The sequence below is a fragment of the Uranotaenia lowii genome, chromosome 2, assembly GCF_029784155.1.
Source record: "Uranotaenia lowii strain MFRU-FL chromosome 2, ASM2978415v1, whole genome shotgun sequence".
NCBI lineage: Eukaryota > Metazoa > Arthropoda > Insecta > Diptera > Culicidae > Uranotaenia > Uranotaenia lowii.
This window is the reverse complement of record NC_073692.1, coordinates 5,925,272-5,987,966: the sequence shown is the minus strand read 5'-3', so window position 1 is coordinate 5,987,966 and position 62,695 is coordinate 5,925,272. Positions and strand designations below refer to the sequence as shown.

General features: G+C 34.1%; 1 protein-coding gene across 1 annotated transcript; it reads right to left on the bottom strand.

Annotated features, from left to right (window-relative positions):
- Positions 1 to 25,070: 25,070 nt before the first annotated feature.
- LOC129746959 (uncharacterized) lies at positions 25,071 to 27,934 on the bottom strand. The gene is made up of 2 exons (XM_055740931.1): positions 25,865 to 27,934; positions 25,071 to 25,806 (listed from the first exon to the last, which is right to left on the bottom strand). Exons 1-2 carry the CDS (start codon positions 26,687 to 26,689, stop codon positions 25,477 to 25,479), a joined length of 1,155 nt encoding a protein of 384 aa, XP_055596906.1. The 5' UTR covers positions 26,690 to 27,934; the 3' UTR covers positions 25,071 to 25,476.
- Between the last annotated feature and the right edge of the window lie 34,761 nt (positions 27,935 to 62,695).

The following is a 62,695-nucleotide window of genomic DNA, read 5'->3' as shown; positions in this document are numbered from 1 at the left end:
GCACATGAGCGGACATCTGTTTTCTATACGTAAGAGCAATTTTTCTGTTGAAATTTCTTACAGTTTTTGTGAAAATAATTTTATAATAAAAGAAGTCAAAATAGCCGATTTTCGAAACTGGCGGGCTAAATGCGCGTATTTATGTTTTAAGCTATATTTCATTTACACTTGCAATATTTTGAAATTATTTAATTGAAAATGGTAGAAACGGATGTTAAGCATACGTCAAGGCTGAAATTTTGGTGAAATTTTTTACATCACTAGTTTTTTATCATGAAACATAGTTAAGTATGCCATATTTCATGGTAATATTTTGTTCACATTGTATTTTTTTCGGATCAGTATGAAGTTCTTCTTTTTTCGCTGCAAGATCGTGATTTGAGCCTAGATTTAATGTTTAAATGATAGAAAGTAAAAAAATTATAAGAATAATCTATTTTTCTTGGTATAGGCATTTAACCTGCCTTGATATGGGCATTCAGAACCTGTCTCTTATTCCAATAACTTATCATCTACAACTTTGCCAAAAGCTTCAATTTGTTGAATTTCCGATTTCCAGATGAATAAGAAAGAAAAACCCGATTTAATACACTTAACAGTGGATTTGAGCCTTTCTTTCAGATTCAAAACGTATTTGTTTTGCGCGTTTTAATCCATAACGGTAGAATGTTTACAAAAATCACTTTTGTAAATGATTTTCGTTAAATGAAGCTCTTAAACGGAATAAACTATAGGGGATGAAAAAAAACTATAGGAGATAAAATTTGTCAAATTTGTCAAAAATGTCAAATTTGCAAATTTTGTCGATTTAATCAATATTGTCAATTTTATGGATTTAGCTAGTTTTGATAATTTTGTCGATTTTGTCGATTTTATAAGTTTTGTAATTTTTGTTTATTTGAATCAGTTTTGTCAATTTGTTCAATCTTGTCAATTTTGTCAATTCTGTAAATTTTGTCAAATTTGTCAATTTGATAAATTTTGTCAATTATAATAATTTTGTAAAATTTGTCAATTTGGTCTATTTTGTCAATCTTGCCAATTTTGTCAGTTTTGTCAATTTGGTCAAATTTTTCAATTTCGTCGATTCAATCAATATTGTGATTTTGCGATTCCTGTAAATTTGGACGATTTTGTCGATTTAATCAATTTGGTCATTTTTGTCAATTTTAACAATTTCTTCAAATTTGTTCAGATTTGTCAATTTTGTCAATGTTTACAATTTTCTAAATTTTGTCAATTTGGTCAATTTAGTCAATCTTCTCAATTGTGACAAACTTGTCAATTTTGTCAATATTGGCAATTTTGTCAATTTTGTCAATTTTGTCAATTCTGTCAGTTTTGTAAATTTTGTCAATTGTGTCAATATTGTCGATTTTGTCGAAATAGTCAATCTTGTCAATGTTGTCAGTCTTGTCAATCTTGTTAGTTTTGTCTTTTTTGTGAATTTTGTCAATCTTGTCAATTTTGGCAATTTGGTCATTTTGTCAGTTTTGTCAATTTGGTGAATTTTGTCAGTTTTGCCAATTTGGTCAATTTTGTAAATCTTGTCTTTTTTGTCAAATTGGTGAATGTTGTCAGTTTTCACATATTGGTCAATTTTGTCAATTTTGTTAATTTTATCACTTTTTTCAATCTTGTCAATTTTGTAAGTTTGTCAGTAAAGTCAATCTTGTGAATGTTGTCAATTTTGTCAATTTTGTCAATATTGTCGATTTTTTCGAAATTGTCGATATTGTCAATTTTGTCAATTTTGTCAGTTTTGTCAATTTGGTGAAGTTTGTCAGTTTTGTCAATTTGGGCAATTTTGTCATTTTGTCGGTTTTGTCAATTTTGTTAATCTTGTCAATTTTGTCAATCTCATCAATTTTGTCAACTTTTTCAGTTTTGGCGATTTTGTCAATCTTGTCAATTTTGTCAGTTTTGTTAATTTTGTCAATTTAGTTAAATTTGTTCTTGGCCAGCCTGGCCAAAATGGTTAATTCGTATTTATGTGCCTTTTCCAAAAAAAAATCCGAAATGCTTCAAACACTACTATGGAGAACTTGGTGGCGCCACTGTTTGGATTGACTCCCAAGCCGTTTTCGTCAGACACCAACCCCAACAACAAAACGCAACAATTGCACAGGTTTTTCTATGCGAACGAAAAGCTTTCATTGCGCAACGTTAGATCTGAAGAGAAAAGGGAACGAAAAGGGAATTTGCCCGAGAGCTTAAAGCTCGAGAGGATTGAGTAGCATTTGTCTAATTAGATTTGCTTCCACGGGCGAAATTCTCTCCTGTCGTTCGTGCCTAGGAAGAAGCTTCCTGAGCACGAACGGCACGTGAGAAGATGAGAGGATGTGCATACATCGTCCGCGTACCCGTGTTGTTTTCCCCTTCTCAGAGCAATCTGTTTCTGAATATAATGTTGGCCGAAGTTACTATCGCTTTCGTACCATGCAGTGTGGGCATGACCTACTCATCAACGACTTCATTACTTTCGGGGTCGTACCCTTTTTCTTTTTTTTTTTTTTTTTTTTTTTTTTTTTTTTTTTTTTTTTTTTTTTTTTTTTTTTTTTTTTTTTGGGATTTTAAACCAATTGGTTTATTCATCCCCATTGGTGGTATCGTTTCACGTATTTCTGTACTATTTTTTTTTTCTTTTTTTTTTGTTTTTTGTTTTTTTCTTTTCTTTTTTTTTTCTTTTTTTTTTATTTTTTTTATTTTTTTGTACGAAAGGAGGGATTTTTTATAGTTTATGAAGGAGTTTTGATTTGTGGAGGAAGGATATAATTTTCTTTTCTTCTTCAGGGCAGTTGGATAATGCTTGTCGGAGGTTTGGTGAGAGGGAACAGGATATTCTTAGGTTATGGTATTGGAGACAGGAGGTAAGGATATGTTTGATGGAGTTAGGGGTAAGACAGGAATTACAGGTAGGGGGGATATCTTTGGCCATCATGTATTCGTGGGTGAGCCGCGTCCGATGCGTAGACGAGTTAGGGCTCTTCTTTCGGAAGTGGAGGATCTGTCAGTCCATCTTTGCGTCGAGTTTTTAATCTCGCGCAACTTCGAGCGATTGTTTGTAGCCCATTCGATATCCCAGGCTTCCAGTATCTGGTTCTTAATGGTTCGAGTGGCATCGGATTGCGGGATGGGAATCGTGGGGGGAGTAATTTTGGAGCCGGCTGAGGCAAGTCGATCGGCTGACTCGTTACCTGGAATGCCGGAGTGGCCCGGTATCCAGCAGAGTGCGATGTTTTTAGTAGGGGCTAGGTGAAAAATAGATTGGATCCAGGGGTGTTTTAGGTTGCCGGCTGCCAGTGCAGAGAGAACACTGGCCGAATCAGAAAAGATGACGGTGTCTGTGGTAGATTTCTGAACGGCATCAAGCATGGCGTAGGCTTCTGAACTGAAGACGGAGCATTGTCCCGGAAGGGGCAGACTTCTATTGCAGATTCCGTCATGTATGCCGCAACCCACCCTTCCATCAGGTGATCTAGAGCCGTCAGTATAGATGTGTAAGGTGTTGGAGTATTTATCTTCGACGAGTTGATGAAAGTGTGGCAGGACGATAGCTGAGGCTTTGCCGGCTTTGATTACTTTGCCTAGGCTCAGATCAACTTTTGGATTAGTATCGTTCCAATATTTAGTTGATGGACCGTTTCTTGTACAGATAGGTGGAAGGGGTTCACCGATGAGCTTGACTAGTAGTGTGTTAGTTCTTTCAACTAGTGGGGTATCTCTGGAGCCACCGTTAGCGAGTGATCTTATAGCTTTCAGGGAGAGGTGTTTAGTGAGGAGATAGATAAAGGGTAGTTGACCACTTTCGGCCATCAGTGATGGGATTGGGCTTGTTCTGAAGGCGGAGCTTATGATTCTGACACAATCATTGTACAGTGGTTCCAGCTTTCTTACAACTTCATCTGTGGCTAGACTCACGATTCCGATCCCATGAAGGACTGAGGGGATAAGCCAGCCGTGAAGGAACCGGAAGAGAGAGTCACGATGGGCTAGGCTGGTTTTGTTTGTCAGAATACGGAGGATATTGATTTTGTTGGCGGTATTTTTACGGATATTGTTCAGATGACATAGGAAATTAAGGCGGTCATCGATCCATACGCCTAGTAGGCGGGTGGAACGGGCCAGTGGGATGGTTTCGCTCGACATCGTGAGGGGTAGCAGTTTTTTTATTTTCTTCCTATTGGGGCCGAGGTGAAGAAGGGTTGACTTTTTGGGGGAGAATTGGAAGCCCATTTTGGGAGCCCAATCGGCGACCAGGTCCACCGCTTGTTGGAGTCTTCTTCGTGCCATAATAGGGAAAGGGGAAATGGATAACAAGAGGATGTCGTCGGCGTATATTAGGGTTTTGATGTTGTCGGGTATTGTTTCGAAAAGGGTATTAATGGCGATTAGGAACAAGACTGGTGCTATGACCGAGCCTTGGGGAACGCCGCCCGGAACAGGCCGGATATGAGAGCGCACACCGTTTATAAGGACATGGATGTATCTTTGGTCTAGGAAATTTTTAATGTATAGGTACATTCGGCCGCCAATGTTCCACTTGACTATTTGGTTGAGGATGGCTGTGCGATCGACTCGATCGAAAGCCTTCGATAGGTCGAGTGAAAGGGCCTCAACGTGGTGTTTTTGGTTTAAGGCGGTGGTCAGAATGGATTCGAGATCATCAAAGTAGTCATCTACTGATCTGCCGGCGCGGAAGGCGAACTGTCGTGAGTCGAGGAGCTTTTGTTTGTCCAGGATAGTATTCAGGCGTCGATTGACCATCCTCTCCATTATTTTGCCGGAGCAATCGAGGAGGGTGATGGGTCGGTAGCTATCTACTGAGTGAGGGTTTTGTTGGGGTTTGAGTATCGGGATTACCAGGCCTATCTTCCAACTATCGGGGAGTTCTCCATTTGACCAGATTTGGTTAAGTATTTTTAAAAATGTTTTTTTGGCCAGAAGGGAGAGGTTCTTGAGCAGGGGGTAGCCTAACTCATCAGGGCCTGCGGAAAGTCCTTTGACTTTGGAGAGTGCAAACTCCAGTTCTTCATATGTGAATGGGCAGTTGTAATCCAGGTTATTGTGGTCCGATGTTGAGGGGAAATCGGTAGGTTGGGAATGGGGAGAGGAAGAGACGGAGGAGAAGTGATTGCAGAAGGAGTTGGCTAGGGTTAAGGGATCATTGTTGTATTGATTGTTTAGTTGAAGGTGATAGGGATCTTTTCGAGAGTTGCCATTTAGAGTTTTAATTTTGGACCAGAGTACGCTAGCAGAGGTACTGGGGTGAATTTCACTCGTAAACTGTTGCCAGCAGGCTGCTTTGGCATTTCTAACTTCTCGTTTGGCTAGGGAGTTGGCTGATTTGTATTCATCGAGGGCTATTATTTTACTAGGGTGATCAGGGGGAAGACGTTTCAGAGCACGGAGTTTTTTACGACGGAGTTTAATGGCGTCCCTGACCTCTGGACCCCACCATGGGACGGCATTTTTGCCGGGTTTACCACTGGTTCGGGGGATGTGTTTTTTGGCGGATTCGAACAATATTTTGGAGAAGGACGGTATGCAGTTTGGTTGGCGTATGGAAAGTTGGTTGTCTATCTCGAGTTGATATTCAAGCCAGTTGGCTTCTTTGTACTTCCATTTCGGCCTAGTTGCAACTTGAGGGGAGGGGTGTTGGATTTTTATGATTATGGGGAAATGATCACTTCCGTGGGTTTTTTTTTTTTTTTTTTTTTCTTATTATAGAGACTTTCAGCCTTGGGCTGGTTCGTCTCTTTCTAAGCGCACATCTTTCGAAGTAATGATGGCTAGCATCTCACAAATGCTAAAACCACCAGACCACAGAAAGTGTACTATGAATGCCATGACCGGGATTCGATCTCATGAACTTTAGCGTAGATGACTTGAACTCTAACCACTACGCCGAAGCCGCTGGCACTTCCGTGGGTATCGTCGAGAACGAACCAGTGGAACTTTGGTCCAAGTTCCCAAGAAACGAGGGTGAGATCCAGGGTGGTCATTGCTCCAGTTACTGGGTTGAGACGGGTTGGTTGGGAATTATTTAAGAAGGCAAGGTTGTAGATGGAAGCCAAATTTTCCAGATATAGGCCTTTTTTGATGTGTGAGTATTTCCCCATGAGGTAGAGTGGGCATTGGGGTCTGTCATAATGATGAGGGGTTGGGGTAGTTGGGGGAGCAGATTTTCAAGTTCCTCGGCAAATTCAGAGAAGGGAATTTGGGGGTGAATATACAAAGACACGACAGTTATGTCGAACGGGAAATTAAGTCTAGCACATACAACGTGCAAGTTTGATGTGACACTAATCATATTGTAAGGGATGTTATTTTTGATGGCTAGCCCCGCTCCTTGACGGGATCTAGGATCTGATGTTGTATGTAGGGTGTATCCTTTGATTAGGTTTTGGGGGATGTTTGTATTGTGGAGTATGTCCTGAATTGCCAGGACAACTGGAGAAAATTTATTCAGTAGCAACTGAATTTCAGGCAGACGGCACGTTAGGCCGCGTGTATTCCATTGGATGGAAAAATTCAGGGATTTTTTGGGGGTGGGGGATCCTTTGGTTTTCTTACCATTAGAAGGCACATTGTGATTGGAAGTGGGGGGGTTGTTGAATGAGTCAAGAGAAGAATCAGCCATTAAGAATTCAGGGCGGAAATATCGTATACAGATGGTAAGAATGCTGGGGTTGTATTTGTTTTAACTTACCGATTCGGGTTTTGTGGATGAGGGGGTTTACCTTGGGTTATTGGCTTTTTCTTCTTGGTCAGAGTTATTGTTGCGGCAGGGGGGCTTTCGAGGGAACTATCCTGGCGATTCCGTTTCGGGGTAGAGGTGAAGTTTGGAGGACGGGGTGTCATCGTCTGGCGGGCAGTGTCGGGTTCCGAGTCATCCGATTCCTGAGTGGTGGTAGAGTTGTCGACAAGAGTGGATTCTTCGCCGGATTGTTTGTAGTTGGCGAGCTCCTTCATCAGCTGAGAGACAAGACCTTCAAGTTCTTGGATTTTCTTGTCTTTTTCAGCTTCGGTTGTGATGGCCTGGGACCGTCGAACTACTTCCTCCTGGTTGGCCAAGTGGTTCCGGAAAATTCTGGTTGCTTCGGATTGAGAAATGCCGCGATCCACTTTGAGCCGGACGATGGTTTGCTCCTGTTGGTGGATGGGGCATTGTCGAGTGATGGCTGGGTGATCGCCACCGCAATTGATACAGTGGGATGGATTTGAGCAGTCTTCGTGGGGGCCGGGCCCACCGCATTCAAGGCAGATTGGGGAGGAGCTGCAACGTTTTTTGGTGTGGCCATACTTGCCACATAGATAGCACATCAATGGGCGAGGGTAGTACGGTCGTGTTTCGGTGCGGATGAATCCAAAAAAGATGTGACGAGGGCGTACGGTGCCTTTAATGGTTAACACCATTGAGTTTGTTGGGATGGTACGCTCGCCAGACTTCTTGAGGAACCGATAAACCTTGACGACGCCTTGGTCGGCGAGGAAGGCTTGAAGGTCTTCATCCTTCATTCCTTCGACATGGTCACAAGAAACAACGCATTGAACAAGGTTTAGGGTGGGATGATACTCGATGTTGATTGGTGTGCCGTCGATCAGCTTGTCCAACTTGAGTAGGGCATTAACTTGGGCAGGGTTGCGGACACGGAGGAGATAATTCTCACCGCCATCAACTGGGTTACCTCCATCAATTTTTCCTACGAGTTTTTCCACCGTTGTGGAAACTAGAAAGGGGTTTTTAGGCAACTTGGTTTTACCGGAAGGTCGAAGTCGAAGGAATTGGATGTCTCCGAATTCTCCTCGGGGGTCCATCCATGTGGGAACAGTGCGTAGAAGCCGATTGTCAGGTGGCTTTGGCAAGCCGTTCCAGACGGGGGGAGCTTCCCCCATAATGAGGAGGTTTACGCTCTACGGGACGAATTGGGAATGGAATGTCTATTTGATGTCCGTGATTTAGAACACCGATGTACCGGTGGCGCGAGAAAAAAGAATCACTAATACTGGACTGACTAAGAGACGAGAGAAAGTCACGCACGTCTGTTCGGCACGAAAGTCGAAAGTGAACTCGATAAAAAAAAAAGGGGGGGGGGGGTCGTACCCCTTGGTGAAAACCATTTTTATGTTTAACAATTCGGAGCTTTTCCGAAATTTTTGAAATGGTTCAGTTTCAATCTGAACCATTAAAATGAAAAACTGATGTTTCTGACACGATGACATCAAACCTGAGTGGGAGTGAAGCCTGTCTGTTCTCCCTTCCACACATCGACAGGACCATAGTTTTAGTTAGCAAGCGCGTATCTATGACGTCACGTATAATTTGACGTCATAGATACGATAATCTTGATTTTAGTGATTGCTGGTTGTGGCTAGCAAGGCCAATTGACACGTTTTTTGGAGTGATGATTTGATGATAATTACTATGAAAATTTAATTTTCAAACTATTTTGTTATTTTTTCTTTCTTTTATAGACCGAAGAAGAAAAAAAACAAATTTTTTAAGATAAAAATCATTTTTATTGTACTGCCCAGTTTCGCAAAAACATGCAAAAAAGTTTACAAAAAATCACACCAATACACACAAATACACAGACATCGTCTGAACTCGACGAGCTGATTCGATAGGTACCTATAAAGGTATATCTAAGACCCATAATTAAGGATCTCCCAAATCGACCGATAACTATACCTTTCTGAAAGAAAGGCAAAACCATTAAAATTTTTGTTCACGGAATTTATACGCACAATAATTGAAGTTCAATATATTATAACAAAACTGACAAAAATCTTGTTTGAATTTTTAAATTTTTTCGGCTTTATAAAACAATTTAATTTTTTCATGCCATGTGTTAAAAGCGTATTACCCTCAAACTGCACTAATTAGATATGATGAACCTCTAGCCATATCGTCAATCGGCTGTATGCGCATATTACCCAACATGCGCATTAGACTGCCCCAAATTTGTATGGGAAATTCAAAACCTGTTAAATGTTATGCGCTGCAGGCTAAAATTGATCCTAGGCCTAGTACAAGATCTCATGCCAAATTTGGGCCAGATCGGATCACGGGAAGGGGTCGCTCAATGAGCCTGAAGTTTGTATGGGATTTTGAGACATTTTGTTCGGGAGAAACATGAAAGAACAGTTTTTCATCAATAACTTTGATTTCCTTCGGCCGATTTCTTTCAAAAACGGGTTTTCTTAAAGCCTAAATTATGAAAAACATTTCATCCGAAGACTGCATTTCGATAAGAGTTAAGATAAAAGAGTTATTAGGCTTCAAAAATGGGCTAATTTTTTTAAGGATGGTATTCATCACTGTTCATGAGTCGGGGCGGTCGAACATATCGTCGCCTCATTAACACTGATGAATACCACCGTTAAAAAAGTTTGCCTATTTTTGAAGCCTAATAACTTTTTTATCTTAACTCTTATCGAAATGCAGTCTTCGGATGAAATGTTTTTCATAATTTAGGCTTTAAGAAAACTCGTTTTTGAAAGAAATCGGCCGAAGGGAATCAAAGTTATTGATGAAAAACTGTTCTTTCATGTTTCTCCCGAACAAAATGTCTCAAAATCCCATACAAACTTCAGGCTCATTGAGCGACCCCTTCCCGTGATCCGATCTGGCCCAAATTTGGCATGAGATCTTGTACTAGGCCTAGGATCAATTTTAGCCTGCAGCGTAGAACTTTTTCAAAACTCGGGTCATTTGGGGCACTCTAATGCGCATTTAGGAACACTTCCCCCTATGCTATTGTTTCCTTTGAAAATCTTTATTTTTGTATAATATGGAAGATAGGAAAGTTGTTTCCATAAGTAAAGATAATAACTTTCCGCCCTTCGAGTTTTTTAAAAATTTCGAAGGGGGTAGGAGGGGGGGAGGGGGTGAGACAAAAAAAGGAATTAATATTCGTTCCAGCCTAACTGTCCTAGCAAACTCTTTTTAAGGATAAAAGCTTTTTATCACTCAATGGAGATCAGGTCATGTCAATATTTTCCAAAATTTTGTTTTAATAACTTCACATCAATACGGATCATTTTGAAAATTTTGAAAAATCAATTGACAAATAAAAACAATTCATCTCTAACTCATCAACCCATGACACTAGCGTAGACAGTCTAGTTTTTCAGATCGTCAATTTTCTTGTAATTCAAAATTGTCTCAAATTTGACTGTTCGGTGTTATCTGCTTAAAATACAGCAATTTGATAATTTTTAGTATTTGAAGCTATATTCAGGTAGGGAGACAGTTTCAATAGGAAACTTAGGAATTTTAGGAAACATTATTTTTTCAAACTCTGGAACTGAGCCATCTTATCGTTTTTGTGCCAATTTATTAATCCTTCAAATGTCAAATGCCTGTAACTTGTCGAATGGATGTAACCACATTTTTTTGTCATAAAAGGATTACCAGGAAAAAAATTCCTATTTCTGAAATCAGCTATACGAAATTATTCGATACAATTTTTAAGAACTTGCTACAAAGTCTCTATTGAATTGCCCACTTCTGAGCACTTTTGTCCGGACTACCCTACAGCACAAAGCTGAATGCTCATTAGTGGACACAATTTACGAGTGCATCGGGCTGCAATGATTGGATTATACCAGATGGAAATTCAAATTCTCTATCAACATGAATACATCATCATCAACAACATGAGCAATATTTTTGCCGCAATTGAGTGTTGTTATTCATTAGAAAGGAAGGGGAACATGCTTGGCCTGGGTGGAAAAGTTGGAATTTAGTGCCCACAACACACGCTTAATAAAGGCTACATTTTAGCCTAACTTTTAATCAACTGTATTGAAATGCACTACGTTTTGATCTTTTTAACAGAACATCAAACATATTAAAATCAACATTGGTAATTCTCAGCATGCTTTAAACACTTCAGCAAAAACATGTACCTACATCAGCACCACTCCATGGAGAAAGTGCTTACTAAAAGAGTAATGTTGGCGTGTTTCGTCAAAAATTTCTTGATTTATTTGTCATCAGTCAATCTATTTTGTTGAAAGAGTTTGTATCGTCTTATGCAATGAAAACTGGTAAATACAAAACCTATAATTTTATGGAGATTTGCATTTCCGATAATCGATTACACCGATAAGAGTGCTGAATGAAAATTCGAGAGGAAAAGGTCTTAATTTAAGACACAGTAAAATTACCAACGATGGCTTAACTCCGATCGCCTCCAGATGCTTTCTAACAGAGAAAAAGTTAGATGCAAGCTATTTGTTTGCCCGTAGGGCGCTTGCTGTCAACAGAATTTTGAAGATGAATATTTAGGAAAGGGCCATTGGAGAAATATTGTTCATCAGGTTATGTCGTGAATCGGAACACCATGTAAATAAAATTTAAAAATAATAAATAAAACAGGGCCAGCCGGCAGCAAATAATTTGCCATATGCCACTCCTTAAGCTATAGTTTTAAGGCGATCATCGCGGAGGATTACACATATCGAAAGAAGATTTAGTGGCTTTCGAATTCCTTTTATGCGGTTGGACTAAGTTTTGGCGCCCACGTCTTTTGATAGCTCTAAGATAATTAATGCAAAAAATCTAGGTGGTTTCACCGATAAGGTGCAAAAAACGTGGCTCCAGAGAGTTATAGAAGCTTGCAAAAAAGTTGTTTTTCGTTTGCATTCTCATATCCAAACCATTGGATGCGTTAAGCAGCCTAACAAGAACTATCTCATGTGAACTGAATTGTGAAAATGGATTATAATTTCTGACGTTTATAATCGTGGCTCCAGAGAGTCAATATTCGAGATTTTCCTCCATTCCAATGGATTGAGTTGGGCCATATTTTACTTCGATTATATATGAAATTCTTCTGCCCTCCCCCTTTTCCTATATGAGAAGGGTTTGTAACTAATCAGATACAATTTTCTGGCCAAAAATAAGTTATACCAAATTTTCGACAATCGAAGCAACCAACGACACGAAAACACTTCTCTGGAAATGAATAAACACGCCAGCTAGTTTCCAACGTATAATGGATCCTACCCAACATTCAGTGCAGGACAGGGGTGCCAATTGAAAAGATTCGCATTCGCATGAACAGTTGCCAAAAACTTCGGTTGACGCTATTTTTAGGAAATTCTACCATCTTTTAATTGAGAAGAAAATCTACTTTCGCACCTGTACTGCCGTTGAAAACACGTGCGAACGATTAAACGCGATTGAAATTTTTACTAGATTTTCAATGTTTCTCATAAACTAAAACTTCACCTACAGTTGTTTTTGGGCTTGTGATATAGCTCAGTTGGCAAGTCTGTTGTCTCCTGAGCCGATGTCAGCGAGTTCGAGCCCAAGAGCAAAACATCGAACACAGTTGTACCGTATAAGTTTTTCAGTAACAATCCGCCAACTGCACCGTTGATAAAGTCGCGAATGCCATAAAGATGGTAAAACGACTATAATCGAAACAAAAAAAACCTACAGTTGTTTAGTAGTGAATAGTTCAAATTAATCATTTTACAATGTTTTCTGCCAAAAAATTACATTTCCAACCACAAACGGAAAATTATAGCAAAAATTACTTCGTTTGACACTTTTGCGTAGAATCAGAACGCATACCGCTGTTAGTTCTACGAAAAACTGTAACACGGCTACACTTTTTCTAGAATTTGAAAGGCTTGTATGCTTAGCTTAGCTTGGTTGACTACTCATACCCACCTTAAATCATTGAACTCGAAATGCTTCACTTACAGTTTTTTTTAAATCGATTCAAGAGGAACTTCGTATTTTTTACATATAATTTCAAACTTTACATTTCGAGTTCCATGATCGCTGGCGTGGCTAAGCAGAACAAGTTCCACGTCGCCAATGGTTGCTACTCCGTGATTAATCGAGGCCATCAATTTTGCACAAAGTCCAAAAGAATGGTGCTTGGGATTAGCAGCCGTTCTCATTGTACAAAACTGATATTCTCCCTTTTTTATATGATTTATATGATTAAAAACGGCGCCGGCCACGTCCTAGTAGTCAATGGGGAAAAAGGAAAGATTATCAGTAAGACACTCTTTAAGTTCAACTAGCAACCTCTCGCTACTGCATTCCAAAAAAAAATTTTTTTTCTAAATAGTCAGAACCAGATATAAGCTAGTATCACCAACTATGGAAACCGTCTATACGTCTGCGAATCAAGTATCCAAGGATGGGTTGTGTTAGTTTGTGAAAGGTAGAGATCAGGATCCATTTTGGTAAATGGTGCGATCATGAGTTTCTTACACATCCTATGCTCCTAGACATTTCCTAAGGAAACTCCTATTTCTATGAGACATTTGATGAAGGTCCAATAAAAATGGATCGTGTAAAATATTGAGGGCAAATCAATACCCTCCAAATTTCTTACTTAATAAATTAGTTCGTTTTCCTAACCGTTATCCCTGTTGAAACACAGAGTTTGCGAAAGGGCTTTAATGGTTGAAGAATGAGAGCAACTTAAAATGGCACAATTTTTTTCCAATTTGTTTTTCTATAAATATTGCCCTTTTGAAAACTCTTTGATTCTTTGCTCTCCTTTGCCTCACATTTTAGTAGTCATTCTCATCAATAGTAGTAAATCATCGAAAATGTTTGGTATAAATTTCCAAAATGTTTAAGATATTCTATTGAATTTTTATCAGTCAAACAAATGTTTCTAATAAGTTAAGTCTATTAATGACATTTTTAATCAGTAATAAAAAAAACATGATAAAGAAAACCAATTCCAGTGTATCTTTAGACCTGCTGTTTATAATCACATCTCAATTCGCTCCACCAGAAATTAATGAAAACTTTTATTTTCTTCTGTTGCACTCCCACGGTTCCCTAGTCAATCGTCTAGATCAGGGGTGAGCAACCTTTTGAAGCAACGGGCCACTTTTAATTTGAAATTCTTTCCGCGGGCCGCATTATAATAAAATTTAGGTGATAATAGTTACAGAGCTTTATGCAATTTTTTATAACTACAAATTATTGACAAAAACAAAACTGGAAAAGCATTCATGTACTTGCATAAACATTTTTTTAAATTTAAGGTGATTATGCTAGTTGAAATTGAATAGATTCATCACTCAATTTGATCATTATTAAATAATTTAATTATTTTATTGATTTGAAAAGTAAAGAGAATATAATTTTTTTTCTAAAAAAATCATTTGCTTCCGTTTTATTTATTAATAACGAATTATTTTAAAAGTCTTTCTATTGTTCGTGAAAAGACTTGAACAGTTTCCTAAGAAAATCCCTTTTATTGTTCAAACCTATGCGGTTGTATTTTTTGTCATCACTTCCATTTTAAAGTTTCATGGAGCTTAACCATGGCTGTTTTTTTCTTTGCACATTTTCGAAATGCTTTTTTTTTCACAATTTATTTAAATTTTGTCGTGAAGCTCCTATATTTTGTTTTATAAACGGTAATTTTTTTTAATTTGAAGTTTCGTATGAAATCATCACATTGAAATATTGAGCAAGAATTCAAATTCATGAAAAATTCTTTATTTCACAGATTTTTAATCAGATTTGTCAATGCTACAGTTTACATTTTTCAACCTGGAATTTTTCTACAGATTTAATAAATTTTATCAATTTAATTTGGATTCCTCCTGGTTAGGCTTTCTATGGCTGAATCATGAAAGTCGTATCACTTTGGTAATATTGATTGATAGTTTTGAAGTAAAATCACTCAATTTAATCAATGATTGGCATAATTTCCCTAAGAAATTTCTAAGTATATAACACATCATACATAACACAAAAAAAAATCATATTTTTCCATGGATAAAGGAATCTTAGAACTGATTTTTATTCATTCAAAAGCGCTGAATCCCAATATTCAATTAGTTTTTTTTGTGAGCTCAAGTTTTCGAAATAAATAAGGTAAATTTTAATTCTGAGAAAAAAGAAATGGAAGTTTTCTTTTTGTTATTTTTTTCCAAACCTGCAAAAAACGGTATTTTTGATGAAATTTCAAAGAAAAATTATTCTAAATTTAATCTTTGGATATTTTTAAACCCGAAAGTCAAATCATTTCGCAGTCTTCAATAAAGTTGTTGAATGAGTTAAAATCTTAAATATTCAATATTCAATAACTTTCTTTAATGATGTCAGAAGAAGTTGTAATCTTATTTTTAGGAATTCTATATATTGTAGAATTCAATTTTTGAAAGCGTTGTATCTCTGATACAAAAATATCTTGGCAATATCTGTGTGCTTGATTGAAAGAAGGGTAGTTAATTGATTCAAAATCAGCTTTTGGTTTTTATGTAAGTTTATTGATTTATCATAAGGTTGCTCATTTGCCCGGTTTTATCCAGGTTGGCCCGGATATTCAGCACAAAATTTGACAAAAGTCCGGTCCGGCCCGGTTGCCCGGATCTTAACCGGATTTATTCACTTTATTTGCCAAAACAAAAAAAGAAACAAATTGTGTTGTATTTTTTTTTATTTTTTGCATCCAAAACGACATTTTTTGAGCAAGATTTATAGAAATAATTGTGAGAAATTTTTGAAAGACTTAAATACGATTTAAAAACTACTAATGAAAAAAAAAAGATTGTTTTCAAGTTTTTTTTTATTGATTTGTGTCGAGTAATTCCTGGATTTTGACCAAATTTTCCCGGATATAGCCCGGATTATTGGTCGATACTTTAAAATCAAATGCCCGGATTTGGCCATGTTTTTAGATAAAATAGCCCGGATTTGTCCGGCCCGGGTATGTGCTGAAAACATTCTGGCAATCATTTTTGTCAACCCAATCAATCATAATTAGAAGTGATGGACGAAATCTGTGAAATGTTTTGAATTTAGGGTGGTAAAATAAGGTATTGAAACATAGGCACCAAAAATGCAGTTCGTTATAAACTTTTAGGGGTGGATTAAAGAATTATAGGTATTGTTTTTGTCGAAGAATCAAATTTCGCTGAGTCATGTCGATAAAAAATCGATAACCGTTCACCCAGTCTTTATTATAAAACTTTTCTTATTTACGGAATTATTCAAGAACAAAAATATTTAACTTCATCATACTATTTTAACATTGCTTAAAATGAAAAATAGTGACTTAAGTAACTAAATATTACATCTTTTCAACAAATAATATTGCATCTATGCCTTTGAAAGAATTCAATAAAAAGCTTGAATCATATAAAAAAGTCAACAATCTCTATGAATATGGGACAAATGCAAATGCAAAGAAGTGACGTGCATATCAAGTTATTGGTATAACAATTTTTTGCTTTAGTAGGGACTGCTATTTCCTGATAATTAACAATCTTTCGAAGAAAAAAATCGTGAAATAAATTTAATTTGAGATAAGCTTCGCGGGCCGCACAAATGTGTCTCGAGGGCCGCATGCGGCCCGCGGGCCGCGCGTTGCTCATCCCTGGTCTAGATTAGTTAAGAAATAGGAAACGCTGACAAGATGAGACTATTATTTCTAAGAATTATCTATTTTCTTAAAATGTTAATATAACCCTTTTAAACTCATTTTTCAAGGGAAAGAAATGTAAAAATAGAGAATGACTGATTTTAGGATAACTTTCCTATAATCTACAATAAGCTATAAACCATTTAAAAATTTTGATTTACCTCACACTGATATTGACAAAATTCTTCATAAAAAAAATTCTTAATTTTCAAAACTTTCAATATAATCCGAATTTCAAATTTTTTAATCTCTCTTCCGACTAATGGCCTCATGTAGATTTTTTTATTAAATATTTAAATTTTAAGTTGTTTTCAATTGTCTGTTTGAAAACCATCATGGAATTTCATCAATAGATACTACTAATCTGGGAAGTCATGTGTAAAAACCAACGCGATGCTAAATTCACTTCATTTTATAAATTTTAACGATTCGTAAAACAAAAAAACTTGATTATACATATTTTTCATTACAATTTACTGACCACCAAAGTCAATAGAAAATTTTGTGATGAACACCAAACCAATAAAAAAAAATTAGAAAGAATAAGATAATAATGACCAGAGAAAAACGTTTGCTAAACCATGTTTCAAGTCAAGTTCTGCGTTATACTCAAAAACTGAAATGAAAGTAAGAAATTAAAATCATAAGAAAACTACCAGTTCTAAACAAACTTGACTGTGGTTGTACAACTTTGAACAAAAACACTTATTCGATCTTACTACTTGCATGAAAAATTTAGATTTGACATTAAAGCTGATGTAATTAACACATCAACTTGAAAACTTCAAAATAATTTGCATCAAAGAAATATTTATATAAATTTATCACGAGAAATAAAGGTTAAAGAAAAATTGGATCATAATTTAACATTTTGGCGTTCAGCACTTATATTTTAATCGACAAAGCAACCGAAGCCTGTAACCATGACATTCGCTGCTGGAAACAAACATAAAAAAACCATTTCTGAAATTTAAGGCTGTGAAATCTTCTCTTGTCTATCAAACGTCTTTCAAAAACCATTAACTACATCATTGCCTCAAACAATATACGTTTTAAAAAAATCCTCCTCTTTCTATACAATCTGGATTTTCATCGGAATCTTGTTTAGAATGGTTTTGGTGTACGAGAAAAAAATGAGAAAGTCTTACGATTGCGATACCAAACCGAGGAAATATTTCTCCACACGGTGTGGGGCTATTCTAAGTATTTAAAAAAAAGCACAGCGACCAAGTCGATAGTAAAGTGAAAGTGACTAAGGTACAAAGGATAATCGGAAAGCTCTCACCGGGATTTCCTGTCCTTGTTGTCCGTGCCGACTATCGCTCTTCACAATATGATTTCTGTTTATACTCGCATTCTTCTGTTTTCCAGTCACTAATCACTCGAGTTCTTTTTAATTTAACTTAACACATAAACTCTTCTTGACAGGATTAAACTGTTCTCCGACCTTTTTCGATAAATTGCACTTTGTATAACCACAAACCACTAGTATTTCATCATGGAGAAAAAAAAACCCAAAAATATGCAGCGCAACCGCAACGAGAAAGCAGAAAAAAACGCGTCCACTCCCGAGCAAGGCCTACTAAGAACTCGGTAGATTTGGAAGGCTTGTATACTTTCCATTAACTAATTATACTTTCCATTAACTAACATAACTAATTGCTGTAAACATTAACTGTTTCACTCTTCTATGAAATGTTTAGGCGATCCTTCGCTTCTTGGGTCTTTTAACATTATAACATCACGCTCAGTGTGATACATCAACAAAAAAGTATACTTGTTTGTGTTTTTATTCGAAAGTTAACTCTAAAAGAGACCGTTTTCAGCAAAAAAAAATGAAAATATCCCAAAAATCACATGGGACGGTTATGCTTGGAACGGCAGTGTGGTAAGCTGATATCTATCAATTCGCTGCCTCAGATTTCTAAATCTCTTGAACTAAAAAAACATCCCCTACAGAATGTTGAAGCTTCCCTCATGGGCGCCAATTGAAAAGATGTGTAAAAAATAAAATAAAATTATCCAAATTCAAAGTCGTCATAACTTTTAATTGACACTACATAGAGGTTCACGGTCTTGAGAAAATTTGTTTTTTGAATCTTCAGCAATAAGATTTAGTCTAGCACAGATTTGAGTCCGGTGCCACAGTGAGACTGTAGGTTTTTAGGAACAAAAAAGTGACTTTTCCTACAATTATTTCCATACAATCTTTGTTTTTTTTTCTATAGCCCATTTCAAATCCCAGAGAGACAAAAATTTGCGCAGTTATAATTGGGCTTAAAGGAAAACCGTTTGATACTTTTTGTGACCCGATTCTGACCAGTCTATTACGCATCTTTAGTAATCAACTCGTCGTTGTTCTAGATTTGTTTATTTCTGTAAATCACATTAGCACTTATGTGCTTCAAGCCATTTACACCTAGATCCTAGATAAGTAAGAAAATTTTTTAAGTTAGTAAAAGGTTTAGTACCTTACTTGAACTCTTGATGTCGCAGGTTCGACTGTTCGTGATTTTGTCAATGTTGTTTTTTTTTCGAATTTTGTCAAAGAGCTTTTTAACGAAATATGTATAAATCATTAAAAAAAAAGTCTAAACGCCCTGAAAATGTTTAAAATTAATACTTATTTCAGGGTCTAAATATAAAAGAAAGCAAACACGTGTTTGCAAAATAAAATTCCTAAACTTCTTCAAGTGTGTTCGGCTGAGAGAGAGCACGTCTTTTTTTTTAAGAAGCAATGTAAAACTTTTCCAATTTGCCTGTCTCCGTACCAAGTTGGCCCAAGAACGGTGTCGTTAATCTTCCGGCTAAACTAGTGCCAACAATGTGTTTTTGTTTCGCTGCCATTGCTTACATTCTTCTTTGCTTTGGGATGTATGAGTTCCACCATAAGATGCATGGGTACTTTCTTCTTCTTAAGTGCACTAGTTATGAAAAATTGCTGTTTTCTGACTATGCAAAGTTTAACAGCAAAGCAAATGAACGGAAATTTTCCAACAGAGCGATTGTAGGGAGAATTTTAAAACAAGGTTTAATAATTTCAAACGCCATTAGTTTGAAACAATAATTAGGAAAAGGGTTGGCTCAATTATCTATTAGGAACTTCACGGGTGCCAAATTATACAACAACCAACACCGAAAGTCCACCATATCGAAAGCAGGAGGACCCATTCATGTGTAATTAAATTAAGCCACCGGAAGCTGCGACAAATGGTGCTCGCATAACTTTTCCCTGATTCTGCTGCGAGTGGCCACCAAACTCCCCACATTCAGGCTAGCACGGGGAGTCAATTTTGTGAACACAGGCAGGCTCTATTGCTTGTTTTTACCCACCATCATCATCGTCAGTGAATCGAATTTTCGGGAAAACATTTTCACTATCGAATTTTCGCCACTTGCTTTCGAACTTTTCAATAAAGGATAATCATTTCTGGTGAGGCCCTGAAGTGACAGGCTGTTTGGTTACGCATGGTTGTTTTTAGCGAACAATACCTCCGTGGAAATTTATTGTTTTTTTTTGCGTACCGGAAGAACAACGTTTAAAACAAAGCTGAAATGGAATTAATATTGTAATTGCTTGCATTCGATTGTACTTTTTAACCTACAATTGATTTCCAGGGCGAAATGAGACCAGAAATTTGTATGATTACCATGTTTAACAAAAGGTGCTATAAATGTTTTAAAAATCGAAATATGCAAAGGTGAGAGGTTATGTTTGTTTGATGGAATTTTGACCAAACCGATAGAACTTTTCAAAAGTTTAACAAATGATAGTTTCATATTTTAAAATTCTCTCTGAATAGCAGGCGTTGCGTTTTCTAAAATATAAACTTGAAATTCAGGTTTTCGTTAAAACAGTGTGCCTCATGAAACGAATATTTACATATAATAGTGAAATAGTTACTTTTTATTTTCCGCAAAACCTCGAAGCTTGGCTGGAGAACTAGACAATGTCGCCACCAGATTGCGCCACTTCTTCTTTTGAAAACATTTTTTCCATACAAAATTAAAACTCGATGAGCTAGTACATGACTGAATGAATCACTTCCAAAATTTGTATTGCTTTTCATAGCAATAAAAACAACCAGAAAAATTAAAAATGTATAAATTTGACATTTTTAAGAAAGCTTGCAGCTGTCTAATGTACATAAGTCAAATTTATGCACAAAATGTTAACTTTTGTGATTCTTTCCTTGAAGCATCTGTTGTATATAGTCATATCATAACTCGAATTTCGCGGAAAAAGAAGGCATATTTTACGAAAAAGCTACTCACCAGAAATACATATTTCACAACCAACAGCAGGCGTCCTTCACCTGTCAAATGGTGAACCGAATCCAATTTCCCAGCGACAAAGTGGCGTCAAAATTTCTACCCCAACATTGGCAAACCGCACGCCTTTTATTCCTTTCCCGTGCCATTTTTTTCGCACTTTTTGGCAACTTTTCCATCAAAGACACCTACGACGACGACGACGACGACTTTGTGTTCCCACTTTTTTTTCCTGTCCGTGATCCGTTGGCAGCTTTATGTTCGCATCATCTGCTCCGGGACTTCATGTTTACCGGGTAAAAAAACAGACGCGAATACCAACCAACATCGAGCGTCAGACACTGGAGGCAGCAGCAACGCCAACCTTGTCGAGCGAAAAAGTCGGAAGCGAATTTTGGCGGTGAAGCTGATCATCGTAGCAACCATTGATGCGGTTTTGGGCTTTTAAAGTTGCTACCTTGTTCCTGTTCCTTGTTTTGCAGAATGGCGTCGCCGATGATAGCAGCAAAGTGGAAAATGTTGTTGCTTTTACCTTACCGGTGGATTAAGGCGAAAGATAAAGATGGTTTAATGAGTGTTTTTAGGCCTCCGGTGCGTGTTGCTGGATGCTGCAAATAATTCCGAACGAACGAACGAACGAACGAACCAACGGAAGCTAATTGAGGTAAGTCATATTTTTCATTACGTTTCCGGTCTGATGAAGCAATATGGCGGTGGTAGACAGGAATTCGTTTCGGCGGACTTTCAACCGGCAGCCGGGAGATTAGAAAGATTCGATGGAATTTAACAAACACGTTTTGTGGGTTTAAAGAATCGTTGCTTTATCACGGATGTTATGTCCTGGCAATGGAAATAAAAACCGGAAAACACACCGCTTTTAAAATTTCACGGAACATAAACGTTAAATCGACCTTTGAGAAGATTTAACCTTTAGCAGTGTTAAAGTTGGGTGTATGTAGCGGAAATTTTCAACTCATAAATTGAAACAACATTCCAGTGACTTTCGCTTGAGCAGGTGGGGAAATTTTTTGAACAAACCATCATCAGACAACGGAAAGCGTAAAATTAATTAAGCCAAAAGACAAACGGAACGATAGAAAAATAACATCATCCAACAGAAAAACAAGATGAGAAGTAAGTCAGGATGTTTCCTGCCGAGTGGCTTTGTTGACTATATACAAGAAGCCTCCGGGAACCTTCCGGAATGACGAATCCCAGAGAGGGTTTAATGAAATCAAGCTTTTATCCGGATGAAGTGAAGTTGAGCAACGTGAAAATGTGAGCTTGAAAATATTAACCTATGCCACAAAGTTGCTGTTTTAAATAAACAAGTTTTAGGTTAGATTTACTAAACCAATCACTGATTGGTGAAAAAATCTACAGACTGTGATGTAAAATTTCTCCAAAAAAGAAAAGCAAAGTTTGTTGAGATTAATGCAAAATGCATACTGATTTTATATTTCGTGATGTGTGGCATAAAGATAAACTTTTAAAACAATCCAAACACGCCAACACAAGGCTTCGATTTTAAGAATTATTCCCATGCAATCCTGAAATTCAGAATCAAAGTCCAGAATCCTACACAGAGAATTAAATTTTTTATGTCAGAATAAAAATTTTAACGTATACAAACAGAACCAAAATAAGAATTATAAAATTCAAAATTAATTTCCCATAAAAGACTTTGGAAAACCACAAATCCATGGAACACTTAGAACATCCGACTCATGCCCTTCTTTAAAGTTCATTTTAGAGCTGAAACGCAGTATTTAATCTTAGTTTCAATATTAATATTCTAATAAAATTTGGGAATAAACAGTAAGAACTTTATTGTTAAAATGGTCAATTTATATGAGTCTGGGAAATTTTTTTAAACAGAATCATATCGAAATTTTGAAACCGAATTGAACAAATGTTTGATAATGTTACCGTTTGTAACAGTTGTTATTTTGCATGTCGGTTGTTGTTTCTTTGTTCCGTGTAAGTTGTATAATTTATTTATTTTATAAATGTTAGGCAATAGTTCGAATTTAAATTCAAATAATGGCTAGGTAAAACAGACGTCACAAACATTTGACAGCACCCGTATAACATCACGACACAGAAGGGGTGAATTACGGTTCAGTGGGCGGCGATGGGAAAATCGGATGACATGTCAGAACGAGGAGGCCGAAAGAGTAGGGGAGAGGCGGGCTATATGCGCATATTAAGGAAAGCACTCATTTTCTCCCATAATCCATTAGATAGGAGTCTGAAAACTATATACACATGTGAGGACATCTGTTTTATATACGTTAGAGCAATTTTTCTGTTAAAATCTCTTGCAGTTTTTGTGAAAATAATTTTATAATAAAAGAAGTCAAAATAGCCGATTTCCGAAACTGGCGGGCTAAATGCGCATATTTAAGTTTTTAGCTATATTTCATTAACACTTGCAATGTTTTGATATTATTTAATTGAAAATGGTAGAAACGGATGTCAAGCATACGTAAAGGCTGAAATTTTGGTGAAATTTTTTACATCACTAGTTCTTTTGCATGAAACATAGTTAAGTATGCCAAATGGCCATATTTCATGGTAATATTTTGTTTAAATCGTATTTTTATCGGATCAGTATGAAGTTCTTCTTTTTTCGCTGTAAGATCGTGATTCGAGCGTAGATTTAATGTTTCAATGATAAAAAGTAAAAAAATTATAAAAGTAATCTATTTTTCTTGATATAGGCATTTAACCTGCCTTGATATGGGCATTCAGAACCTGTCTCTTATTCCAATATCTTACCATTTACAACTTTGCCAAAAGCTTCAATTTGTTGAATTTCCGATTTGCAGATGAAATAGAAAGAAAAACCATTAAAATTTTTGTTCACAAAATCTGTACGCACGATAATTAAAGTTCAATATATTATAACAAAACTGACAAAAATCTTGTTTGAATTTTTAAATTTTTTCGACTTCATATAACTATTTAATTTTTTCATGCCATGTGTTTAAAGCGTATTGCCCTCAAACTGCACTGATTAGATATGATAAATCTCCAGCCATATCGTTAATCGGCTGTATGCGCATATTACCCAACATGCGCATTTAGGAACACTTCCCCCTATCTCTTCCAGGTGGTAGCCGCCGAGTGAAGACCACGCATACGTTAGTTGCCAACATTAAGGCGCAATTAGTGCGAAGTGAGTCCGACTGTGGGCCAGCAAAACCCGCTACGACACTGCTACGACGTAATTCCGAACTGCCGGGGCGCAATACTTCTCCCGGACACGTCGGAACTCCCGTGCGCGCTGAAATTTCCAGCAAATTACTGGCCAAGGACTACTGGAAAAAGTGCATCGCCTACACGTGCCCGCCACATGGTATCGTGTCTGCTCCACTATCGAACCAAGCCGGTTGATAGCCTTCAAACCACCCCGGAAGATTCCTTTCTGCTCAGAGACCCTGCAGGCAAAGGATCTCTACTAGACGATACCCACTAATCGCTAGACCAACGATTGGACATCGCCAAGTTTCCAGCGAGCCGCCAAGCCACAACGAGTGTACCGGTAAGCCAAGACCTGGTTATCGTCAATCTCTCGTCAAGCCTGCCAGACCACCGCCAAGACCCTGATTGAACGCCACACATCCGTCACCACCTCCCGGCCATCGACGAGCCACCAGAACCGCCACTTGTGAGCCGAGATTATCCGCCGCAGGCCTGCATTGATGTGAGTACACTTTAACACACACACAATACACAAAACACCTCACAAAACACACAGAAATTATAAACGCTCAATAAAAAACTATTTAAAAGAGATATCATTTCTAACATTCCCATCAATATAACATCCGAGTTCTGGGTATAAACAGTTGGCACAAAGCCAACCTTGAGGTCCTCCGTTGACATCCAGATCGAGCTTGCCAGTGCAAAAGAGTGTGTTAGGAGAAACCTTGTTGAAAGAAGATAGAAAACACTTCGCCTGTATGAATGGATATCGTAGTTTCGTTTCCTGCCATCCTGATTCTAGTAGTGGAGGTCTCGCTGTTCTTGTTAAAGAATCACTTGTAGTTTCGGAAGTTGAAGACACGCATTTTGATGGTTTTCACTTTATTCACTTGCGCCTTGAACCTGGAGGTTCGCCTATCGATATCCACGCTGTTTACCGACCACCTTCTCAAAACTCACAGCTATTGTTCGACAAACTCGACTCTGTGCTTGCATCCCTGGAGCCCACCTCAAGGTTCCTAATGCTTGGAGACATCAACATCCCACGGTGCGCCTCTGGACCGTTATTATAAAAAAAAATTGTCCATCAAATCCAAGTACGGGGCTCGATTCCTTAGGTCATTCTGCACCTCTGGGTAAATTTAAAAAAAAATCCCTAGCAGAAAATCCGAGAAATCTTGATTTTAAGGTTTTTGTTGAGAAATTTCAAAATAATTCATATTCAAATTATTCAATATCATCAAAAAACCTCCAAAAACGTCAAAAAAGTGGTCCAAGTCATTTCCAACCAGTATGTATTTGTTGCCGTTGATAAAATTATGATTATTTACAACTGACTTAACTCTCCAAACATGGCTTAAGTGTATTATAAGTATGGTTTATTAGGGGTTTAAGTTTAGTTTAAATTATTGTTTCCGTGAAGTTATGGGGGAAAATGAATTTCAAATCAGTGGTGCTTTTATTGGTTAGTAGGAAAAGGAAACAGTGAAATAGTAAAAAGTAAAAGTAAACTATAAAACAGCAATACAACTAAAAATAATGAATGGAACATATTAAAAACTCAAAACTAACACATATGGTTGCTGTTGTAATCAATTAAAGAGTTTAACAAACGGTCGTTATAAACCTTTGATGATTTGGGAGCTTTATATCGCTGCCAAATCACATCAAAATCAGCATGTACGGATTCGGAGGCTTGCTCATTGTGAAGCCCAAGTCCTCTTCCGGCTTCTCGACAGAAATCCGCCACATGGTACTTTGTAATGTGATATTTAGATGTGAATGGAAGATTCAGCTTCTCCCAGCTGCTGGCAAAATCTGCAATAGCCTCCTCAAACCCATGCTCGAGTTTAAAGGAAAAGCATTTTGCATACACGTTTTTGAAGTTATTCAGAACCTGAAAATCGTAATATTTATTAAAAACTTGGTAAAGTTTATTTAGTAGAACAACCAACCGTAACGTAATCTGAAAGTTCAGGGTTGTCTGCCAAACAATTGGTAGCATCCAATAGCGCGTGGCAAGCTCTTCCGGTGAAACCGTACGTCATCTGTTGGTGTCTCACCTGTGCTTGTTCCACCCATAAGTCTACCCAGTCTGGTGCTTTCTTCTCAAGTGACTTAAAAATTGTATTAATAATTCCAAGCGTTATATGTAACGGTGGAGGCGGGCAAAGGTTCACGATTTTGTCTTCATCACTACCCGAGACCAACGGGGCATTCACGCAGCTTGCGAAGTTCTTTCCATTCAATTTCTTTTTTCTTGTGCAATTTTCGTTTATACTTCCTTTGGTTCTCGCGGTTCCGTTTGCTACACCGAGCTCGCTCTTTAAAGCCTCACAGTATGGACATGGATTCTTCGAAGAGTGGGCCATTATGCCAATTATAATATTTATAATCTTGAGGTCCCCAGCAACCAAGTATTCGAGCTCGTGTAATTTGAGAAGTTTCGTCCAAACGGGGGAAATATTGTCATACTTTTCAGCGAGATTTGGTGAAAGTGCAATGATGAAAAGCTTCTTCACGCCGCCATCCTTGAAGCCAGCCAGATGTTCCATTTGCGGAGAGATCACAGATAACGTTATCTTGAAGAAGCTCCTACCCCCATCAATTCCTATTTTCACCACAAAATCATCAACAGGTGGTCTTGAACGTTTGATACGGTTAATGAGTTCCGGTACATCAGTGCAATATGCAACAACATGATCTGACGAAGGTGCTACATTTCCTGTGATGCTGGACAACTGAACTACATCAAACAAGTCTTTAAGCTGCCGGTTCATTTCAATCAATTTCAACCGCACTCCAGATTCTATATCGACTCCAGAAGCTCGAATACTTTTAATCACACCTAGATAATAGATAGATTATATAAAACAACCATTGTTATGAATAAAATACTAATTACCCATTGTTTTCCTCATGCTTAGATTGTTTTCGCCTTTGACCTTAAACAAATCATCTGCACGTAGTTTTTTGGGAGGTTCTGGACAAGTTGAAACTTTCTCGAATACAGACGGTCTTCCACGAAGATTTCGCAGAACACATTTTCCATCTTGATGGATAAAATATTTTTTTTTTTTTTGGATTTTTTAAATCAGGTGATCAGTGATGGTTTGAATCATTTGACTTAATTTTGAATCATTTGCTTATAACTTCTTTTGAAAACATTTTTCCCAGAAATGATGTTCTAAACTTTAGTAGAACTAGACCTTAGCTGCAACTTTTGTGACCAACACAAACCTGTATCTCTTATGCCTTATGAATGAGAAATCGAAAAGTTTATATTTTTGAGCAATGATCGTAATCACAATCATTTGGATTAGCGGGTTGGATTAAATCCTACAATTCATACCACATTGAAGATACATATTTATGACATACAAGAAAGTTGTAGCTTAGATCTGTATCTACTAAAGTTTAGAACATCATTTCATGGAAAAATGTTTTCAAAAGAAGTTATAACCAAATGATTCAAAAATAAGTCAAATGATTCAAACCATCACTGCAGGTGATTATTTTAAAATATAGTTTTACCTGGTGAATCTGGCTTTGAACGCATATAGTCAGCTACTGCCGCATCCGCTGAGCTTGACGAGGGCTCTCCATTATTCAAAAAAATGATTTTCAAATTCGACGCTCGGGTGGATTGAGTGCAATGGTGCCTTTTTCCTCTTCCGTATTCACTGTAGCAAGTTTTACAAATTACCACCGCTTTACACCCATCAATGTCTTCTGTGTCTGGACTGGACCTGGGTCTTCCGCGCTTGAGTTTCTTGGGTTCAAAACCAGGCAGGTTGCTTCTGCCCTCATGTATACCGGCAGCAACACAAATCTCACATTTGCACATTCCTTGAGATCGCGTGATGATTGAATTTTCGAGCTTGTAACTTCGAATCCTGGGGACCCTTGTACCTCCCTTGCTGAACTCTCCACACGACGCGCGACATGTTCCGCAAATGACCGACGGATACAAATTTTCTCTGGATTCAAAATCTTGGAGAAATTTTCGAATAACAACTCTTATACCTGCACTTATCGGTCGAAGCGACGATGTGATAGAAAGGCAGAGTACGCAAACCAAATTTCTGTTCTTTTCGTGAACATCCATTTTGAGGACAAAAATTGACGTTGAGAATTTGAAGTTGAATCCTTTTGATTTTTCAAAGCCCACTTGTGACCCCGCTTTTGTGCCGGTCGACTGTTTCGCTGGTCATTCGCTTGTAGGTAGTTTCAAGCCAATGATGATTACAAGATTTATTTAACCTTAAACCACTAATAAACCATACTTATAATACACTTAAGCCATGTTTGGAGAGTTAAGTCAGTTGTAAATAATCATAATTTTATCAACGGCAACAAATACATACTGGTTGGAAATGACTTGGACCACTTTTTTGACGTTTTTGGAGGTTTTTTGATGATATTGAATAATTTGAATATGAATTATTTTGAAATTTCTCAACAAAAACCTTAAAATCAAGATTTCTCGGATTTTCTGCTAAGGATTTTTTTTAAAATTTACCCAGAGGTGCAGAATGACCTAAGGAATCGAGCCCCGTACTTGGATTTGATGGACAATTTTTTTTTATAATAACGGTTCAGAGGCGCACCGTGCATCCCAATAAATCATACAACTTGCCCCGTTGTTCAGCGGTATGTAGACCTTTTGGAATGTTACGGTTGTTGTGTGACCAACACGCACATAACTCGTCCAGCCAGTAGCAACATACTAGACCATGTTGTTTACTCGGATCTATTTTCAAATTTTGAATCAAACACTTCCACTTGAAATAAGTGATCATAGTTTGATTCTTACAACAATAAATTTGAAAAAAAACTCTAATGCACCGAAAACTGGAAAAGGTAATCACCCAGCATGAAAAACTTAATGCTGCTTTCCTAGTTGAATTTGATAAATTACAAGCGCTCAATCCCTCGGAAAAACTTACCAAAGCGATAGAGTTATATAATGTTCTGAAAAATAGGTACTCGAGAACAGTATCTATTAAAGTAAAAGTTAGAGGATACTGCCCATGGATGTCGTTCGATGTATGGAAACTGATGCAAATTAAAGATCTTACCCGATGTAGAAAATTCCCTACTAACGAAGGCTTGAAGGGCCTTCTGTTGCACGTCTCAAAAAAACTACAACGTGCCAAAGCAAAAGCGAAGCAAGATTATGTCCACAAAATGTTCAACAAATCAAACCAAAAAACGATGTGGAAACATTTGAACGATCTGGTTGGGCGAAATGAGCTGAATGGAGTTATTACATCAGAATCTAAACCCATAGCTAATGCGTTCAATAAATTGTTCTGTAATATTGGAACTGAACTAGCGGCTACAATCCCTAGAAATTCTCACACAAATCACCCTTCAGCAGTCAACCACCATAGTAGCATCTACTTACGACCAGCAACCGAACAAGAACTTATTGTCCTCACAAACAAACTTGATTCCTTAAAAAGTCCGGGACCAGATTAAATCACCACGCAGTTTGTCAAAGCTCATCACACTATCCTAGCACCGTTAATGAGAGACCTGTTCAACGAATGTGTTCGGACCGGGGAATTTTCAGATTTTCTGAAAACTGCACGTGTCGTTCCAATTTTAAAAGCGGGGAAAAAGACGAACTGTAGTGACTACCGTCCAATATCGGTTTTATCAGTTTTTAGCAAGATCTTGGAACAACTTCTTGCAGCTCGTGTTACGCAATATCTGAAACAGCACCATTTGTTCTATAGCTATTAATACGGGGTTCGGGAAGGCTCAAGCACACAAACCGCAGCGACCGAACTGGTCGACGATATTCACACTGCCCTTGATCATCGAAAATTCATGGGGGTGTTGTTCCTTGATTTGAAGAAGGCGTTCGATACGATCGATCACTCGATACTGCTCAAGAAACTGGATGAGCATTGAATCAGTGGTATAGCGAATTCTCTCTTTGCAAGCTATCTCACGAATAGGAGACAGTTTGTGCAGATCAACCGCACGACAACTGATTTGGGAAACCTACCAGTTGGAGTTCCTCAAGGCAGCAATTTGGGGCCCCTTCTCTTCATCCTGTAAGTAAACGACTTAAACAAACCTCAGTTGAATGGTAAACCTAGACTTTTTGCTGACGACACTTCATTGTCGTATGAACACACTGATGTTAGCAGAATAACATCTCAGATGACAGAGGATCTCGTTACTCTACAAGGATACTTCGACGCCAACCTACTGTCTCTGAATCTTGAAAAAAAAAACTAAATACATCATCTTCAAATCAACGAATCGGACAATCGACTGTCATAGCCAGCTCCAAGTTGGTCAAACGGTGATTGAAAAGGTCAAAAGTTTCAAGAACCTCGGGCTGATCTTTGACGAGCTTATCAAATGGGATGTCCATATAGAACGATTACGGAACGAACTTAGTGCTATACACAGCATAATGTGGAAGATATCGAGATTCGTTCCTACCAAAAATCTTATTTGCCTGTATCATGCATTTGTGCAATCTAAATTGCAATACATGGTTTCCATTTGGGGAGCCGCAAGAAAAACCAATATAAGATAACCACAAGCTATGCAAAATAGATGCCTCAAGGCGGTTTATAAAAAATCCAGACTCTTTTTGACACGCTTAGCTTGTTCCAAGATGAATCGCCGTCTATTCTACCTATAGCCGCACTTAGAGAACTTCAGAGTTTCGTAAAGATCCACAACCTGCTGCACAATCCGCTGTTCTACCACAGCAAACAACTTTTGTCCCAGGATCATAGATTTCCAACACGTTCGAGAGGAAATCTAATACAAATAAGGGCGAACTCTGAGCATATGAAGAGATCTCCTGAGTATTTTAGCAAAATGAAGTACAACAGTCTACCACAACACCTGAAACTCATAATAAATAGAGCCAGCTTCAAACGACATGATACAGTCCACCTGAGGACTAATTTAACTAATTTTCTAGTGTGAAGTTATAAAAACAAACTCGATCGCTGAACCAGCCACAGATTCATCAATTCTTCAAAGCCTCCTTAACAGAGAGTAATCTCACTGGAGGCTCAGAAAATGTCAAGTTCCTCACTTGAAAGATTACTGTCACTAATTGCCACAAACCGTTTTTTTCTCACCCTCTCAACCAGCCACCACCGCCGCCACCCTCCACAACTGCCACATGCCGCTAACCACCACCCAAAAACTGAAAAATTTATAATTATGAAAAGTGAAGAAAACAAATATTGTTAAACATACAATTGTATGCAAAGAAAATATTAATAAAAAAAACATGAATACAAAGTGAGGAGGTTTTATGCCTTCGGGAGAATGGTTTTGAAAGTAACCAACTCCCGGGGGCTTTTCCCTGCTCTTTAAAAAAAAAGACAGTAAAGACGGTAGACCCACCCTCACTGATCCCCAGAGGAACGACCAGGAATCCGAGGGCTTAGACCCCGTCCCCTCTCAACGTGTGGTAATAATAAGAACAGTTGAATCATTCATGAGAAACCTGGTACAAATACAGAATTAGTATAACAAAAACTAATTTGATACCACTTTTCAACATCTTTAAATCATACTTAAGTTATGAATTTAATTATGATGAACCTTCAACAAAGAATAGTATTGCAAAATTACCAATGTATGAAAAATTCCCTGAATTTGGTATATAAACCTTTAGTTTGGAATTCAAATACATGTCGAAAATGTTGAAACAACCGATTTTAATTGTTCATTCAAAAGTGGCCCCTTAATCGAAATATTTGATATTTTATTAATTTTTTTGAAAAATTTCCATCCTTTTTCTGCTTATAAGTGCTATGCTTTGATATCTTGTAACTTTTTCCAGGCGCATTAAAAAAATATCTTGAGATACCTGCGCGAACTGGTCCTATGCTCACTGCTGCCGGTTTCTCAATGCTGTCAACTCGCTTATAGGTATTTTTTTTTTCATATTTTTCAATCAAGCTGTCCTTTCAATCCGCTTGAACAAAAAGCTGTCCTCTTAAATTGCTTATTTGTTTTTTCTTATAAATTTATTATAATTTGTTTTTTTTTTAACATTTTTTTCAAGCTATTCTCTCAACCAGTTTGAAGGTGTTGACTTATACAGTCTTTTCAAGCTGTCCTCATAACCCGCTCAATTAGCCTGCTGAACTCTCAACTCGCTTAATTACCACGCTGTCCTCTCAACTCACGTATAGATGTTTTCTTTTAGATTTATTTCAAGCTGTCCTCTCAACCAGCTTGATGTCCAAGTTGTTCTTAAGCCTCTTTTTTTTTTAATATTTATTTGAAGCTGCCTTCTTAACCCACTTAATAACCAAGCTGTCCTCTCAACTCCTTTATAGGTGATTTTTTTTTCAAACATTTATTTGAAGCTGTCCTCTCAACCAGCTTGATTAACAAACTGTTCTCTCAACTCACTCATAGGTTTTTATTTTTATCATATTTTTTTATTTCGAGCCGTTCTTTCAATTCGCCTAATCACCCAGCTGTCCTCTCAACTCACTTACAGATGTTCTTTTTTCAATTGTTTTTTTTTCAAGCTGTCCTCTCAAACCACTTGATCATCAAGCTGTTTTTTAACTCGCTTACAGGTGATTTCTTATAAGTTTATTTCAAGCTGTCCTCTCAATTCGCTTATAGATATTTTTTTCAAACTATTTTTTTTCAAGCTGTCCTCTCAATCCAGTTGATCACCACTTAGCTGTCCTCTCAACTCTCTTATAGGTGTTTTGTTTACACATTTATTAGAAGCCTTCCTCTCAACCCGCTTGATCAACAAGCTGTCCTCTCAGCTCGCTTAGAGGTGTTTATTTTTTCATATTTTTAATGCAAGCTGTTCTCTAAACCCGCTCAATCGCTCAGCTGTCCCCTCCTCAACTTGTTTGTCTTTCTCATCAAGCTGCCCTCTCAACTCGCTCTCTGGCAATTTGATTATACATTATTTTAATTTAATTTATTTTATTTGTTATTGATTTCTGTTTTCCATTCAGAGTAGCATTAATCCTCACCTGGAATCATGCTTCATTAACTTTTTAATAAATAATTTTAAATCTCTTTAGTATTTTACCTAAACTATCGGTTGAATTAGATCAGCGTGTGAAACTTCTAACAATATTTGTTTTTATTTGGATTGATTTTCTTTTTAATTTCTACCAGAAAATGCAATTTTATTTTCGAATACCTACAACTGTTTACACCTTATTTACGGGAAAATTTTTCGGAAGTTTTATTTAGCCATCAGAATTCATCGGAACCACCAAGAAATAATTTAAAAGAATTGCAATTCCATTCAGTTAACTGAAAGAATCTTAAACACTAAAAATTATGTTCTTTAATAGCGATCTGATTTGACTGTTTATATCGGTTTTCGCGATATCAAATCTAATTGAAGCTTTATAGTAAAATCAACAACGCCCAAATTTCTAGATCGAACAACTTTAACTTTCTTCTATAAAAAGTTTATTTTTAAATAGGGATTATTTGTAAAACGTTTTACTCTTTTCAATTTATCTTCAAAATGTTTCCCAAATTAAAAATTCTGAAAAAAATTCAGATCAGTATTATTTCAGATATGAAATCTTCTAACATGCGAGACGAATTACTTTAGGATTTTTGGTGCAAACGTTCCCTCTGTGCAATAATGGGGTAAAAAACGCTTCGGCAGTAGTTATTAATTAAAATACCACTATCGAAACCACCAAACGGTGGTTTAGCGAATTATGTCTAATATTTCAAATGAAAGTCTCATTAAAAAAACATCTGCAAAGTTTCCTTAAAATAGGAAGCTATACTGGGACGTGAAGGAATTTCTTTTGTTGTGAATATATGTCTAAGTTTTAGCGCAAATTTCGCCATAAAATACTCATAATTCCGGTGCAAGTCTATTGGCTCTGTTAGAATAATCTGACAAAATGCGCATTTTTTAACAAAAAATTAAAAAAAACAGCTACTTTTGAAAATAAAACAAAAATGTGGAAAGAATGAATCTTTGAATAATTTTTCATTGAAAAAGTAAATTGAAATAAACGGCTTTAAAAGATTGAAAATCATTCCACCAAGCATTGAAGATATTTAAATTAAAATCTAGAAATAAGTCAACCACAACGGTGCGATCTTGAAGGAAACTTAATCACAATAAAAGCATTGTTTCTTGGAAAATAAACAATCAGAAATGGCAAAGCAGCAAGCAAGAGCAGCGTGCATAACTTTTCATCCTACAACACTATGCTTTCTAACCACACCGCCAACAAACCATCAACCAGTTTGTGGGATGTTTTCTTTCGATATCAGCAAATGGAAAGTTATGCTCTTTCGCCGACTGACTGGCGCCGGCCGCCTGATAAAAGCATCCATCATCTTCTTTCCTCTGAAAAACCACCCTGAGCCAACACTATCATCATCATTTGTTAGATCATCATCATCATTATTTCTGGCATCTGACATTTGGTATTGTGCTGGCACAAGATGCTTTCGCAAATATTACTCGTCGTAGAGTATCTTTTTCACAATATATTAATTGAGGTTATGTGACCCATTCTCTGGGAAGCTGCAAAGCAATGCAAACAACATGCCTCAATAATCGTAACTTCCATCACATATTAATGAAAGAAGTATAAGTAGTAATGCAACAGATATTTCAGATATAGTAAAACGGATGTCACTAAGTGTTCCCATGGAAATTATGGCAACAGAAATAGGTCAGAAGAACGTTTCCTTAGGAAAGTCAAGTTTCCCCGCTATTGTTAACTCTTTTGTAGGGCGCCCACAAAGAAGATCTAATACCGCCAGCGCTTGCTTTGTTTTTCCGATGGTTGTTGACATCCTCTTCTCCTTCAGCTTTGGTGAGTTATTAGGTGCGCACCATGTGAGACGCTAATTTACATCGCTTCGCCAGTGCAGTGTCGGCTCATCTTGGACGCGAACGCCAACACATTCGTGTCGAAAAAGCTCGTTGGTTTGAAGTCCCACAAAATGGGAATACAAAATCCCGAATGACGACGCTTTTGATGTGGGGTGGTTGTACGTTGAATGAAGTTTATTTTTGAGTTTAAAAACAACATCAAGCTCTGCGGAAATGCAGCATCGCCACCGAACCGCTTCAACACCAACAACACCACACAGAGCGAGCTCGAAAACGGCAAAACAAAACTTCCACCACCGTTTATGAATGCATGAATGAGTGAGTGAGTGAATGAATGCGGTGCAGCGGAAGTTGAGCAAATTAAAAACTTTTCGCTCCCTCCCTCTCACTTTCACCGTGGCCTGCCTCGATCGATCGAAACCCGGGCGCAAGCTTCCGATAATTATTAATTGCTTTGTCAGCGGCAGATTTCCCTTGGTTTCGAAGAAAAGCGGAACGTATTTAATCAACCGTAAAATTTTGCGGCAAAGTTTTTAAAAGAAAATTTACCCCCCACGTTTGTTTTTTATTCTGGTGGTTGGTAGGTTAAATATAGTTTTTCTTAGTTCGAAACTTGGAATGAAAAATTCGGAGATATGTACATAAAAGATTAAAAGAGCTATAATAACGGTCATAAGAAACACGGAATTATATGATGGAAAAAAATGGATTACACAGTGTCCAACTGCATTTTACTCAAATGCAGTCGCCTCGTGTATGGAGTACCCGTGAACTGATCCTAAAGAGCTCAGAATTCACGAGCAACGATTACTCAGATGACAGAAACTTTGGCACTCAGAGAACTCGAATGCACGAAGGCGACTAACGAGTAGGGGAGAGGCGGGCTATATGCGCATATTAAGGAAAGCACTCATTTTCTCCCATATTCCAATAGATAGGATTCTGAAAACTATATACACATGAGCGGACATCTGTTCTTTATACGTTAGAGCAATATTTCTGTTAAAATCTCTTACAGTTTTTGTGAAAATAATTTTATAGTAAAAGAAGTCAAAATAGCCGATTTTCAAAACTGGCGGGCTAAATGCGCATATTTATGTTTTTAGCTTTATTTCATTACCACTTGCAATATTTTGATATTATTTAATTGAAAATGGTAGAAACGGATGTTAAGCATGCATCAAGGCTGAACATTTGGTGAAATTTTTTACATCACTAGTTCTTTTGCATGAAACATAGTTAGTTATACCATATGGCCATATTTCATGGTAATATTTTGATCATATCGTATTTTTATCGGATCAGTTTGAAGTTCTTCTTTTTTCGCTGGAAGATGGTGATTTGAGCGTAGATTTAATGTTTCAATGATAAAAAGTAAAAAAAATTGTAAGACTAATCTATATTTCTTGGTATAGGCATTTAACCTGCCTTGATATGGGCATTCAGAACCTGTCTCTTATTCCAATATCTTATCATTTACAACTTTGCCAAAAGCTTAACTTTGTTGAATTTCCTATTTCCAAATGAACAAGAAAGAAAAACCATTAAAATTTTTGTTTACAGAATCTGTACGCACGATAATTAAAGTTCAATATATTCTTACAAAACTGACAAAAATCTTGTTTGAATTTTTAAATTTTTTCGACTTTATGTAACAATTTAATTTTTTCATGCCATGTGTTCAAAGCGTATAACCCTCAAACTGCACTGATTAGATATGATGAATCTCCAGCCATATCGACAATCAGCTGTATGAGCATATTACCCAACACTTCCCCCTAAACGTTGATTAGTTTGTTCACAGGCAGAGAATTCTGCAGACAAACCTGGTACGGTGGAGTTAAAAAAAGGATGGTGGCAAAGTATGGATCAACCCGGTATGGCAGAAAAAAAAAGTTGAAAATACTGAAGAACATATTTTTGAACAATAATCTTAGAACGGTTATTTTTGGTTTTTTTGTATTTATAAACCACTAACTCTTTTTTTTCTCGATAATAATATTTCATTTATAAATACACTTTCTTCAATAAAAGCAACAATGTTTTCTTATAAAAAACATGCTATTCTTAGACATTCTGCAAACTAGTGTTTTTGTTCAAGTCATAATTCATTTTGAATTTGAAGGGGTCACAGCAAGCCGTGCTTGAGAACGGGCATGTTTTTCCGACGTCGCGTTTTTCTCGTTGCTTTTTCCGCGATAAAAAATACGGTGAAATTTGGATTTTTTTTTATTAATATTTGTCCGAAAAAGCAGTTGTGAATGGTTCGAATCGGATATAAGTATCATTAGTGAAATCAGTGAAGTGCAAAAGTTCTAATTCCAAGTGATTGGAAAAATAGGAGCTGGTCCTAAGCCCACCGGACGAAAAAAAAAAAAACTGCGCGAAAGATTACCCATCGCGAGGAACAGCATAAGAGCGATTCAATGGGTTCACTAAATAGATAAGTCAATCCTTTATCTTATTCTTTATTTTAAAAGACATACACCGTCTTAGCCGATTTAGGCTTTACAGACTGAATAAATGACGAGGACAACTTAAGATTAACATTTAACATCCAGTACCGAGATGGGAATCGAACCCATGCCATCAGTGGACCTAGCGATTACCGTCTTACCACGCTAACCACTCGACCACCGAGACGTACGTATTGAACATGTTTCGCATTTAGTAAGATGAATATTCATTATTATTGAGCTGTACATTACAAATATGTTAGATTTTTTTTTTCAGAATGGTCTAAGATAGTAAAAAATGGTGTAGAAATCAATCAAGAAACAGACAAATGTTGGTCGATTCATGGCCCTGGTGCAATATTTTACCAGACGGTAATAAGTTTTCTGACGGTTTTGGACCTCAACCGTGTTCATTTTCTAGCCATTCTTTGAACCGTAGCCGGTCCCGTTTCTCTTCGACCCATACACAGTCATAATCATGAGTCCAGAATACTATTCAATACTTGATACTAGAAAAGTATGAAAATTGAAAAAAAAACACTGTTGAATGCACTGCACAATTGAATTTCACACTTTTCAATAGAGAAAGCTTTTATGGTAGGCCCATCTCTGACAGTCTTTCCTGCAAATCTTCTTCGAGGTAGATTTTAACGTCTCGTTGGATCTAGAAAAAATGTTTATTTCAAACCAAATTTTACAATTAAATACTTCAAGAGTTACCTGAAATTTCACTCGAAGTGATGCTCCATGATTTTTTGAATTATTTGTTTATTTTTGTTTTGAATGACACGATTGCTGTGATTAACGGCGTGTTCGTAAATTGATTTTTTGGGTGATGCATCGATTTGTTTGGTAGATGTCAAATCACCTTCCAATGCTTTTGCATACAGTTTGTTTAATTTATGAACGCCAGCATCGGTAAAAAAATCACTTCGATAGAAAAAATCAATTTACGAACATGCCGTAATTAGTTCTCATATTCAAGGGGTGTACGGATATGACGATGAGAGGAAAAGTATGAAATCGTTGAGCGAAATTTGAGATTGACGAAATTTTTGTGTGAAAACTCTAGCGCTAGAGGAAAATTGCAATAAAATTTGTTTTTTCGTATGGTTTTCAAGAGACGTACTAATATGACGGTGAGAGAAAAAGTACGAAATCGTAGGGCGAAATTCGAGATTGACGAAATTTTTGTGTAAAAACTCTAGCGCAAGAAAAAAATCGCAATATTTTCATTTTTTTTAATCAGTGCATGAAATATTTCACTTGAACAGGTTTTCATAGTGTTAGCGGGATTTATCTAAAGTAGGCGTAGACGAAATTGGACGTATAATTTTTTTCCACGTGTGTTGAAATCGTGGAAGGGATTTTTGTTTTCATGTTTTCAATAAAATTTTCAAGTTACACAGGGCAGTTTCCACTTATTGCTAAGCTGGATCAACCTGTTAGGCCTTCGAATATCGATGCTGTTCTTCCCGGAATTTCCTAGTGCGAGTGAGCAAGCCTAAATAGTGGGGCGAAGTGTTGTTCCCAAACCCGGGTGTTTCCTAGCGGCCCACAGATGCCGGTTCCACACTGCGGACGAGTCTGCGCAGGCCTCTTTGGTAAAATTGAAAAAAATAAGGGAGCCGAATCTAGTATCCTTAGCTTTATAGAATGAACTAAGCTAAACTAAAGCGAAATCGATAAGTTGAAATAGTTTGTTTATGTCGGTTTTCGACGCACATGAATTGCTTTGAGTAAGTTTTTAACATGGAGATTTACTTTCCCGTGCCGTTTGTAAACTCAAGTTCAAATTCAAGTAATGATTGCTGACAAATGTTTGAAAATTTTAATTTTATATTTCTTATTTTACATGAATTTGATTTGTATTGTAGAACTTTTACAAAACTATAAGTTTTGTAAAAGTCGGTAGGGAAAAAGAGAGATAGGGGAGATGAGGGCATAACGAGCACCCGAGGCATAATGAGAAGTCCATTTTTCTACATAAGTACGTATTTTCTTAAACAAATTTTCATGAGGACTTGTTTCGTACTACCTATAGTATTAATTTTTCACCAAAAAAGAAATATCCTTTTCATATTTACAGAAATATTAAATAATAACCAGCTAGGTTCTCAAGTGACGAAAATATTATAATTTTTAAGCACCACCAAATAAGCTTTTATGACCTTTAAATCATCTTGATCTGAAATGTATGCACTGCAACATGATCTACACATTGTTTCTAAATTTTCAGCATCATAAAATTTTTGATTTTTCACTTCAATCAATTGTAAAACGCGTTTTTACTTTAATTTGTTCACTAGAGGCGAACAGAGCACTTTCAATGAAGGCATATTGAGCATTTTCTGCCGGAGAATCTAGCAGCGAATTCAACTCGATGAAGTCAACTGAATAATAGAGCTACATCGTCTGACGATTTGGCCTATTGGTTAGATGTCGGAGAGGTAATCAGTAGACTCGAGTTCGATTCCTGTCCGAGGGGATTTTTTTTTGCACATACCATTCATGATTGATTTTTTTTATTGTAACATTATACGGCTAATAGCATCAAAGCATCATCCGTCAAACAAAACACTAGAATTATAATGTATGAACATGTGTTAATTCTTTGAATTCTACAAACAGACCTAGATTATTTTGTTTTTGCTTTGTTTGATGAATCTACGCCTCACCTTTTAGTGCAATCATGATCATAAATGATAAATGAAGAAAAAAAAAATCACCTCCACCAGGAATCGAACTCGTGCCTACTGATTATCTCTCCGACATCTAACCAATAGGCCAAATCGTCAGACGATACAAATTGAGCTGTAGCTCTATTACTCAATTGACTTCATCGAGTCGAATTCGCTGCTAGATTCCCCGGCAGAAAATGCTCATTATGCCTTCATTAATGGTGCTCATACTGCCTCGGGGGGTTTCTCATTATGCCTCTACAGTGACTGGTTTTCAGCTTTCGGCAAAATTTTTTAAAATGCATTTTTAAACGTTTTTATCTACTTTTTCAAGTTTCATCCAATTAGACAATAGACTATTTGAGTGTCGGAACACGAAACAATGATGTAATTCACATATAACAGCTGTTCTCTATGGTTAAATAAGCATTTTCCTTAAGGTGCCCATTATGCCCTCATCTCCCCTATATGTAACCGACAGGCTGCGTTAAAGTTAAACAATTACAAATTAAAAATGAGGCGCTTAGGATCAGAGGGGTGCAAGTGCCGAAATGATGATTTCGAGAAAACGGGCCTCCAAATTTTTTTTCTAAATCAAAATTACCGTATTGCTTTTTCTACTCAATTTTCGATGGACTGTGTCTCAAGAGGTCTAAAATGAATGATTCTGAAAGAAAAACCAAAGTTTTTACGATATTTATGTTAAAACGACGAACTACTTTTTTTGATATTTTTCACTTGCACCCTTCTGATCCCAAGAATGTCACTTGCACCCCTCTGACTCCAAACAATATGATCGCATCCTTTTGGAATCTGTATGTAACGAGTATTTTCAGTATGAAACTAGCTGTTTTTTATTTGTTCACACATTCAATGTTCTGCGTTTTCGGGCTACAAATTTTCATGCAACTCATAATGAACGAGGTTTGCAAGTTCCACGATCCTAATTTCCAGAATTTGTTGAAAACTTCCAATCTCTCTTCTTCCTTAATGGATACACAAGAATACCTGCGTATGTGTTCATTCATTGGAATCGACTGTTTAACTGGTCGCTTTTTCCGGTACAATCAACGTAGGCCTCCTCTTGGTTTGTCGTTTTTGGAGTCTTGATGAATAGCCAGTTGACTCTCCAGAAGTGGATTCATTCTCGTTAGCAACTGCAGCAGCAGCAACTTCTGATTCTCCAAAAGAACCGTGAATGTTAAATTTTCTTATCCAGATCCATCTGAAATTTCTGAAGTTTCAGTTTGTTCCGTTGAAAAGTATGTGGCAAGGCAACATGATCAGAGCTTGTCGAAAAATCTGAATCCTCTGAGCTTTCATCCGAAATATTTTTCTTAGATATATTTGCCAAAAAATTGTTGTGAAGTGCGTTTCGTGTGTGCCTTTCATCTAAGCATTATAAGCATAAGCTTAATTTATCATAAAAAAATCCAACCTTTTAGAAATTTTCGTATACATAGCAATGCGATTTTTCATGTTTATTAACCTGCCGACGAAGTTTCACCTGAATCTATTTTCATCACTTCTCTATATGGGATTTTTGGCTTATACTGGTCCGAACCCGTAGAAAATCCTAAAAAGTCGGAGCTAGATGAAGATTGCATGTTTGTTTTTTCACTACTGGTTTTCAGCCTAAAAGATTGATCCTTTGGTGTCAGAAGGGTGCAAGTTACATACAGATTCCAAAAGGATGCGATCATATTGTTTGGCATCAGAAGGGTGCAAGTGTACTTGCACCCTTCTGACACCAAACGAAACAGGATTTTCATTAACACGTTATTTTTAAAAAAGCTTAAAAATATCGAAAAAAATTTTTTTTCGACCTGTGTCTTCTACAGAATGTTAATCTATACTTTAAATTTCCAAAAAACAGTTTATCTTAGTTTTGATAAAAAATCACTTGCACCCCTCTGATCCTAAGTGCCTCAAATATCTTGGCTTTATGTATTAGTGTCACATTGTCACTCCAAGGACTGTGACGGGTAAAAACTTCAGAGACGAATGAGGGTTAAGAGCGAAAATAGGTTTTGTCCAACAATCCAGGAAGTTAGTAGACATCAATTTTTTGAATGATTTAATCAATAACACTAGTTTACAAAATTTAAAAAAAATCGTGAACTTGATTAACTGAACAACATTTCTAATGTAAAATTGGGCGCTGAATCCGAAAATGAAATTCAAAAAAATCTCAGTAGAGCCGTTTTTGAGTTATGCTCCAAATATGAAATTTCGAAAAAATTAAAAATGTTCTTGTACTTAGATTAAAATATCTCGGACGGCATAGCAGTAATTTGAAATCCCTCTTTTGCATATTGAAGGTGAATAAATTTTCTATCGTTCATCTGAACACTGTTTTTGCGTTTGACCAACAGTATTGCTGATATTAGTAACTTTATGAGAAAAAAAATTATAAAAAACGCATTTTTTTAGAGAAAATTTTGTTTCAACGAAAGTTTTAGACTCGATGGTAGCATTTAAAAAATCTGATTTTCTTTTGCGCTTGAATGTCAATTCAAAACAAAGATGTCAAGTGGTTATTTATCAAAATCGGTTGAAAATTGAAGAAGTTATTGCTACTTTACAATAACTGAAATTTTTGGAGTTATTAATAATTTAACAAACCGCAGTACACTTATCATAGTATAGGAAGAATGAAACATAATAAATCTCACTCGCTGCAAGTAAAAATTATTTATTAGCTTACCAGAAAGTCATATGCTAAGTTTCAGGAAGATCGGACCATAGGAAGAGGTTGCTTGAGTCTCAAACGTGAATAAAGTTTTGAGATATTTCACCCGGAAGGAACGAAAAATACTGGTTTTTCATCAATAACTTTTTTCATCACTAGTTGATTGTTTTTTATGGTTGATTTTCTTAAAGCCTAAGTTGAGACAAATATTTCACCCGAAGACTGTAACTCGATTGGATTTAAAACAGAAAAGTTATTGCAGTTCAAAGGCCGCAAATTTTGTCCAACACGCAATGAGTACTTTTTACGCATTGCGTTTTATGCGACAATTTTCGACCAAAATACAATCTTTGAACCGCAATAACTTTTCTGTTTCAAATCCAATCGAGTTACAGTCTTCGGGTGAAATATTTGTCTCAATTTAGGCTTTAAGAAAATCTACCATAAAAAACAATCAACTAGTGATGAAAAAAGTTATCGATGAAAAACCAGTATTTTTCGTTCCTTTCGGGCAAATTACCTCAAAATATTATTCACGTTTGAGACTTAAGCAACCCCTCCCTATGGTCAGATCTTCCTGAAACTTGGCATATGACCTTCTGGTAAGCTAATAAATAATTTTGACTTGAAGCGAGTGAGATTTATCATGTTTCATTCTTCCTATACTATGATAAGTGAACTGCGGTTTGTTAAATTATTAAAAACTCCAAAAATTTCAGTTATTGTAAAGTAGCAATAACTTCTTCAATTTTCAATCGATTTTGATAAATAACCACTTGAAATCTTTGTTTTGAATTGATATTTAAGCGCAAAAGAAAATCATATTTTTTAAATGCTACCATCGAGTCTAAAACTTTCGTTGAAACAAAATTTTCTCTAAAAAAATGCGTTTTTTATAATTTTTTTTCTCATAAAGTCACTAATATCAGCAATACTGTTGGTCAAACGCAAAAACAGTGTTCAGATGAACGATAGAAAATTTATTCACCTTCAATATGCAAAAGAGGGATTTCAAATTACTGTTATGCCGTCCGAGATATTTTAATCTAAGTACAAGAACTTTTTTAATTTTTTCGAAATTTCATATTTGGAGCATTACTCAAAAACGGCTCTACTGAGATTTTTTTGAATTTCATTTTCGGATTCAGCGTCCGATTTCACATTAGAAATGACCTTCAGTTTACTGAGTTCAAAAATGCTGTAAACTAGTGTAATTATTCAAATTTAAAATTCAAATATTATGTTTTTAAAAATATTCCCGACTCGGATCAATCATTTCATTGGATTAGAAAATTTTTAATATTTTTAAATATTTTAATAAGATTTTTGCAAAGAAATATTCGAATACACTCACAGCTCATACGACAAACAGGTGAATCCAGCTTATTCGTTATCGCTGAAGTTCCCCGGAAAACAGCTCGACCAGATGGATGACGGAGAAATTCAACCGAAATCATTATTCGTGTCAAAACCGAACTGAATTTAAATTATGGGATCCGAACCTGGGATGAATATTGTAAGCAGCCGCCTAGCTTTCTCAGTTTTGGATGCAAATGATATTCAGATCATGTAGCGGCACATCAGCCTCGTTCGTTACCCTATTACGATGTCCCATCAACATCATCCTTACGACCGTACATCTCGGTAAAAGGTAAGAGGTTGAACTTTGGGCGGGAAACTTTGTCTAAGTGAGTCTGACTTCCCTTCCGCTGCCTCCGAAAAAAAGAAAACTCTACAGGCAACCGGTGTCATCATATGAAAACACTAATTGATTAAGTCATTCCATTTGCATGTTCTCTCGTGAGGAAACAGATTTTCATGAATTACCTATTAGTGATGTGATAATTGGGAAATGGAAATGATTGGGATGCTGTGGGCGGTATCTCATCACTTGTTACTACCCCAAAATTTGAAATAGGTCACCACTCTTAGAAATTTTTTGATTATTGTCATCTCTCCGCCGAAGACTGAAGACGATCTTACTCAAAATATTTCATCTCCATAAATAAAGATAAGAAGGAAAAACTTTATCTTATTTCAATCAACCCCAAAAGTTGTATCTGTAGCAAAAATCCATCCACCCTTCCGTCAGATGCAGAGACCCCAGCCAGCGAAAATCGATGGAAGAGTTTCGTCGCTCGGAAAAACTTTTCCTCTCGCCGATCCTGATAACACAAAATTCCTTTCACATCCCGAAATGTGTCGTTCATTTTTATGACTTTACGATGCCGATGCGCCGGCACCGGGAGGAAAATCTTTTCCGAGCCAAAAGTTTTTTCGCCAACCGAACCCCCCTTCTATCTTACTTTCAGGTCAGCCACGGGTCGCCCAGGACAGGACCGGGCCAACATAAACATAAATTCGGCCAAGGCTTAAAGGAAGTGAAAACTTTGCCAGGGCAAGTCTGCTTTGGAAGATGCATAATGCTGCAGGAACCGCATTTTGGGGCTGGGTGGAGGTTGTTTCAGTTTGCGAGCGTTTTATGAGAAGAAGAGGAGGAGGAAAATATTTCATTGACATGGATGTCATCTTAGACGGTGGAAATGGAGCGTTGCGCATTTTTTTTGCTTGCTGTTTTAGTGAGATGTTCATTGACTTAATTGCCTTTTCTCGATCCGATAAACCCATAAATTCGTATTACTTAGGTTTGTGGCGAATATTTAATACACTTTATTTATCGATTCGATGATGGTTCAGTGAGGGATTGCTTTGAAAAAAAGTAGTTTTCTGACATGAAAATAAGTGACTCGTAATTTGGTTTTAAGGTAAATTTCACAGCTCAGTTTACTCAAGATTTTTTTTGGTTATTCATTTTAACCTCTAGCTTTGGTAGAAAGGTACGTTACAGTGTGCTTGGTAATGATTTTTTGTGTTACTTTTAATCCATCCTAAAAACTTGAAGTTCTAAGAGAAGTAGGCCACGATAGGTTGGCAACGAACGCGTTTTATTTTCTCTCCGTCGTTCAAAATCATGTTTTTAATATTCAAGTGGTAAAATTTAATTGAAATATCGAATTTCCGAATCAGTTTGATTGAGATAGAGAGTTGCGGACCTCTTCAGTGTCAAAAATAATTTGGACAACGTTTCTTGTATGTGAAAACCATTACATAAGTAACAATATGTTTGACATTCAATCGCTTTGTAGATCTATGTTTTAATTTCTAGTTGCTGGTAAGTTTATAAATTTTACAATATACAGTCACTACATTTTTGTCATTTTTGTCATTTTTGTCATTTTTGTCATTTTTGTAATTTTTGTCATTTTTGTCATTTTTGTCATTTTTGTCATTTTTGTCATTTTTGTCATTTTTGTCATTTTTGTCATTTTTGTCATTTTTGTCATTTTTGTCATTTTTGTCATTTTTGTCATTTTTGTCATTTTTGTCATTTTTGTCATTTTTGTCATTTTTGTCATTTTTGTCATTTTTGTCATTTTTGTCATTTTTGTCATTTTTGTCATTTTTGTCATTTTTGTCATTTTTGTCATTTTTGTCATTTTTGTCATTTTTGTCATTTTTGTCATTTTTGTCATTTTTGTCATTTTTGTCATTTTTGTCATTTTTGTCATTTTTGTCATTTTTGTCATTTTTGTCATTTTTGTCATTTTTGTCATTTTTGTCATTTTTGTCATTTTTGTCATTTTTGTCATTTTTGTCATTTTTGTCATTTTTGTCATTTTTGTCATTTTTGTCATTTTTGTCATTTTTGTCATTTTTGTCATTTTTGTCATTTTTGTCATTTCAGTCATTTTTTTGACTTTCGAACTCCGGCTTTAGATTTTTTGGATTTTTGATTGTGGCTTATCTTCATTAAAAGTGAAAATATTTCAGCTTAACAATCTTGAAAGTTTTTCATTTTTAACTATCTGTATTGGAGGAGAGTTTGAAATTTAGGTTGATTGTTGTGACTGGATATTTAAATATTTTGGAAACTGAACTCAATTATATAATTTTCGGGTCGCAACAAATCTTTTTGATCATCACATTTCACCCTCAGAAAGGGGCAGATAAATTTGCTTTATTAGAATTATTTGAAAATGCGTTTCCCCCACACATAACACAAGGTGCCGACAATTCTATTTCATTTCACAAAACGTGACTAACCATAGCAATTGTGCAATCGATATGGTACGAAAACTCTACACTAACTGGGAGAAAAAAGCGTACATAAATTTCAGCAAATATCTGCATTTGTAATGCAGTGCCAGAGCTGAGAAAACGACCTGTGTGTGGGGTAGGTACCAGAAGTCTGTATCGGGATTGGGATTGGAAAATCCGTAACATGTTGAAGATTCACCACAGGAACAATAATAGCCCTTGCCTGTTGCCTCTTCTTTTCCCAACAAACCGGAAGCAGAATGGACTGCAGCGCATCCGACTCTGCCGCATTTCTACTGTCGAGAGTTTAGATGCAGAACTCTTGAGAATGCTGGCCTATGGATGCATGGATGTTGGGTTTTTGAAAGACTTTGAAAGGTGCAAAAGGTGTCCTCCCGTAGAAGAGAATGCAAAATGAAATTTTCTGCCATCCTTTTTTACAAGCTCTCCCCAGATTGGCTTGTAAAGGTTTGTTTTTACTCAAAATTGAATTCGTTTCGATTGGATTTTTGGAAAGTTGGGGAAATTCGTGGAGAAAATTTTTCGAAGTGCATTGTTTTTTCGAAAATATTGAATGTTGAATCTGAAGTTCGAGATTTGTTTGAAGATGCTCAATGGTTTGTTTGAAGTCTTTTCAAGGTAAGCTTGTTATTTTGAAGTTTCTACAATGGAATAATCAAGCTTAATATGCTTCTTTGAAGGTCTCCTCTTCTGGTTTAACTGAAACAAATCGTTTCTGTAGTTGCAAAATCGGCCATCCCGAACAAGAAGGAAGAACACAAATGGTGCTGCAATACTGGACCCAATTCTGAAAACCTGCTGCAATAATCGGATTATTCCATTCCAAACCGAACCGAGAGAACCATTCATTTGAATTTGGTTTCATCTGAACATGGAATTGGGGTTTCCAACTTTTTTTTTCCTAAACGCAAACCATCACCATCTGGTTACGAGATTCTGATATCGCAGTACTGATGCCACACCGTTTGGAGCATGTAACTTCCTCAAGCCGGATCGATTTGTTTTCACTTCATAGAATTTTCCCATTCGGGTTTTTACCTTCCATTTGGTGTGCTACTTTTGATTTGTGGCAATTGGTGTGATACTTTTTTTTGCTCTCATGTTGCTGTTCATACTTTCTCTGTCTCTGTATTCATGGGACCCATCAGCAGTTCATAGATTCGACAAACTCTGCCACTTAGTCGCCATCTGAAGAAAAACTATCAGCACGTACTTTGTGCTTCATTGTCACTGCCTTTTTGGAGTCTGCTTTTTTTTGGGGCACCAAATTTGATAAACGAAAGTCGATCAATCATGAAAGCGACTTCTTTAAAATTGAGTCACGTTTCAGGTATTTCATTCTTTTAGCGCCGCTTCTTGACAGGTATTCTATTGGTGTCATACAGCAGAAAACTCCACCCACTGAGAAGCTTTATTCTATTGAGCATGTAGCAGCAAGCAGGTATATGAAGTAATAATAGAAGACAGCTTGCTATATAGTTACTTTTGCCTTTTCGTGTCAAAGTGATTGTAAGGTTTTGGAAAACAATATTGGAAGCACAGAAAACATTTTATAAGGAGTGTTTTCGAAAAAAAAAGCACTTTGATTTCTGAATAATTTTTGAATGCGTGGATGGAAATTGATCAATTTTTAGTGAAGCTACCTAGGAATGTAATGTGTACGTGTTCAATATTTGGTGACAATGTCGAATCAATCTGGTGCAGCCAATGATCGAATTTGTGGCAATTTGTTAGGGGAAATATGAAGGTTTGAGTTAAAAACCAGTGAAAGAAACCAGTGCTCAGGAAGAGTTAAAATGTGCTAATTGTAGCAAATTGTTGCAATTTGTAAAGCAGTTGTGGAATTTTGATCATTAACAATTAACAGTGAAACAAAACATTCCCCCAGCGTGGATGAGCAATTGAAGTCAGAGAAATAAGCCATCATGGTAGTGAATTTTCCCCCAGATCTGTCGCTGTTTCCTTGAGAAAGTCCGCTAATAGACCAAAAAAAATCGTACAAGAAAATGTGTTTTCCAATAAAGCTGAATGTGCACTTCGTAAGATTTCACCAAATATGGGGGTGAAAAAAATGTGAAATATTTTTCTATGGAATAAACCATTTGAAGAAGTGTTGATGGCACAAAAAATTTGTTTTTTTCTGGTTTTCTGTACGTTCTCTGAGTCACGGCTTACTGGGACCAGCAAATTTTCTGAAGTTGCTACTCGAAGATAAGTATCCTTTTTAAATTCTGTTACATTGATGGTGCGGTAAGTAGAAATGATGATCAATGTTATATATTATTAAATATATAATAGCTTAACTCTATTACATGGGTTGAATGGGGGGGTTGGACAGGGCATCAAATGATCGGAAAACTGATATACAATGGATTGTGGGTTCAAGCCAGCCGGAGTATGTCGGCAAATATTGAATTATGAGGAAGTTACTTAGGTATCTTTTCAGAATTCATTATTTGTTTCGTTTGTACGTCTCTGTGGTCGAGAGGTTAGCGTGGTAAGACGGTAATCGCTGGTCCCCTGATGGCATGGGTTCGATTCCCATCTCGGTACTGGGTGTTAAATGTTAATCTTAAGTTGTCCACGTCATTTATTCAGTCTGTAAAGCCTTAATCGGCTAAGACGGTGTATGTATTTTCTTATTTGTTTCGAACAGTTGGAAGGGAGCAAGATGAGCCAAACCTGTCCCAAGCCAATGGTAACGGACCCATTGGATGTTCGGTAATTATTGTTGATGAGTTAAGCATGAACAATATTTGAATGTGCGATCGAGACTTCCCGTACCGACTCGGGTCGAAAGACCTATCAGCCACTGGTGGGTTTTCATACATACAATGTCGAATCAATCTCTTGGTTTTTGACGATAACGATCAGTATTTTGTTCTTATCAGAGTTTTTCAAAGCTCGAAAGTTGAGCAAAAGCGGGCGAAAAGTAGAAAAAGTTTGAAAACCACTGCTTTAGACACTTGAAGTCAGTATTGAGTACATACTCATCTCGCGTGTATTCTCATGAACATCTTCGTTAGTAATGTGTTCTAAACTGAAATTCATTTTCAAGTGATGCAACTTGGCAGCTTCGGTCAAAATTTGGTTCATAGAGTTTTTCAAAGAGGTCTTTCACGTTCAAATTACTTTAGAAAGCTTTGGAATGATTAGATTATATTGTTCAACAGTCACCAAGAATTTCGCATGGAGAGACATAAAGCATTAATCAAACATTAAAATGCGTTACAGAAATTCCCAACTCGCGCCACCCCTTCCGAACAAAGCTCACGGAGCTAGTTATTTTGTCAGCTAGTTTGGTTACAAATGGGCCAAAATGAGAAGGGGCAGTGACGAAACTTGAATGAGGATGATGTTGTCCCTCGCTCGAACTCCACCAACGGTAAACACAAGCCGGAATGATAGACGAAGAAGTCAAAGGAGGGGATCAACCCACCAACTCGGGTGAATCAAGAGAAAGCGGAAGTTCTTTATGGAGGGTGAAATTTATAGTCCATCCGGATGGCGCCAAACGTTCAACAGGCGACGACGACGCGCGACGTTGGCTAAGAGCTGAGGACTATCCAAGTAGTGAACAAAGTTCGGTTAAGCGTATAGGGCAAAAGAAAAGACAATCCAGCCAGACTTATTCCGTTCCTCTATTGAAGGTGACGATGAAGATGATGATAATGCGATGGCTAAAGTTCGTAGAGTGGAATTTCTTCGAGGGAAAACAAATGGGAACCGCTTCTCGCTATTAGATTTAATGATGTCATCAACATGGATGATTTAGTGATGACACACCTTTTCTCAACTCTGGCGACGAAGACGAAGCTTTCTGAATGGAAGGGAAAATTGTTCCAACGAATGTGATAGTGAAATTGCTGGAAAACATTCGGCAAGTTACATTCTCTATCGCTTTAAAGTAAATTATCTACTCACTAATGGATTATTCAAGCAATTGACTAGTTGAAGAGAAATGGAACAAAAATCTAAAATCGGCAACAACGAAGTTTGCAATTTATGTTATTTTTTCCCTTGGCACACCTGGAAAATTATTTCGTCGATTTATTTCGTCCTTCAAAAGTTTTCAGCATCATCCTCGTCCTCCCATTTGTCTGTTACAGTCGGACGGAAATGTCAATCAGCTGAATAAAATTGCTCATCCATGCAAACATTTTCTCCGAATCAATTCTCGAGTTTCCGATTGATGTTGTGATTTCCATTAGAAAAAATAAAAATAAAACCGACAACCCTCCTACAGCTCGTCAACAGTAATGTTAATCACACTACCACATATGTAGTTAATGATATGGTTTTCTTCAAATTGATTCTCAGAAGCATCCATTAAAAAATCTCCTGAGGTTAATGGAAATTTTTACCAAACAGCAATTTGCTTATTATAATGACAAAAATGACAAAAATGACAAAAATGACAAAAATGACAAAAATGACAAAAATGACAAAAATGACAAAAATGACAAAAATGACAAAAATGACAAAAATGACAAAAATGACAAAAATGACAAAAATGACAAAAATGACAAAAATGACAAAAATGACAAAAATGACAAAAATGACAAAAATGACAAAAATGACATAAATGACAAAAATGATAAAAATGACAAAAATGACAAAAATGACAAAAATGACAAAAATGACAAAAATGACAAAAATGAAAATAATGACAATAATGACAAAGTTGACAAAAATGACAAAAATGACAAAAATGACAAAAATGACAAAAATGACAAAAATGACAAAAATGACAAAAATGACAAAAATGACAAAAATGACAAAAATGACAAAAATGACAAAAATGACAAAAATGACAAAAATGACAAAAATGACAAAAATGACAAAAATGACAAAAATGACAAAAATGACAAAAATGACAAAAATGACAAAAATGACAAAAATGACAAAAATGACAAAAATGACAAAAATGACAAAAATGACAAAAATGACAAAAATGACAAAAATGACAAAAATGACAAAAATGACAAAAATGACAAAAATGACAAAAATGACAAAAATGACAAAAATGACAAAAATGACAAAAATGACAAAAATGACAAAAATGACAAAAATGACAAAAATGACAAAAATGACAAAAATGACAAAAATGACAAAAATGACAAAAATGACAAAAATGACAAAAATGACAAAAATGACAAAAATGACAAAAATGACAAAAATGACAAAAATGACAAAAATGACAAAAATGACAAAAATGACAAAAATGACAAAAATGACAAAAATGACAAAAATGACAAAAATGACAAAAATGACAAAAATGACAAAAATGACAAAAATGACAAAAATGACAAAAATGACAAAAATGACAAAAATGACAAAAATGACAAAAATGACAAAAATGACAAAAATGACAAAAATGACAAAAATGACAAAAATGACAAAAATGACAAAAATGACAAAAATGACAAAAATGACAAAAATGACAAAAATGACAAAAATGACAAAAATGACAAAAATGACAAAAATGACAAAAATGACAAAAATGACAAAAATGACAAAAATGACAAAAATGACAAAAATGACAAAAATGACAAAAATGACAAAAATGACAAAAATGACAAAAATGACAAAAATGACAAAAATGACAAAAATGACAAAAATGACAAAAATGACAAAAATGACAAAAATGACAAAAATGACAAAAATGACAAAAATGACAAAAATGACAAAAATGACAAAAATGACAAAAATGACAAAAATGACAAAAATGACAAAAATGACAAAAATGACAAAAATGACAAAAATGACAAAAATGACAAAAATGACAAAAATGACAAAAATGACAAAAATGACAAAAATGACAAAAATGACAAAAATGACAAAAATGACAAAAATGACAAAAATGACAAAAATGACAAAAATGACAAAAATGACAAAAATGACAAAAATGACAAAAATGACAAAAATGACAAAAATGACAAAAATGACAAAAATGACAAAAATGACAAAAATGACAAAAATGACAAAAATGACAAAAATGACAAAAATGACAAAAATGACAAAAATGACAAAAATGACAAAAATGACAAAAATGACAAAAATGACAAAAATGACAAAAATGACAAAAATGACAAAAATGACAAAAATGACAAAAATGACAAAAATGACAAAAATGACAAAAATGACAAAAATGACAAAAATGACAAAAATGACAAAAATGACAAAAATGACAAAAATGACAAAAATGACAAAAATGACAAAAATGACAAAAATGACAAAAATGACAAAAATGACAAAAATGACAAAAATGACAAAAATGACAAAAATGACAAAAATGACAAAAATGACAAAAATGACAAAAATGACAAAAATGACAAAAATGACAAAAATGACAAAAATGACAAAAATGACAAAAATGACAAAAATGACAAAAATGACAAAAATGACAAAAATGACAAAAATGACAAAAATGACAAAAATGACAAAAATGACAAAAATGACAAAAATGACAAAAATGACAAAAATGACAAAAATGACAAAAATGACAAAAATGACAAAAATGACAAAAATGACAAAAATGACAAAAATGACAAAAATGACAAAAATGACAAAAATGACAAAAATGACAAAAATGACAAAAATGACAAAAATGACAAAAATGACAAAAATGACAAAAATGACAAAAATGACAAAAATGACAAAAATGACAAAAATGACAAAAATGACAAAAATGACAAAAATGACAAAAATGACAAAAATGACAAAAATGACAAAAATGACAAAAATGACAAAAATGACAAAAATGACAAAAATGACAAAAATGACAAAAATGACAAAAATGACAAAAATGACAAAAATGACAAAAATGACAAAAATGACAAAAATGACAAAAATGACAAAAATGACAAAAATGACAAAAATGACAAAAATGACAAAAATGACAAAAATGACAAAAATGACAAAAATGACAAAAATGACAAAAATGACAAAAATGACAAAAATGACAAAAATGACAAAAATGACAAAAATGACAAAAATGACAAAAATGACAAAAATGACAAAAATGACAAAAATGACAAAAATGACAAAAATGACAAAAATGACAAAAATGACAAAAATGACAAAAAATGACAAAAATGACAAAAATGACAAAAATGACAAAAATGACAAAAATGACAAAAATGACAAAAATGACAAAAATGACAAAAATGACAAAAATGACAAAAATGACAAAAATGACAAAAATGACAAAAATGACAAAAATGACAAAAATGACAAAAATGACAAAAATGACAAAAATGACAAAAATGACAAAAATGACAAAAATGACAAAAATGACAAAATGACAAAAATGACAAAAATGACAAAAATGACAAAAATGACAAAAATGACAAAAATGACAAAAATGACAAAAATGACAAAAATGACAAAAATGACAAAAATGACAAAATGACAAAAATGACAAAAATGACAAAAATGACAAAAAATGACAAAAATGACAAAAATGACAAAAATGACAAAAATGACAAAAATGACAAAAATGACAAAAATGACAAAAATGACAAAAATGACAAAAATGACAAAAATGACAAAAATGACAAAAATGACAAAAATGACAAAAATGACAAAAATGACAAAAATGACAAAAATGACAAAATTACAAAAATGACAAAAATGACAAAAATGACAAAAATGACAAAAATGACAAAAATGACAAAAATGACAAAAATGACAAAAATGACAAAAATGACAAAAATGACAAAAATGACAAAAATGACAAAAATGACAAAATGACAAAAATGACAAAAATGACAAAAATGACAAAAATGACAAAAATGACAAAAATGACAAAAATGACAAAAATGACAAAAATGACAAAAATGACAAAAATGACAAAAATGACAAAAATGACAAAAATGACAAAAATGACAAAAATGACAAAAATGACAAAAATGACAAAAATGACAAAAATGACAAAAATGACAAAAATGACAAAAATGACAAAAAATGACAAAAATGACAAAAATGACAAAAATGACAAAAATGACAAAAATGACAAAAATGACAAAAATGACAAAAATGACAAAAATGACAAAAATGACAAAATGACAAAATGACAAAAATGACAAAAATGACAAAATGACAAAAATGACAAAAATGACAAAAATGACAAAAATGACAAAAATGACAAAAATGACAAAAATGACAAAAATGACAAAATGACAAAAATGACAAAAATGACAAAAATGACAAAAATGACAAAAATGACAAAAATGACAAAAATGACAAAAATGACAAAAATGACAAAAATGACAAAAATGACAAAAATGACAAAAATGACAAAAATGACAAAAATGACAAAAATGACAAAAATGACAAAAATGACAAAAATGACAAAAATGACAAAAATGACAAAAATGACAAAAATGACAAAAATGACAAAAATGACAAAAATGACAAAAATGACAAAAATGACAAAAATGACAAAAATGACAAAAATGACAAAAATGACAAAAATGACAAAAATGACAAAAATGACAAAAATGACAAAAATGACAAAAATGACAAAAATGACAAAAATGACAAAAATGACAAAAATGACAAAAATGACAAAAATGACAAAATGACAAAAATGACAAAAATGACAAAAATGACAAAAATGACAAAAATGACAAAAATGACAAAAATGACAAAAATGACAAAAATGACAAAAATGACAAAAATGACAAAAATGACAAAAATGACAAAAATGACAAAAATGACAAAAATGACAAAAATGACAAAAATGACAAAAATGACAAAAATGACAAAATGACAAAAATGACAAAAATGACAAAAATGACAAAAATGACAAAAATGACAAAAATGACAAAAATGACAAAAATGACAAAAATGACAAAAATGACAAAAATGACAAAAATGACAAAAATGACAAAAATGACAAAAATGACAAAAATGACAAAAATGACAAAAATGACAAAAATGACAAAAATGACAAAAATGACAAAAATGACAAAAATGACAAAAATGACAAAAATGACAAAAATGACAAAAATGACAAAAATGACAAAAATGACAAAAATGACAAAAATGACAAAAATGACAAAAATGACAAAAATGACAAAAATGACAAAAATGACAAAAATGACAAAAATGACAAAAATGACAAAAATGACAAAAATGACAAAAATGACAAAAATGACAAAAATGACAAAAATGACAAAAATGACAAAAATGACAAAAATGACAAAAATGACAAAAATGACAAAAATGACAAAAATGACAAAAATGACAAAAATGACAAAAATGACAAAAATGACAAAATGACAAAAATGACAAAAATGACAAAAATGACAAAAATGACAAAAATGACAAAAATGACAAAAATGACAAAAATGACAAAAATGACAAAAATGACAAAAATGACAAAAATGACAAAAATGACAAAAATGACAAAAATGACAAAAATGACAAAAATGACAAAAATGACAAAAATGACAAAAATGACAAAAATGACAAAAATGACAAAAATGACAAAAATGACAAAAATGACAAAAATGACAAAAATGACAAAAATGACAAAAATGACAAAAATGACAAAAATGACAAAATGACAAAAATGACAAAAATGACAAAAATGACAAAAATGACAAAAATGACAAAAATGACAAAAATGACAAAAATGACAAAAATGACAAAAATGACAAAAATGACAAAAATGACAAAATGACAAAAATGACAAAAATGACAAAAATGACAAAAATGACAAAAATGACAAAAATGACAAAAATGACAAAAATGACAAAAATGACAAAAATGACAAAAATGACAAAAATGACAAAAATGACAAAAATGACAAAAATGACAAAAATGACAAAAATGACAAAAATGACAAAAATGACAATGACAAAAATGACAAAAATGACAAAAATGACAAAAATGACAAAAATGACAAAAATGACAAAAATGACAAAAATGACAAAAATGACAAAAATGACAAAAATGACAAAAATGACAAAAATGACAAAAATGACAAAAATGACAAAAATGACAAAAATGACAAAAATGACAAAAATGACAAAAATGACAAAAATGACAAAAATGACAAAAATGACAAAAATGACAAAAATGACAAAAATGACAAAAATGACAAAAATGACAAAAATGACAAAAATGACAAAATGACAAAAATGACAAAAATGACAAAAATGACAAAAATGACAAAAATGACAAAAATGACAAAAATGACAAAAATGACAAAAATGACAAAAATGACAAAAATGACAAAAATGACAAAAATGACAAAAATGACAAAAATGACAAAAATGACAAAAATGACAAAAATGACAAAAATGACAAAAATGACAAAAATGACAAAAATGACAAAAATGACAAAAATGACAAAAATGACAAAAATGACAAAAATGACAAAAATGACAAAAATGACAAAAATGACAAAAATGACAAAAATGACAAAAATGACAAAAATGACAAAAATGACAAAAATGACAAAAATGACAAAAATGACAAAAATGACAAAATGACAAAAATGACAAAAATGACAAAAATGACAAAAATGACAAAAATGACAAAAATGACAAAAAATGACAAAAATGACAAAAATGACAAAAATGACAAAAATGACAAAAATGACAAAAATGACAAAAATGACAAAAATGACAAAAATGACAAAAATGACAAAAATGACAAAAATGACAAAAATGACAAAAATGACAAAAATGACAAAAATGACAAAAATGACAAAAATGACAAAAATGACAAAAATGACAAAAATGACAAAAATGACAAAAATGACAAAAATGACAAAAATGACAAAAATGACAAAAATGACAAAAATGACAAAAATGACAAAAATGACAAAAATGACAAAAATGACAAAAATGACAAAAATGACAAAAATGACAAAATGACAAAAATGACAAAAATGACAAAAATGACAAAAATGACAAAAATGACAAAAATGACAAAAATGACAAAAATGACAAAAATGACAAAAATGACAAAAATGACAAAAATGACAAAAATGACAAAAATGACAAAAATGACAAAAATGACAAAAATGACAAAAATGACAAAAATGACAAAAATGACAAAAATGACAAAAATGACAAAAATGACAAAAATGACAAAAATGACAAAAATGACAAAAATGACAAAAATGACAAAAATGACAAAAATGACAAAAATGACAAAAATGACAAAAATGACAAAAATGACAAAAATGACAAAAATGACAAAAATGACAAAAATGACAAAAATGACAAAAATGACAAAAATGACAAAAATGACAAAAATGACAAAAATGACAAAAATGACAAAAATGACAAAAATGACAAAAATGACAAAAATGACAAAAATGACAAAAATGACAAAAATGACAAAAATGACAAAAATGACAAAAATGACAAAAATGACAAAAATGACAAAAATGACAAAAATGACAAAAATGACAAAAATGACAAAAATGACAAAAATGACAAAAATGACAAAAATGACAAAAATGACAAAAATGACAAAAATGACAAAAATGACAAAAATGACAAAAATGACAAAAATGACAAAAATGACAAAAATGACAAAATGACAAAAATGACAAAAATGACAAAAATGACAAAAATGACAAAAATGACAAAAATGACAAAAATGACAAAAATGACAAAAATGACAAAAATGACAAAAATGACAAAAATGACAAAAATGACAAAAATGACAAAAATGACAAAAATGACAAAAATGACAAAAATGACAAAAATGACAAAAATGACAAAAATGACAAAAATGACAAAAATGACAAAAATGACAAAAATGACAAAAATGACAAAAATGACAAAAATGACAAAATGACAAAAATGACAAAAATGACAAAAATGACAAAAATGACAAAAATGACAAAAATGACAAAAATGACAAAAATTACAAAAATGACAAAAATGACAAAAATGACAAAAATGACAAAAATGACAAAAAATGACAAAAATGACAAAAATGACAAAAATGACAAAAATGACAAAAATGACAAAAATGACAAAAATGACAAAAATGACAAAAATGACAAAAATGACAAAAATGACAAAAATGACAAAAATGACAAAAATGACAAAAATGACAAAAATGACAAAAATGACAAAAATGACAAAAATGACAAAAATGACAAAAATGACAAAAATGACAAAAATGACAAAAATGACAAAATGACAAAAATGACAAAAATGACAAAAATGACAAAAATGACAAAAATGACAAAAATGACAAAAATGACAAAAATGACAAAAATGACAAAAATGACAAAAATGACAAAAAATACAAAAATGACAAAAATCACAAAAATGACAAAAATGACAAAAATGACAAAAATGACAAAAATGACAAAAATGACAAAAATGACAAAAATGACAATGATGACGAAGTTGACAAAAATGACAAAAATGACAAAAATGACAAAAATGACAAAAATGACAAAAATGACAAAAATGACAAAAATGACAAAAATGACAAAAATGACAAAAATGACAAAAATGACAAAAATGACAAAAATGACAAAAATGACAAAAATGACAAAAATGACAAAAATGACAAAAATGACAAAAATGACAAAAATGACAAAAATGACAAAAATGACAAAAATGACAAAAATGACAAAAATGACAAAATGACAAAAATGACAAAAATGACAAAAATGACAAAAATGACAAAAATGACAAAAATGACAAAAATGACAAAAATGACAAAAATGACAAAAATGACAAAAATGACAAAAATGACAAAAATGACAAAAATGACAAAAATGACAAAAATGACAAAAATGACAAAAATGACAAAAATGACAAAAATGACAAAAATGACAAAAATGACAAAAATGACAAAAATGACAAAAATGACAAAAATGACAAAAATGACAAAAATGACAAAAATGACAAAAATGACAAAAATGACAAAAATGACAAAAATGACAAAAATGACAAAAATGACAAAAATGACAAAAATGACAAAAATGACAAAAATGACAAAAATGACAAAAATGACAAAAATGACAAAAATGACAAAAATGACAAAAATGACAAAAATGACAAAAATGACAAAAATGACAAAAATGACAAAAATGACAAAAATGACAAAAATGACAAAAATGACAAAAATGACAAAAATGACAAAAATGACAAAAATGACAAAAATGACAAAAATGACAAAAATGACAAAATGACAAAAATGACAAAAATGACAAAAATGACAAAAATGACAAAAATGACAAAAATGACAAAAATGACAAAAATGACAAAAATGACAAAAATGACAAAAATGACAAAAATGACAAAAATGACAAAAATGACAAAAATGACAAAAATGACAAAAATGACAAAAATGACAAAAATGACAAAAATGACAAAAATGACAAAAATGACAAAAATGACAAAAATGACAAAAATGACAAAAATGACAAAAATGACAAAAATGACAAAAATGACAAAAATGACAAAAATGACAAAAATGACAAAAATGACAAAAATGACAAAAATGACAAAAATGACAAAAATGACAAAAATGACAAAAATGACAAAAATGACAAAAATGACAAAAATGACAAAAATGACAAAAATGACAAAAATGACAAAAATGACAAAAATGACAAAAATGACAAAAATGACAAAAATGACAAAAATGACAAAAATGACAAAAATGACAAAAATGACAAAAATGACAAAAATGACAAAAATGACAAAAATGACAAAAATGACAAAAATGACAAAAATGACAAAAATGACAAAAATGACAAAAATGACAAAAATGACAAAAATGACAAAAATGACAAAAATGACAAAAATGACAAAAATGACAAAAATGACAAAAATGACAAAAATGACAAAAATGACAAAAATGACAAAAATGACAAAAATGACAAAAATGACAAAAATGACAAAAATGACAAAAATGACAAAAATGACAAAAATGACAAAAATGACAAAAATGACAAAAATGACAAAAATGACAAAAATGACAAAAATGACAAAAATGACAAAAATGACAAAAATGACAAAAATGACAAAAATGACAAAAATGACAAAAATGACAAAAATTACAAAAATGACAAAAATGACAAAAATGACAAAAATGACAAAAATGACAAAAATGACAAAAATGACAAAAATGACAAAAATGACAAAAATGACAAAAATGACAAAGATGACGAAGTTGACAAAAATGACAAAATGACAAAAATGACAAAAATGACAAAAATGACAAAAATGACAAAAATGACAAAAATGACAAAAATGACAAAAATGACAAAATGACAAAATGACAAAAATGACAAAAATGACAAAAATGACAAAAATGACAAAAATGACAAAAATGACAAAAATGACAAAATGACAAAAATGACAAAAATGACAAAAATGACAAAAATGACAAAAATGACAAAAATGACAAAAATGACAAAAATGACAAAAATGACAAAAATGACAAAAATGACAAAATGACAAAAATGACAAAAATGACAAAAATGACAAAAATGACAAAAATGACAAAAATGACAAAAATGACAAAAATGACAAAAATGACAAAAATGACAAAAATGACAAAAATGACAAAAATGACAAAAATGACAAAAATGACAAAAATGACAAAAATGACAAAAATGACAAAAATGACAAAAATGACAAAAATGACAAAAATGACAAAAATGACAAAAATGACAAAAATGACAAAAATGACAAAAATGACAAAAATGACAAAAATGACAAAAATGACAAAAATGACAAAAATTACAAAAATGACAAAAATCACAAAAATGACAAAAATGACAAAAATGACAAAAATGACAAAAATGACAAAAATGACAAAAATGACAAAAATGACAATGATGACGAAGTTGACGAAGTTGACAAAAATGACAAAAATGACAAAAATGACAAAAATGACAAAAATGACAAAAATGACAAAAATGACAGAAATGACAAAAATGACAAAAATGACAAAAATGACAAAAATGACAAAAATGACAAAAATGACAAAAATGACAAAAATGACAAAAATGACAAAAATGACAAAAATGACAAAAATGACAAAAATGACAAAAATGACAAAAATGACAAAAATGACAAAAATGACAAAAATGACAAAAATGACAAAAATGACAAAAATGACAAAAATGACAAAAATGACAAAAATGACAAAAATGACAAAAATGACAAAAATGACAAAAATGACAAAAATGACAAAAATGACAAAAATGACAAAAATGACAAAAATGACAAAAATGACAAAAATGACAAAAATGACAAAAATGACAAAAATGACAAAAATGACAAAAATGACAAAAATGACAAAAATGACAAAAATGACAAAAATGACAAAAATGACAAAAATGACAAAAATGACAAAAATGACAAAAATGACAAAAATGACAAAAATGACAAAAATGACAAAAATGACAAAAATGACAAAAATGACAAAATGACAAAAATGACAAAAATGACAAAAATGACAAAAATGACAAAAATGACAAAAATGACAAAAATGACAAAAATGACAAAAATGACAAAAATGACAAAAATGACAAAAATGACAAAAATGACAAAAATGACAAAAATGACAAAAATGACAAAAATGACAAAAATGACAAAAATGACAAAAATGACAAAAATGACAAAAATGACAAAAATGACAAAAATGACAAAAATGACAAAAATTACAAAAATGACAAAAATCACAAAAATGACAAAAATGACAAAAATGACAAAAATGACAAAAATGACAAAAATGACAAAAATGACAAAAATGACAATGATGACGAAGTTGACGAAGTTGACAAAAATGACAAAAATGACAAAAATGACAAAAATGACAAAAATGACAAAAATGACAAAAATGACAGAAATGACAAAAATGACAAAAATGACAAAAATGACAAAAATGACAAAAATGACAAAAATGACAAAAATGACAAAAATGACAAAAATGACAAAAATGACAAAAATGACAAAAATGACAAAAATGACAAAAAT

Bases quoted from the DNA above. Each gene is read 5' to 3' on its own strand.
- LOC129746959 (XM_055740931.1), bottom strand. From the start codon at position 26,689: ATGAACCGGCAGCTTAAAGACTTGTTTGATGTAGTTCAGTTGTCCAGC. The intron at 25,807-25,864 runs GTTGGTTGTTCT...TACGATTTTCAG, and splicing joins AACTTTCAGATTACGTTACG to GTTCTGAATAACTTCAAAAA.